Source organism: Hakea prostrata, chromosome 1, assembly GCF_041222555.1.
Source record: "Hakea prostrata isolate BN-2017 chromosome 1, UWA_Hpros_2, whole genome shotgun sequence".
Classification (NCBI taxonomy): domain Eukaryota; kingdom Viridiplantae; phylum Streptophyta; class Magnoliopsida; order Proteales; family Proteaceae; genus Hakea; species Hakea prostrata.
This window is the reverse complement of record NC_142600.1, coordinates 65,240,982-65,313,070: the sequence shown is the minus strand read 5'-3', so window position 1 is coordinate 65,313,070 and position 72,089 is coordinate 65,240,982. Positions and strand designations below refer to the sequence as shown.

General features: G+C 35.4%; 3 protein-coding genes and 1 pseudogene across 5 annotated transcripts; 1 reads left to right on the top strand and 3 right to left on the bottom strand.

Moving 5' to 3' along the window:
• Window positions 1-29,201: 29,201 nt before the first annotated feature.
• On the top strand, window positions 29,202-31,778 carry LOC149029436 (VAN3-binding protein-like). Of its 2 annotated transcripts, XM_089141866.1 has the most exons (6): window positions 29,202-29,529; window positions 29,766-30,138; window positions 30,268-30,444; window positions 30,664-30,713; window positions 30,808-30,865; window positions 31,431-31,778. In XM_089141866.1, the coding sequence occupies exons 1-6, from the start codon at window positions 29,212-29,214 to the stop codon at window positions 31,658-31,660; spliced, it is 1,206 nt and encodes a 401-aa protein (XP_088997992.1). In that variant the 5' UTR covers window positions 29,202-29,211; the 3' UTR covers window positions 31,661-31,778. The 2 variants fall into 2 exon arrangements, with proteins under 2 accessions (XP_088997992.1, XP_088997993.1); XM_089141867.1 differs by lacking the exons at window positions 30,664-30,713; window positions 30,808-30,865.
• Window positions 31,779-31,824: 46 nt separating this feature from the next.
• LOC149029435 (formyltetrahydrofolate deformylase 1, mitochondrial-like) lies at window positions 31,825-39,394 on the bottom strand (annotated as a pseudogene). Its single transcript, XR_016171164.1, has 8 exons — window positions 37,801-39,394; window positions 37,503-37,615; window positions 36,769-36,919; window positions 36,572-36,645; window positions 36,329-36,488; window positions 34,594-34,692; window positions 34,396-34,483; window positions 31,825-32,593 (listed from the first exon to the last, which is right to left on the bottom strand). The product of XR_016171164.1 is annotated as a formyltetrahydrofolate deformylase 1, mitochondrial-like (transcript).
• Window positions 39,395-39,433: 39 nt separating this feature from the next.
• On the bottom strand, window positions 39,434-54,464 carry LOC149029433 (uncharacterized). The gene is made up of 7 exons (XM_089141865.1): window positions 50,436-54,464; window positions 47,452-47,876; window positions 47,083-47,161; window positions 46,751-46,868; window positions 46,138-46,248; window positions 45,885-46,031; window positions 39,434-45,439 (listed from the first exon to the last, which is right to left on the bottom strand). The coding sequence occupies exons 1-2, from the start codon at window positions 52,852-52,854 to the stop codon at window positions 47,509-47,511; spliced, it is 2,787 nt and encodes a 928-aa protein (XP_088997991.1). The 5' UTR covers window positions 52,855-54,464; the 3' UTR covers window positions 39,434-45,439; window positions 45,885-46,031; window positions 46,138-46,248; window positions 46,751-46,868; window positions 47,083-47,161; window positions 47,452-47,508.
• LOC149029434 (uncharacterized) lies at window positions 39,791-40,534 on the bottom strand. The gene has a single exon (XM_089143381.1). The coding sequence runs from the start codon at window positions 40,532-40,534 to the stop codon at window positions 39,791-39,793; it is 744 nt and encodes a 247-aa protein (XP_088999507.1).
• Window positions 54,465-72,089: the final 17,625 nt, after the last annotated feature.

Sequence of the window (72,089 nt, the reverse complement as noted above, 5' to 3'; positions counted from 1 at the left end):
ATAGCAAAAATTGCTGGTGTCAGGCTGCCTCAGGAAACTTCATCACTGGTGTCTGCTAGTGTAGAAGCCTTTGGGAACAAGTTTGCCTTTTAATTTGAAATTAGAAATATATTTCTTGTATGTGCAATAAAATCTATGGTGAAACACTGACTCTCTAATCAAGCAATCAAACTGCAAAAACTAGATCAGACCATCTTGTCTAAATATTATTTTCTAGATGAAACTTAATTCCATAATCTTGAGGAAGAAACAGAACTAACAATTCAAACTGGATAGAACTAGAACCAGATCTGAATCAGGCAATTCTTCTGACCTGCTGCTTCCTTGAAATGATGATCTTTTGCCCTTTAAATACAATCAATGGGGTAGTTGATACCTGGAAGTGTATGTGAAGGGGAACATATGGATCGAACTCTTGACATAACTACCCTTTCTCAGTCCGATTAAAGAATTAGATTCCGTGAATTAACACAATGAAGGAAAACTCAGACCAACTTTAAATGCATTGAACAAAATATTGTGGCTTTTTATAAGCTTTGAGTTTAGCTGATAAATAGAACCCATTATTAAATTACAATTGCATATTTGAGTTACATGCAAGAATTTGGGTCACACTTAACACTACTATGACATCGGGCCAGCTTCTCTCTCTCCTAGGAGGCTTTGGATTTTTTTTCTCCATGTCACAATAGTGTGTGACCCAAATTCTTGTATCTATCTCTCTTTGGAGGATATTTTTTAATGAGTGTCCAATAAGTGATGAGAGCTTGCTACGTGTAAATATTATTGTCTAAGGACACTCATTGAATGTACTAGAGCCTTTGGATTAAAATATTTCATATAATTAAATCCTATAATTCATTGAAACTCATTGAGAGAGCCACTCCAAAAAGAGGAGCCAAACCCTTCCCAAGATAGCAAATGTAGATTCGCTAAACTCTCCATAGAAGCTTTCCACGTGCCCCCACTTGAACATGTTTTCCATCAACAATTAAGCTTCATGAGCTGGACCCATAAAGAGAGTGAGCAACAAAAAAAAAAAAAAAACCCAAAACCCCCAAACCACCAAAAACAAAAAAAAAAAAAAAAAAAAAAAAAAAAAAAAAAAAAGAAAAAACAAAAAAAAAAAAAAAAAAAAAAAAAAAAAAAAAAAAAACCGCATTGGGGGCTCCAACAAACAACAAAAAAAAAAAAAAAACTTCCCCCCCCCCCCACCCCACCCTTTGTTAACAAAGGGGGGGGGAAAAAAAAAAAAAAAAAAAAAATATATATAAGCCCCCCGCGTAGGGGGGGGGGGGGGAAAAAAAAAAAAGAAAGAAATTTTTTAAAAAAAAAAAAAATTTGTTAAAAAAAAAAAAGAAAATATATTAGATACAAAGAAGAAAGACAAGATGAGTTCAATCAGAACTCATTCATTCAATTGAGTGCATTACATATTTATAGTAGAATGAACATCTACTCTGATATAAAAATACAATATATGATTCTTGCACACAATAAGATATTCTTGATATGGAAGGATAGATTGCCACCCAAGATAGAAGGTGCATAGGATTGAAATATTGACTGCCAACATTGTGTAATGAGATGGTTGTGATCTTCGCCAATATTGCATCCTGAGGTAGTTGAGATCTTCAATTGGAAGTACAATCTCTTTGGGGTAATGGACATCCATAATAAATATTATTTATAACACTCCCCCTTGGATGTCCATCAATAGATAATGTACCTCGTTAAAACCTTACTAAGAAAAACCCTGTGGGAAAAAATCTTAGTGAAGGAAAAAGAGTATACATATCTAAATAATACGTATTGATAGCTGCCTCATTAAAAATCTTACCAGGAAAACCCAGTGGGACAAAACTTTGGTTAAGGGAAAAAGAGTGCAGCACGTATTTTACTCCCCCTGATGATAACATCATTGAGTATCTTTAAGTACGTACATTCCAATATCATATACCAGCTTCTCAAGATTTGAAGTATGCAACTTCTCAGTAGATAAATATGTCAAATTATCACTTGAACGAGTTTGTTGAACATCGATTTCACCATTTCATTGAAGATCATGAATGAAGAAGAATTTCAGTGAAATATCTATCGTTCCATCTCCTTTGATGTATCATCGCTTCAATTAAGCTATGCATGCAGTATAATCTTCATATAATATTGTTCAAACCCCTTTTTTCTAGTAGAAGACTCATGCTTCCAGAATGTGTTGTATCATTGGTCTAACCCAAATATAAAATAGCTAACATTCACTTGTGAATAAATAGCCTGTTTGAGATCTAGTTGTACATAGATCAGATAAAAATCTTGCATCTGCATAAAAAGTAAGTTGATGTCCACATTCATAATATCATGTCAATAATTTCTCGAATATACTGAAATATATGATTTATAACATTTCAGTGTCTTCGTATTGGAGAAGAGATAAATCTTGCTAATACACTTACAGAAAATGCTATATCTGGTCTTATACTATTAGTAAAATACATTAATGCCCCAATTGCACTAAGTATGGTACTTTATGACCAAGAAATTTTCCACTATTTTCTTGGGGTCGAAATGAATCTTTCTTTATATTGAGCGATCTCACAACCATTGGGGTACTCAATGGATGCATTTTATCTAGATAAAATCTCTTCAAAATATTCTCTATATAAGTTGATTGATGAACGAATATTTCATTCGTCAAATGCTCAATTTACAAATCAAGACAAAACATTGTATTTTCAAGATTTTCATTTCAACTTTCTTAAAATAATCTACTGCTTTTGGAAAATCTTCAAGAGTTTCGATGATATTTAAATCATCATCATATATACTTACTAAAATTAGATCCATATCCTTTAATAAAGGCACGATAATAAATTGGATCATTTTTATGCTTTTCATTTAGTAAATATCCACTAAGGAGATTACCATATATGCCTTGATAATCTTTGTAGCCTTATTAAACAAACTTCCTAGGAATTTTTATATGCTTCAGTCATTTTGAATCCTTCAGGGATTTTCATATATATTTCACACTCGAGTGAGCCATAGGCTGTAATAATATCCATTAGACGCATGTCAAAATTTTCATATACTGCCAGATTAATAAGATATCTGAAGGTGATTGCATCCACCACAAGAGAACATGTTTCCATGTAATCAATGCCAGGCATCTGCAAAAATTCTTGTCCATAATTCATGCTTTATATATCACGATTTCATTCATTTTCTCATTTCATTTTTCGCAGAAAACTCAATTGTACCCCACTGGCTTTATACCTTCAGATATTGGACTACAGGTCCAAAAACTTTATTTTTCAAGCGAATTCAATTCTACTTGAATTGCGTCTCTACATTTTGGCCAATTATTTCTTGATTTATATTCATCAAGAAATTTATATTCAAGATCCTCGTCTTGTTGCATTATTTCAACAAAAACATTATATGCAAAAATTGTTGTCGACAACTTTATATTTTCGGTTCCATCTTTTTCCTGCAATGACATAACTAATCGAGATCTCTTCATTATTTTTCAGGTACCTGAACCTCTTCTGGGGTTTTATAGAAAGTTATGTCTTCAGGATAATCAATTGTCTCCATATTATGACCATCTTGATCATTTGCTCCTTTCCTTTTATAGGATTTTATCCTTGGAACTGATTGATCTTCCACGTTTTAAACGTGGTTTAATTTCATTTGCACTGATAGATTGTCCTGCTGGGACATCAATTGTAATTGGAGCATTTACAACTTGGAATATGAGATTTAGTAACTCTTAGCAGTCAACAAATCGGCGATTGATTTATAATATTTATTGCATTATCCTTTGAATTTCAAGTTCACGATGCTCGGTCACGAGGATCTAATGAGATAATGATAATGCATACAATCAATCTCTTTTTCCAACTGTTTATTCTCTCCCCCTCATGTTGGAAAAACTAATTTATCAAAATAATACTCAGCAAGTATTGTATTAAATAAATCTCCTATCCTTAGCAATATATTGAATTATATAAGGAGATTTATATCCAACATATATTCCCAACTTTATTTTGGGACTCATCTTTGTGCTTATTTGTGGTGGAGCAATTGGAACGTAAGCCGCACATCCAAAAATTTTAAGATGATAAATATTTGGCTTCTGACCATAAGCCAATTGTAATAGGGAGAATTTATGACAACCTTTTGGCCTGATGCGTACAAATGATGCTTTGTTCTCATAACCAATGGTTTAGCTATTAATTGGAGACATTTAATAAATTATTTTGCTAAACCATTTTGGATATAAATATAAACAACAGGCTATTCAACTGTGATCTCAGTTGTTATACAATAATCATAAAGCCTGAGATGTAAATTCACCAACATTATCAAGACAAACGGTCTTTATCTTATAATTCATAAATTATGCTCTTAATCTCATTATTTGAGCAAACAATCTCGCAAACACCAAATTGCGAGTTCATAATGAACATACATGTGACCACTTTATAGATGCATCTATTAAAATCATATATTATTTGAATGGTCCACATGATGGGTGAATGGGCCCATACATTTCACCCTCTATACGTTTCAAAAACGTAGAATGTTCAATCTCAACTTTAGCTGGTGAATATTTAATAATAAATATTTCTTGAGAACAAACAATACAAGAAAATTCACTTAATTGAAGAATCTTCTAGTTCTTCAATGGATGACAATTGAATTTTCAATAATTTTTCGCATCATACTTGATCCGGTATGGTCCAACCGGTCATGCCAAATAATAAAATTATTGGAATCAATGTTCATTTGATTTACCCAAGCATGTGTTTCAACCATGCGATATTCGTGTAGTATAAATTGGGAGAAATATCTAATAACTTTGTATAGATATTTACTTATACCATTATTTGTAGTCTCAATCTGATAATAATTTTGGCAAATAGCTTTGAAACTTAATAAGTTTCTTTGGGACTTACTACAAAATAATGAATTATTTATAACCAAATTTATCTCCCAGATAATAATAGATTAGCTCTTCCAGAGCTTCCAATCAATGTTGTACTACCGATTTTATATGAACATTGGCTTCCACATCATCAAATAAGAGAAATATATATATTTTTCTCTCAGTATAATATGCGTCACAGCGTCACAGCATATAAGAGAATATTCACATTCTTCATCAAAATGAAACAAAATATATTAAAAGATATATAGAAAATCAATAAAAAAAAATTATAGAAGAAAAAGATTAAATTTAAGATAAACTAACATATGAGATGAGATTTGAAGAGAAAAGAATTATATAATCAAATCTTCAACTATTAACTTCAAAGAAGTTTGCAGCATCTAGATATGTAGTATCTGTGAGGCCATCAAAATCATTCATTTTATAGGCAAAAATTGCTCAAGTATTATGATTTTGGAAAATCTAATTTATCTCCACATTATTTTTATTTATTTAATTAAGGCTTGACAAAGCTTAATTAAATATTGTGTAGTATGACAGATACATGTCTAATGGCTTTCATACCACATTGGTAACAAATATTATCTTCACTCCTTGAATTGTTATATTGAGAATCCTTATTATTCTCTTATTTATTTCCATAATAATGACGGTAATTATTCCGTCTTTTGTCTCATCCTCTTCCACAGTCATGACCATAATTTTAATTTTTGCCTTCTTTCAGGCATATCATGAATTGTTGCATTCACTTCAGGGAATGGAACAGAACCAATAAGACGAGCTTCATGACTTTTCATTAATAGTCCATTATTTTACTCAGCCACAAATAGGCATGATATCATTCAGAGTATTTCTTAAAACTCCTTTTACAATATTACTATTGTAACAACAAATCCGAAACTTGAAAATTTGTTTGGGATATTTTCATGAATAATATTTTCTCCTTATAATTTCAAAAGAGAATTAATTTCAAAAACTACAGAACTGTATTTATTTACAGTTTCAAATCTTGCAACTTCATGTGCATCTATAGAATTGTATTTATTTACAGTTTCAAATCTTGCAACTTCATGTGCATCTGCAGAACTGTATTCATTTACAGTTTCAAATCTTGCAACTTCAAGTGCATCTGCAGAACTGTACTTATTTACAGTTTCAAATCTTGTAACTTCAAGTGCATTTAACAATATTTGTGGTGCAAAGCTAGCAACCACTATATACAATAAATAAAACCACAATCGTTAAAGCAACATAATATCTTATTATTTGATTGATTCTTAGATTCAATAAAACACATACCTTTTTATCATGATGCACTTACATTTCAAGATGGACAAGGTAAACTCCATTGTTTACAAAAACGTGCGAGGAGGTCGATCATTCTTTTCACTTTAGAATAGAAAACATAATGATACATAGTCTGCTGTCTTTCTTCTCAAAACGCAATACTTCTAGCGGATTCGTTCTTCGAGCGGAATCGTGCTGATAACGTGTTATAAAATAAAGAGAAAATATATTAGATACAAAGAAGAAATACAAGATGAGTTCAATCAGAACTCATTCATTCAATTGAGTGCATTACATATTTATAGTAGAATGAACATCTACTTTGATATAGAAATACAATATATGATTCTTGCACACAATAAGATATTCTTGATATGGAAGGATAGATTGCCACCCAAGATAGAAGGTGCATAGGATTGAAATATTGACTGCCAACATTGTGTAATGAGATAGTTGTGATCTTCGTCAATATTGCATCCTGAGGTAGTTGAGATCTTCAATTGGAAGTACAATCTCTTTGGGGTAATGGACATCCATAATAAATATTATTTATAACAGATCTCACTTTTTACTTTTTCATATTTTTCCACAAAGTCTAACATATTTTGAAGGGTTTTAAAAAGGTTTGGGGTGGGAAAGTTTGCTTGCCACTTTACCAAACATGTTTCCTTAAATTAAGGAAACATGTCTCTAACTTTCCCACCCCAAACAAACAAACAAACAAACTATAATTTTAGGATTTAAAGGAAAATTTTACTTTTTCAATAATTTTTCCACCCATTTTTTCCACCCTACCTTTATTCCAGAAAACAAATGCAGCCCTAAAGGGAAGTCTAAAAAGATTTCCACTTGTTGGAAATGATATGTTACGTTTTATTTATTTGTTATTATTATTTTTTAGCAATCACTTTTGAGAGGTTATACATAGATTATGGTAATTCGGTCTTTAAATTAAATTTTAACACTAAAATGACCAATTTGGCCAATTGCCAAAACTAACCATAGCGGTGTATTTGTCATATTTTTAAACTAAGAGGGTAGGTATTCATCATATATCCATTTTTCTTTTAAGGGTTGAATCACGTTGTTAGACTCTCAATCACACCTCTCATGAAAGTGATATGCATGAAGTCAATCAATTGTCATTTAATCTAGATGATTTAAATAGTCATTATTTCGAGAGCATTCAGATATCTTCTATAAAAGAAAAAGATTTCAAGATATCATTAAATTCTATCCATAATGAATACTAAATAATTCTGCGGGAGAGTCATGTGAAATATGGACAAAAATGTTATACCATTCTTAGGGATTGGAGGAAACCAACATGATATATGACCTCAATATAAGGTATGCTTCTAATTTGCAATTAAAGTAAAAGATATCTTCAAGATTAATATATTATATGGAGTCCACAAATAATCTCATTTTTAGTATATATATACAAAATGCTAATTCAATCATATGATTGAGGGCCAAGAGTAAAAATTCATTTGATTAAGTTAATGGAATGATATATAGACAATGAACATATAAAAGGTGACAAAGGTGTTGTAACATAAATTGCATACTCTTGTTTCATCATTTTGCTTTAGTTATAAGGTTATAAGTTACAATACAAACTTCCAATTTTGAAGTTTTAACATCTATTTACAAATTAAATAGCTGGATTAAATAACTATCTCGAAGACGTCTCGATTCAACATGTCAAACCTTGATTCTTTAATCTTTATTATGCACATTGCTCACTCTCCAGAATTATCTCCTTCCAAATTAGATAAGTGTTTTTTTCTCATTTATTCAACATTTTTTGTTAATTGAAGATGATTAAATATAAATGTTTTAGACTATTAAAATAGAATCCAATTTAATCTTATTTTGTTTGGTTGAATATGATGGCTTCTATTTCCCCACCATTTATGGGTTTCAAAGCACCTGGTGTATTTCTAAGGAAAGGGTTTAGGTGATTTCAAATTCTTTTCAATACAATGTAATACACAAAGGAATTTAAAAAAGAAGGTTGTGGTGCAGATCCTAATGTCATTGTTTGGTGGTAACATAACTTGTTTCTATACCAAAAAAAAATAAAAATGATAAGAATAACTGAAGCTTGCACTTCATTGAATGAATAGACCATGTAGGACTCATTTGGTTTCATTTAAAGTAGTCCTTGAATTTCAGAAGAACTGCACTTGCAATATTGCATTTCTTCTCATGGTTTTCAGTTTCTCATGATTTCTTCATTGTTGACAGATAGGTGTAAAAAGTAATTGATTGCATACTTAGATTTTTATTCAAACAAACTCTATCGTTTAATATATTCTTAGTTTGGAACGGATATTTTGGTTGTAACTTGATTCCTACACAAATGGTGAATTTATGTTCATTTATTATTTTATAATTTTTTTCAAGTGTTAAGTAAAAATGTTAAGTACCTAAATCTTCCATTTTTGAAATGTTTGACTACCCTTTAGTCTCTCCAGTTCAAATTTTGAGTAGAAGTAGCAGCAAAGGATTTTAATCCTCCACAAATTTTGACACCTTCAACTCACGCTTTCAAAAAGGATTTTGGCAAGATTACAACTGACAATACACTTGAAGGAGCAATTGTGGGACTGCAAAAAGGAATGAAAGCTGTGCAGGATTTTGGAATTCAAGTAAAACAAGTCTGGAGTAATCAAGGGATACTAGCACAACCTTTTGGCCTCTTTCTGTAATAGATAAATTATTACATCTAGCTAACATAACACTAGCGATCAAGTTTGATTTATTCCCATCCCCTAAGTTTCAACAATAGTTCACTAATCTAGCACTAATAGCTTCCTATGTAAGCTCTGCAGATATTGACCTACAATAATATTTATGTAACGGCTTTTAAGTAATATAACATTTTTCTTCGTATAAAGTAAAATTAAAAAAAAAAAAAAAAAAAACTAAAAACTAAAAACTCTTGCTTTCAGGCAAAGTTTTCAAACAACATCTTATCCTTGTTGAAGGCTGTTAGAAATCAAATTGCAAATTTGCATAATATTCTTTATCTTGGGCAGTCTTGAGAATTCGTATGCCTATTGTGCAGTCATGCCGAAACAGGAGAAGATTTGCTTGATCATTTCCACAAAACCCACAACAAAAAGGTTGGGATTTATGATGAAAAAATTAGCTGGAGAATTGAGGATGATGCACATAACATCAATACTAAATTTTCACTTTGAGAAAAGACTCCCAACAGTTTTAAGAATATTTCTTATGACTGTATCGAGTGTGCTTTTAGAACACCTGATGGAATAGTTTTATACTTCCTGTGTACCCATCATAGAAATGTTTCAAGATTTCTAGCAGGTATTTTAGTTTTGTTATTAAGTTTGAATCTTAATTATTTTTTTTCTTTTTTTAATTTAATTGTTCTTTCTAATTTTATTATTATTATTATTATTATTATTATTATTATTTATTATTATTATTTTTTTTGGCACCTACAGGTAATCAGGTGATACATTTTCTGCTGCTACAGGAATATCATTTCTGAAATATGATTGTAAGAATCAGAGGTGCAAGAAGGCTGGAGTAAGTTGTTTTATAATTTTTAGATGGAATGTAAGGTGATGACCAATGTAAAAATGAGAAATGAGAAATTGAATTTCACAGCTATTTAATAATTTTTTGGATTAAAGTTTTCCTTCAATTCATTCTCTCTTTTTTTTTTTTTAATGTCACACTTGTAGAGGCAAACCAAGACGAGTTTTTTGTTTTTTTCTCTTAGTCTGCCCGGGTGTATATGGTTCCCCGCAACCAATCTCTATATATTTGTATTTTTTTTGTTTTTTTAAGTAAAGAATACATATCTATATTTTGATATCCTTAATGTTTATCTAAAACCATAATATGTATTCTAATGGTTAATATATCTGTTTGGATGTCCAGTTGAGTATCACTGTGGCAGCATGGTCAATTGCTCAAAGGGGATCCACAAGTTTTGTCATTCCATTCTTGATAATTATGATTTCATTTTATGAATAAAAGGATGTTTCATCAAATTGAGGTGGATGGTGAAATTTTTGGTTTCCAAATAGAGCTCATTAATTCACACATTTTAAGAGACTTAGTGATTATATTCCAAGTAATTGAACTTTTTCAAGAAAGGGAGGCAAGAGTGGTGTACTTCAGCACTTAAAGAAACTAAAAGTGGCCTCACCTTGAGCTTGAAGGTCTCTTTTAAGATCTGGGAGTCCACTGCTACTTGTATCTTTTGACTTAATTCTACACAACTAGCATGTTTTTTTCTTTTTAAAATTCTCCAATGTTAGCGACTAATCTAACTCTCCTTGGAGGATATTTCTCGGTGAGTGCCCAATAATTGTAGATTGCAAATGTAGATTCACTAAACTCTCCATAAAAGCTTTCAACGTGCCCCCACTTTATCATGTTTTCCATCAACAATGAAACGTCATGAGCTGGACCCATAAAGAGAGTTAGCGTGCATTAAGGATAGATGGCCTATTAATCCTAATTTTGCTTCAGTCCCGCACCATAATGGCGTAGGACGGTCTTGCTGACTGTCATATTGGGATTTGGTCGAAATTTAGACCAAAATCTCGATTCGACGGCTAATTTGGTCAATAGGACTGTCCTGCGTCATTATGGCGCAGGTTTGAAGCAAAGTCCGATTAGTCCTACGGCATGCAGAAATATTAAAAAATGTGGACAAGACCAAGAAAAGAGTGTGTAGGATCCTTTGCAAAGAAAGAGTAATAGACAAGGTAAAATCTGTCGCTTAGGTGCTTGGTCAAGTCACCAAGAAGATAACAGGAATTTTCCTCCCTACTTCCGGGGAAGTCTAAAAAGATTCTCATTTGTTGGAAGTGATGGGTTATATATATAGATATTTTGAACTGGTGATTTTATGTATTGCAGATGAGGTAATACATAATATAAGACCGGACTTCGTCCCTAACCCCAAAGAGACATTCTGAATATTTCCTTGTACTTCTTGTATGTGCAATGCAATCTATGGTGAAACACTGACTCTCAGGCAATTAAAATGCAAAACTAGATCAGACCATCTAGTCTAAATATTATTTGCTAGATGAAACTCAATTCCATAATCTTGAGGAAAAGACAGGCTAATAATTGAAACTGGATAGAACTAGAACCAGATCTGAATCAGGCAATTCTTCTGACCTGCTGTCTTCCTGAAATGACGATCTTTTCGCCCTTTAAATGCCATCAATGGGGTAGTTAGTACCTGTAAATGTATGTGAAGGGGAACATATATACTTGTAGAGGATCAGAACTCTTGAGATAATTACCCTTTCTCTGTCCGATTAAAGAATCAGATTCCGTGGATTAACATACTGAAGGAAAACTCAGATCAACTTTAAATGCATTGAACAAAATGATTGTGGCTTTTTAAGCTTTGAGTTTAGCTGATAAAAGCTTGATGCTTAGACTTTGGCTTTTTTGGTAGAACCCATTATCATGCGGTAAAAGAAGTTGGAGATTTTCGTTTGGAATAGGGAAGAGACAGAAAGAGAAAGAGAAAGAAAAAGGGATGGCTGGGCGTGAGGAGAGCTTACTTATTGTTGACATCTACTAGAGAAGGGTATATGGGTTCCCTAGTAATGAAACATAAGAATGAATACTCGTGCTTTGAGTGGTGTCCCCCAATAAGGAATCCAACATGCATGAACGCTCTCTTTGATAATGGCTGTCCCACCCTTTAATGATGTGATGTTCAGTCTTTATCTTTAGCACTCGATTAATCACAGTCCTCTCTCATGCCATGTAACATTTCGATCACTGATGGATTCATTCTGAGTCTCTAGTGCGAAAATATCGTTTCATTCAAAGAAAGACATTTTACATTTGCATCTTTACTTATATACAGAAAAATCAAGCATATTGTTGTTTTTATGATAAAAAAATCTATATTAGTTTTTAATTTCATTGCTTCAATTCGTATATTTAGAACTTTACTCCAAGTGAAAACTTTGGTATTTGACAATATCCTCTCTTACGAATCGGATCCTGTACTTATTAGGTACGTAAATCACATAGAATCTAATGTTTTGGAAACGAAATCACTTTCTTGTGGATCTCATGACTAGCTTCTACGGTGTCAAGTTTGTAACATACTAGGAGAAGAAGCTTCAAGAGAGGGAAAGGTCGAGGGGGCCATCCACATATTGATGAATTAATATATCTGTGAACCAAAGGACGAACCCGATAAATCAACCCTAATTACCCTTGGATGGGCAACACATGGTGTGTGTTGACACTAAGTAGTCACACATTGCCAATTCAGGGGCCAGGTGGATGGGCAAAAGCTCTCCTTAGGCGAAGAGGATCTGGATTCAAATAAAACCATATGCGTGCATTTTTGGGTTCGGCAGAGCCCACCTAAAAGTGACGAGCCTCAACTTCACCTTTCCTAAGCACCCCCTTGACGATGGTTCTTGGAATGGCACGTTTCGCTTGTGCTTCAAAACCTAACACATTTGACGAGTACCTTTAATTAATGAACAGAATTTTTAAATATTAATCTATGATTAATATGTATTAATTTTGATTAATACCTCTAATTAGCATTCTAAGAGATAGGTGTAATTTGAGGAAAATTATCCTTCCAAACTCTACTTTGATACTAAATTAGCACATATGTTGATGTATGTGTTTTATGGTTTCTTTTTGACTTGGAAGGTATGAATATCTTGAAGGATGGAACAAAATTTGGTGAAAAACTCATTTCTCTATTCTTATGAAATTATTATATAGAAGATTATCATCTGCTAAACCCTCCTTCTTGGACTGATACGTACGTGGAAAAAAAATGAAAAAGAAAAAGAAAAAAAAAAAAAAAAAAGAGTTTTTAACGAATTTCTATGAAGAACATGTGAAAGAAAAGTCTGATGGATCGGATTCTTTTGAGGAGAACTACTAGAGATCGAGAACTTGAGAAGATGAAAAACCATAGGATTATAGGAAATATCGGATAAACAAAGCACCAGATGTTCACATGCATGGTTTGGGTATAATTCTGAACATTCTAGTCACACAAGACCTTTTTAACTTTGAGTTGTTTAAATCAGCAATGTACCTGACAGGAAAGTTGGGATAATTCTGCACCATATAGAGGATGGGGATCCTGACCTCTTGGGTCACAAATCTAAGAGGTAAGACACATCCTATTTGTAGGATGGGGCCATCGCTTTTCTCTCCTAGGATAGCAAATCATGATTCACTCAACTCTTTATAAAGGCCTTTCCATACGATTCACACATCAATTAATGCGGAGTTTTACATCCAATGACGTAGAATTTTCACTATACAGGAAGAAAATTACAATTGAGATCTCAAACCCAATTGTCAGAATGAAAACCTTAGGATAAAAATGTCAAATCTCTCATCACAGATCTCACGAATGGAATCATTTAGATTACTCACCAAAATATATTAATGCAGGTCCATCTTTGAGTCAGATACAAGATTTTGGGTCATTAGGTAATACTATTTGTGACATGGGGTCTTCTCCCCCTCTCCCCTAGGATAGCAAATCTAGAAACACTCAACTCTTCATAAAAGCTTTCCACCACATGCCTCCACTTTGAAAATGTCTTTCATCAACAATTAAACATCACAAGCTAGAGACCCAGAAAGAGTTAACAAACAGGCAAAAACAGGCAACAACGATAGATGGCTCATTGGTCCTAAGGTGAGCAAAAGTATTAAAGAATAAGGATAAGACCCAAAAAGTGTGTAGGTCCCTGAAAAATAGAGTAATAAACTGCTGCTTACTACTTGTTTGGTCATGTCACCAAGGAGATAATGGGAAACTTCCTCCCTTCTGCCAAGGGAATTTTAACAAGATTCTCACCCGTTTGAAGGAGAAAAAATAATACATACAAAGCAAGGGCATGGTGAAGCAGGAAGGGGAGGGACAGTAGGAAGTTTTGTTTTGGGAAAAAACTATAGGGTTAGGTGAAGGGGCATGTTTTCAATTTTTTTTTTTTTTTTGTCCAATCACTTCTATGAGGTTATATATAGATGGGGTAATTTGGTCTTTAAATTAAATTTTAACACTAAAATGATAATTTGATTGACCACCAAAACTAAAAATAGGGGTATATTTGTCATATTTTTAAAGCTGAGAGGGTAGAAATTCATCATATATCCATTTTTCTTTTGAAGGTTGAACCAGGTTGCTAGTCTCTCAATCCCACCTTTCATGGAAGTAACATGCATGAAATCAATTGTCATTTAATTCAGATGATTTAAATAGTCATTATTTTCATGACATCTAGATATGTTCTATTAAAAAGAAGGGTTCAAGATATCGTAAAATTTTAACCATACTAAATATTAAACAATTCTGCAAGAGAGTTCCAAGGAGTATGGACAAGATTGCCATACCATTATGAGGGATTAGAGGAAACCAACATGATATATTTATAAGGTATATTTACAGCAGCATTAGCATACAGGCTGGGTCATGTTAACAATTGAAAACATTGAACATCAGATATGGATGAAATTTTGGCACCTAGATCTAGCTTAAAAGATCAAAGCAGTTTTTATGGAAAATTCTTCACTAGATTGTCAACTCTAGTACTTTTGAAAAGGAAGGGATGCAAAGTACCTGGTACTTCAAATTGTTTTATTATTTATTATCATTTTGCATATAATAAATAAAACAACATATCGATCAAAGGCAAATTGGGTTCAATTTTAGTTGTTTGCTATACATAGGCACTGCTGGGAATTTAGTTTCCAGAAAGGTATTTTTCGATTTTGAGTTCTCGGCAAGTCACTTCTCGACTGAAGTATGCACTTCTCGGAATCAACCATTCCTTGGAAAAATGCACTTCTCGGAATTAGAACGTGATCAGATATAAACCGAATGTTTTCTTCAATAGTAGATCAGGGTAGATGGAGGTTGATCTATGTGAATCCAAGTTGATCCAACAGTTAGATTAGCATTAGTAATCTAGCTGTAATAAAGGAATATTGACAGTGATACATTTGACCAATCTGAACCATCGAGTCGTGCGGCCGAACGATTCGATGGCTCATATTTAATCTTATATAGATGTGTCTATATAAAGAAGTACATGTCTGTATAGAATCATGAACTTACATAATAGGTACCTCTTTGCTAATGGGTACCCCTTCATTCACGAAATGAGCTCTTCTTTGTCAAAAATAAATAAATAAATAAATAAAAAGAAAATTGTTGGGGCTTTTTTGTATCTTGGGAGACTATTTGCTGTAATCCTCTTGCACACAGTGGTGGGGGTGAATAAAGTCTTAAGGAAAGCAACGTAGTAAAGCGCCTGATAGCATCAACATCCCATCTCCGTTTTTCATTTATGCTATTTTGGACCCTTTTTTTTTTTTTTTAACAATCTTAAGACTTTATTCTAGTATACTCTAGTATGGTTCTTCATTTTCTTTTGAAAAGATCTCCATTGTAATCTTGTAATCTTCTCCCATTACATTGTGAAACATTCTTTAATCTTACTAGTTGCACATCACATTGGTGTGTGAACATTAAACCTATGTATCATTTTAATGTAGTTTCCTTGTGACAGTTGGTATTTTGAGTGTTCGTTATGATTATTGACTTGAGGCATGAAGGTTTGACAGAACAAAAGAACATCTACCTAGACTTTTGGCAGAGTAAGACAACACATTGAATAACAACCTACTTCAAAGATATGAAACAGAAACAAAACTAGACTAATGTCCCAAAATTTGAAGGGAGCTCCTCAACCAAAATTGGAGATTGATTCAATTTGTTATAAAATAAAGAAGATATTGAATACAAAGAAGAAAGACAAGATGAGTTCAATCAGAACTAATTCATTCAGTTGAGTGCATTACATATTTATAGTAGAAGGAGCATCTACTCTGATATGGAAACACAATATATGATTCTTGCACACAATAAGATATTCTTGATATGGAAAGATAGATTGCCGCCCAAGATAGAAGGTGCATAGAATGGAAATATTGACTGCCAATATTGTGTAATGAGATGGTTGTGATCTTCACCAATATTGCATCCTGAGGTAATTGAGATCTTCAATTGGAAGTACAATCTCTTTGGGGTAATGGACATCCATAATAAATATTATTTATAATACAATTGATATTTTGCGTTTGATTTTTTTTTACATTGATGACTTCGTAGGCATTGAATGGCGATTTTCCTTACTAATAATAGATTAAGTTTCTAATAAGCAACAAACATCTCATGCTCATAATTTCTCTTAAAAACATAATACATTGCCTATAGTAGGGATTGGGCTCTGTGACTTCCTAATTCCATACACCCTATGACTTTGTGTGTTCCAAATCAATAAGTTTATCAATCTAGCTATTAGCTGGTGACCTCTGATTCAAAATTCATAATTTGACACTCAAAAGGTTAGTGTTCTTAAAGTTTCTCAATTATGCTCTACCAAGCCAAATTATCATAGAAAATAGACTACCCAAAATATAACTTCCTAAAACAAATGAACCCAAGCTTGTTTGTCTCTACTTTTCACTACAAAAACAAGTTATCGAATGGTTTTGAACTTCTGATTCAAAGCATATTGAACAGCAACCTGGGTTTTGCTCTTTTCATTCAAGTTCTTTATATAGGATGAATCATCAAGTAGGGTTAGACATTGCATAGATTTTGTAACATTGACACCAGTACATGGTGATCTCACAATCGATTTAAAAATTATGATCTGAGTTACGAGAAACTCTGGAATTGCTATATATGAGATCTCAAATTTTAGCTAATAAATTAATTGTAGTTACTGTGTGAATTGTGATTTCCAAATCAGTTTTAGATTACACTTCCACTCTAGAGGTTTTCTAATATATCAGGAACACCATCACCTCCAATGACAAGATGTTATGGTCAAATATAATGGTTCGAACTAAGGAACCAGACCAGATTATTGGGCTAGGTCCAGGGGCTGAAATCTGGGCCAAAGAGAATCATCTGACACTTCTCGGATTTGGCACTTCTCGAACTTGCCTTCCTGCCAGCTTCTTAGGACTTCTCAGCAGAAAATAGGACAAAGTGATGCACAGTGTATCTCTATCCTCAGCTATCCTCTCAGCATTAAATGGCCTTGACAAGGCTCTCAGCTAAAGCAGTAAAGGTCCTCAAAAGGCATTAAATGCCCTTGTTGACAAAAGAGTCCATCACGTGGCCCAAGCTTGTCTTGGAGATTGCATCCACCTTCTTGTCCCCTCAACCATGGGCATGTGTCACATCAAGGTTAAAGGTGATGTTGGCTCATCAATCCACCAACAAATATCTAGCTGATATAAAGATCACTCAAGCAAGTTGGCTTGTCAAGCAAGCCACTCTAGAAGCCATCTCCACCCTCCATCTCATAAATCAACATCTAAGGGCCATGAAACATGCTATCCTTTTAGGTATGATTCACTTATATAATCCCTCACCAAGTATGAACGTGGGTAAGCTCTACACACTCCAGCCACCATTTCTTTTTGCTTTCAAGCCCTCAGGAGGATGATCTTCATCGTCTCTTGGGGTCTTCACTCCTCTATGGAGTCTCTTATTTACTAGCTTGAGCTAACTAGATCGTCGGAGGTGGCTTCCCGTCCTCAGATGCGGCCCACTTTCACATTGCTTTGGTCTCAGGAACAAGGGCTGGATCCAGAACGAACCAAGGAGCCAAGATAATATTTCTTGTACCAACACAAGAAACGAGTTTGCTATTTTCTGGTTCTTCCATTTTTTTTCATTTTTCATAGCGGTCATGTGTTTTCCATGATTTTTGACGATCAGTAATTTCTGGCAATTCCATCTCCAGCAAATCCATTATGACTTTGCGATCTGTTATCCTATCATTCATTTTCAGTTTAGTGGCCCATTCGAATAGATTTAATGAAAAAGTCTCAAACCCTAATTCATAAGCTCTGATAAACCTAAATATCACATTGTGTAACAATTTTCTAAATATCAGAGTTTTCCCTCTGTTCATTCTGGGCTTGCTTTTTTTCCTTTTTAGATTGCATATCATAACTTGTAGAGGCAAACTAAGAGGAGCTTTTTCTTTTTTTCCATTTTTTGGGGACTTTGTTTCCTCTGTAACCGATCTCTCCATATTTGTACTCTTTGTTTTTATGAAGTAAAAAAGACATTCATATCCCAATATTCTTAATGTTTATCTGAAACCATATGTATTATGATGGTTGATCTATCTATTTGTGTAGGTAAATTCTATATCTCTATACTTGAAATAGATGGGAGAAAGATCCTTACCTGGATTCACTTTTCTCAATATAGAAATATCTGCAGTAGAAGTAATTTAGATCCATGTCTTCGTTTCTCCACGAAATTATCACAGTTAAATTCCACAATCACGAGGAAATGGAATGGATTTTACAACCCAAATGTAGTGGATGGAAGAAAGCAGAGACCAAGACTAAGGAGAAGAAGATCCACGAAAGTCTTCTCCTTGCTGCGTTTCTTGGAGAGAGGGAGAGGAGAGCCGCTTTTTTGGAAAATCTCAAGTAATGCAATTACACTCACTTAGTTATGCGATGATTACCAAAATATATAACCCTATATTTTGTAACCGTCCAAAAGTGAATTTCTAATTTTGCCCTTGGGCATATTATAATTAATAAAACCCAACATCTCCCACTTGCATAAGGGCTAGTATTAATCTCTCTGCACAAGTGTGTCCCAAACACACATGTATACCCAAATATACACATTCAATCTCTTTATCACAATGTGTCTTAGACACACATGTATATCCCAGATATATATACTTTGATCTCCCTACTAGGTATCCCAGATACATAGACTACTTGTGCCTTAAACACCAACATCCACAAGTCATACTGGCAAATGGGTTGTGCAACCGGTGATATACCTATACTCGTGAGCCCCAAACTAGAAACCTTCCCAGAAGGTCAGAATGGCACATCACTCAGAAACACATCAAATAAGCATTAGTATACCACAATGTCCTAGGTTTATTCAAACTCACCAAGTTAAAGGTGTCTCGATCCCTTACTGAGAGATCACCTTCTTGTCCTTAAAATGTTCACTACTGTAGCACATATAGTTGGTGTTAGCAAACACTTTTAGGGTGTAGTTTCATCAAACCTTTCATTTTGTCCCAGACCATCACTACACTTGGGATTGACTCCTTTCCCGGTAATGCCTCTTTAGGTCGAATCAATCATGTCACACCCCACCCAGCCGGATCCGGTAATACCTGAATACCCGTGGGGGTGATACACTGCAAGATCTAGGTTTAGTGACAAATCCATACAAAACATGAAATAGCATAATTAAATGGACAAGAATAATCAAGTTCAAGAAATAAATTATCAAATCTTAAATAATGATTACAATCATCCATTATTTCAAATCAAAACTAAACATCAGAGTCTTAGAAGAGAAAGAATATTTAAAGTTGCAGCGGAAAATCATTTAAGGAAGCTCTAAGGAAAAGAAACTCCATAAGAGCAGTCTTGGCATGAACATGAAGCGTCATGAGTTTCCACTTCTTCTCCGACAACACCCTCCTGGTAGCCATTTATCAAAGGATCCTCAGCGTAGGAGGGGTCCTCATAACCTGTAGAGCAGTCTAAAGAAACAAACAAAATAAAGGAATGAGTTCATAGAACTCAGTGAGGTAACTAACATTCATGTCAATACATTCATCCATACTCCATATCATAATTCATAAAACAATCATGTATTTAATAGTATAAACAATAAATGCATGGGGATGATATGAGGCTCCTAACTCTATAATGTAGTCTCTAAAGTAGACACGCATTAAGTCACACACCAGTCTTCTTTGGGCGGTCTCATCACTCTTCCCTCACGGCACTCAAGCACGTCTGTTGGGTTCTCCGCAGCAATTGGGTCAAGTCACATCAATCCGTGGCTGAGGTATAAGTCACCACTCTCTCACATCACCATTGGTATAAGATCTGGCGCGTGTCAAGGATTACTCTAAGCCCAATGCAAAGTCATACGGTCTCGTACTACATATGGTCCGGATACTTCCCCTATGGCACCAACCAACTCGGACTACGTTGACCCCTAACCCTATGGTCATCCACATATAATGGACAGGATGCTCTCCATGTCCTCTCACGGGTCATTTCACCGGTCTTGAGCGCCCATGAGCCCTTGTCTATTATATGCAACCCTACCATCTCATGATGATAGTGGGCCTGCTTGATGCTCACAGGACCCAGCCACTGACATCACGGGTTAACCGGTTTCAATACCCCTACTGGAAGGGTAGTAGTACTCATGAGGTCACCTAGCCAAACACTTCTAGACATGCCCTACATATGTCAATCAGTAATTAGGGAAAGCGCCAAGGGCACCATCGGAATGCGGCCCACACCGCCTCCTTTGGTATCCTATGGCAGAAATGCTAAAAGGGCATTCCCCATTCCCCAATGTTACCTAGACAATCACATAAGATCACTAAGGCAATGGGCGAACCCATGACCCTAGTAGAAAATACAAGGTAGAGGAAATAATAATATTCATCCTCTTTCATCTCATACAATATCATACCATATTCATATCAATAACATAGGATTCAATAGCAAAGAGAAATACTTAAGCAATAAATCTTACATTCCATTCGTGCAAAGTCATACACATGCATATCATGGTAAATATAAATTTACAACAATTTATATCAATAAAGAAATTAAAATAACAACAATTAATTATGTATAACAAGGTTAGTTATTCCTCACCTTTATACTTTGCTCCTTTCTCCAAAGTCCAAGAATTCACTCCCACAAATTTGGTGACTAAAGATAATAATGCCTATTCATGCAAGAAATTAATAATCACAAATTAGAGTCCATTTGGGTTTCAAAGGATATCCCAAAATCTTCCCACAAAAATCCAAATCCTTACCCCTACTTTACAAAAGGGTAGTTCCCAACCTTACTAGTGAATGATCTCTTATTAACCACCGAATCGAAGTCTAAATGAAATGAAACTTTGGGGAAAACTAATTGGCAGCAAAAGGATCATACGGGTACCTTCAATTTGATTAAATTTGACCCATATCAAAAAGCCCCAAATTTGGCTCTCATAAATCACTCGTGGGTGACCCAGAGAGTCAAAATACGTAAACCTTAGCATGGGATATTACCATTACTCCCATACTCAAGGGAAACATTAATATAAGAAAAGATAAGCTTGTATGATACCTATTGTTGGAAAATGCCAAGTCAGCATTTGTCACATCAGTCTCCAATCAGTTTTGATGATGACAAACACTCTACTAATGTTTCCATGTAGATATGTTTTTGTCCAACTCATCACTAAAGAGAATCTCGATGTAAATATCCGGTTCAAAGAAATTTCCGGAGAGTAAAGCTCAAGATCAAACCATCTTAAACAAAGAACCAAAATTAAGAGGAGAGCATCAAGATCACTGATCAAGATCAAGTCAAAGACCAAGTCAAAGATCAAGACTTAGGCTAAATCAAGGCATAGGACACCTTTACATATACACACATGTAAATGCATCCATGATATGTAATCCATATTACTAGAGTGACCTAGGACATGTTAGTAAGGTGTACAACGCTTAGGATTGTCAAAAAGATCCGAAAATCCAAGCCATATCCCAGCCCAAAGTTGTTTAGAAAAACAGAGCCTAGACGGATGTCTGTCTGAGCAGACGGACGTCCGTCCTGCTTTCATAACTCGTTTCTCGAAACAACGAAGGCCGAGACGGAATTTCCGTCCTGGCGGACGGATGCCCGTCCGCGAGCCGATCCAGGCGGACGGATGACCGTCTGGGCGGACGGACATCCGTCTGGCCCAGATTTGACTATAACGGCTAGTTTAAAAAGAATATCTTCAACAACTGTTTTGTAACGGATACTTTTGAGATGGATGACCGTCTGGGCAGACGGACGTCCGTCTGGAACAAAATCTCGCAAAGATTTTATATCCGTTGGAGAAATGGGGAAAGTAGTAACTTGGGGTCTATAAAAGCCCAACCATCCCCATTTGAGAATCATCCTTCTCCCCCATCAAGCACATATTCACTCACAAGTGAAAAAGCAAAGTTTTGGTGTTTTCTTTATCATTATTGCTGTCCTCCTAACTCCGGTTAACTTTGAGGAATATTCCAAAGTTGAAGCTTTCACTGAAGCAAAGCCTGGAGTTATTGAAAGCCGTTGAAGTATATTGATGAGGGTTACTCTCCTTTGATAGGTAATATCTAATACTTTTCGTATTGTGAATTGGTTATTTTAATTCTAGTCTAGTTTGATTAGAATTCATTGTATTGGATACTCTTGTCCGTGAACGAAGATTGTATTGGATACTCTTGTCCGTGAACGAAGATTGTAAAGGGTACTCTTGCCCCGAAACGAAGATTGTAAGGGTTTGATTCTCTACCCATTGTATTGAAAGAGATTCGTTAGTGGAAACACTCTCTTGAGGCTAAGAGAGGAGTGGACGTAGACTCGTAGAGTCGAACCACTATAAATTCTGTGTTTTTGATTGCTGTTTTTCATTAGATTTTATCTTGAACTGTCAATCCATTTTGAAATTGCAACTAAACCGGAAAATTGTTATAAACCACTAGGTACAACCTAATCACCCCCCTCTAGATTGCACCAACACCTATCATTATTCCCTTTCATAGATCCCCATGAAAGAAGAGAAGAGAAACTCTCACCAACTATGATTAAAGAGAATGGTTAAAGAAAACTAACCTTTCCTAATAATTTTGCGAAGATTCGGATCACAGACACCTTCGGAAGAATGGAAATTGCTCCTCTCTTTTGTTTCTCCTTTTCTCCAAAGCCTCCGCCTCTTTCTAGCCTCCAAAAATGCGTTTACGGATGAGATAAAACATAAATAGGGTTTAAAAATCCGAATTTCCATTTTTGCCCCTAAACAGAAAATTGGGTGGGGGTTGGTTCACCCAAACGGCCCAATCTTCCATCCCATGGTTGGACTCCCAAACGGACTCTGATTTTTAGTGATTTTTGGCTCATTGGAAAGGTCTTTCGATGACCTTTGATTTGATATCTTATTCGCATCAATCAGATTCTCCGACATCAATCTATGGTCATTCAAATATCACACTATTTACATCATTGTGATTAATCTTCTCTCTTCATTTAAACTCTAGGAGAGTTGTTGAGTCATTACGAGGGTCATCCACCAACACTAGGTCCATTTTCAAACCTTAGGGCTCGACTTAAATGGTCCACGATTTTTGCATAATCAAGGCCCAGGTTCTTGGTCTTAATACCATGGGTTAAAGGGATAGAAATCCGGGGGATTTCACAAATCATGACCATAGATAACACTCCAAAGTAGCCATATCAACCCTTCGTTTTATGATGTCATCGAAAGTCACTAAGAACACTAACGGACCATAAGGTCCAAAACCCACAATAAAAGGAGCAAGGATCCATCCTCTCATTTTCAATGATCGCTAAGCACATATAGTATGATAACGTGCTATGGTGGAGCATTTTATACACAATAGAATGTATGTCTCTCTTAACACCATACATGTCTTAATCTAGTCACAACCTCTTGCACCTAACTCGACTTTCTTTATTGTCTCCACTCTAGCGCCATATAAAGTACTCGCACATGGCTTATATAGGCAACATGAATAGTGGGAACATTCATGTCGATTCACTTTACAATAGAGAAACTCATATTGATTCAAAATCAAGGCGACATCATGATTATGAATTGACCTACACAAATTCATTCACAACTCGTCTCATCTTTGCTAGCCTCCAAAGCATCATAGGTGAATGCTCGTGATCTTGAAAACTCACTTGTTCCCAATTGCCTTTTGACCCGACGGTAAGTCAACCAAGTCCCAGACATGATTAACTTTCATCGACTCCAACTCTTCCTCTATCGCTTTCAACCATTCCTTTGAGTTTGTCCCCCCAAGAGCTTCCTGCACGCTCTTCGGTTCATGCTCATCGATGGGGTCATCTCACAATTTGTCTCTTCAGGAGCTATCATGTAGGCTTCATCCTATGTAACGTCAACGAGGAACTAGCCCACACTCATTATGACGCAAGTGCATGTTAGATTGCTCACCTTGGAAGGTAGTTATCACATCTGCACTCCCACTTCCACTAGAATCTTTTGGATGAACCCCATGTTCATTATCCAGAGTCTGAATCCCTGGAGCGACAAGATAACTAACTTGTATCTTAAAGAATTCCGATGATTCTTTGCTAACTCTTGCAAGAGATGAAATATCATTTTCCAAGAATGTTGCATCCCTAGACTCAAGTTTCATTCACCTCTCACTCTAATCTAGCCCAACAAAAACATGTTTTTTTGAGAGTTCAAAATATCTTACAAAGATACACTTTCTTCCTCTGGGTCCTAGTTTCCTATACTGGTGAGAGGTAGAGTGAACATATGCTGTGCATCCCCATGCGCGCAAGTAACTCAAATCTGACTTCCTCCCAGTCCACAATTCATATGGTATGGAAGGAACCGATTTGGTTGGAACCCTGTTGAGGATATAGGTCACAGTCAGCAAAGCATCTCCCCAATAAGAGATGCGTGGATTTGCCTGTGCCATCATGGATCTCACCATGTCTAGCAAGGTTCTATTTCTCCTCTCATCAACCCCATTTTGCTATGGAGTCCCTATAATAGTAAGTTGCCTAGATATCCCATTTTCATCGCACAACCCTTTGAACATATCGGAGAGATACTCTATACCTCTATCCGTTCTAAGAGTTTTAATCATTTTATCTAACTAATTCTCAACTAAACTCATAAAGTTCTTTAAACATTCTGGAACTTCTGACTTGTGAGAAATTAGATAAATGTGACCATATCATGTATATTCTAGTATGCACAATAATGGGTCCACACACATTTGAATGAATAAGTTCTAGAGGAAGAGAGGCTCTCAAAGCCTTTTTAAATGGCTTTCTAGTTGCTTTCCCTACAAGACATGATTCACTGGTTGGCAAATCAGATAGTGAACCTTGGCCTAAGAGACCTTTTCTTGCCAACCTATTCATCCTATCTAAGCCAATATGTCCTAATCTAGCATGCCACATATTGCCAACTTGTTCAGTCTTTTATCTTCAGCACTTGATTAATCACAATCCCCTCTCATGCCACTGATTGATGCTCATATTCTGAGTCTCTAGTGCGAAATTGCATTTCATTCAAAGAAAGACATTTTACATTTGCCTCTTTAGTGATATACAGAAAAAATCAATTAAGGCATATTGTTGTTTTTATTATCAAAGTATTTATATTACTTTTCAATTTCTTTTCTTCAATTGGTAGTATATTTAGTTAGAACCTTATACCTAACTATTGGTATCTCATACCTCTATTTACAATTCCGGTAAGTTAAAGAAAAGAAATTTAAAGGAAGGAAGAACATTTTGGCATAAAATAATTGTATTCTTAATTTTATTCTTTTGGATACTACAATAGAGGCATAAGCAAAATGTCATTTTATTTTGACTGAAAATAATTTTGATCAAACTTTGGAGATCCAAATAAAAATTACTCTTTTTTATTTTTTCTGAGAGGGTTCTTTAGACAGTCTAAGAACATGTTCAAGCAAGCAAAAGCTTTGGATCATGTACTTATGTAATGAGGTATTTCATACTTTAAGAGCTAATCACATAGAATCTAATGTTTTGGGAACAAAATCACTTTCTTGTGGATCTCATGATTAGCTTATATGGTGTCTAAGTGTACAGTGATTTGTTGGAGACATGAGGTTTTGACTTTTGGGTTGGTTGTGTGCAAAACTCTTACCTTTTTTTTTTTTTAACTAGAAAATGACTTATTTAAAAGTCCACCGATAAGCAATGATCTTTAGCTCAAAAGTAGACTCCATCATCTAATGGGTCTGGCCAACATATATCATACAAGGAGAAGAAGCTTCGAGATAGTGAAAGGACAAGGGGGCCATCAACATATTGATGAATTAATATGTCTATGAATCAAAGGAGGAGCCCGATAAATCAACTCAGACCCTTGGATGGGCAACACATGGCGTGAGTTGGTACTAAGCATAGTCAATGGCTCAAAGGGGGGATCCACAAGTTTTGCCATTCCATTTTTAGTAATTCTGAATTCATTCTATGAATAAAAGGGCTGAGTTAAATTGTAGGGGGCAGAAAGAAAATTTTGATTTCCAAATAGAACTCAAGCTTGAAGGTCTCTTTAAGATTTGTGAATCCCCTGTTACTTGTGTGGTTTTATTTTTCATAACTAACATTTTTCTTTTTGTTAACAAGCTCCAATGTAGGCTGACTTATTTAGATACTAGAAGGTATATTCCAGACTCATGATCAATGCCTGATATGTAAGTATTGAATGTCTCTTCGAGGGATTTTAGGAGAGCTCTCCAATAATTTATGTGAGGTATCAGATATCATGTACTTGCTGATCATTCCACCAAAACAGTTGTGTTCTATGAATATTATGTATCTTACTTTATGTTGTTATTTGTTAGCGTTGGGAATGATTTAGTGGTTAAAGGGCAATTCACAAAAAGTATTTGCGATACATTTTTCATGTAACCTGAGGTCAAGGTATCAAAAGGGCTCGCAACAAAAATTGTAGGGTTAGACTTTGTAGGAAAACTACAACCTTGGATCTGCCTGTGTGAAAATTTTCGGCACCAGGTTCACCCTTTTATTGATAGGCTGTCACGGATATAGGTAAGTGTAGTTGAAGAGGGTGGGACTCTAGAGTTTGTAAGCGACTATATCACGTGATGAAGAGTATCCAGAAGGGACTCTAGAGTTTGTAATCCAGGAGGACTCTAACTTTGTAATACGATCTCTGAAGACCATAATATAATGGGACCCAAGCAATGGGAAAAGGGAGAACAAGTTTAATATCTTCCCTAAATCTTCTCTCTCTCTCTCTCGGTCTCTCTCCCTCTCACTCTCTCTCTCTCTCTCAGTCTCTCTCTCGATTTCTCTAAGCATACGTCCTCACCAGATCCGAGTTCCCTCAATTCAACATTGGATCTGACATAGGCACTAACTGTTAATTTACAATCCCATGTTTTTCTATTTTGGAGAAACATTTACCATTTGTTTTTTTATTTATATTCTAAACATTTCCCAGTAGTTCTTGTATGTGCAACGGAATCTTTGGTGAAACATTCACTCTCTAGACGGACCTAAATGCGCAGGACTGTCATGCAATACATTTTGGTCCGTTGGATTCAACGGTCAAGATTAAATTCTTGACCGAAATTTTGGATCCAACGGTTTGAAATTTTGTTTGAACGTCATGCGCATGACTGAAGTAATTTCGCTCTATAGATAGGCAAATAGATTGCAAAACCAGATCGGACCACCTGGTCTAAATATTACTTGCTGGATCACTGGAGTAGGGAAGAGACAAAGAGAGAAAGGAAGAGTGGGCGTGGGGATAGCTTACTTATTGTTGATTTCTGCTAGAAGGGTATATATGTGGGTTCCATAATGGGAATACTGTAAAGAAGTAAGAAAAACATGCTTTGAGTGGTGTTCCCAAGTAAGCAATCCAACATTCATGAAACCCTCTTGAGTCTTGATTATGGCTGTCCTACTCTTCAGACTGACTGAACATAATTTCAAGCGAACTTAAGAAAGCTTCAATATTTGATAATATCCATCTCTTACGTATCAGAGATCTTGTATATACAATGAGGTACGGAACACTTTAGAAGCCAATTCACCACAGAGAATCCAATGCTTTCAGAATAAAATCGCTCGTGGATCGATTTCATGATTGATTTCATACACTCACGTGAACGTTGATTTGTGAGAGACATGCGGTTTTCACTTTTGAGTGGGTTGTGTTCACAACTTCTACTCATTTTCATCTTACCCTGAAAATGACTTACAGAAAGGCCTCCGACAAGCAATTATCATTAGCACTAAAGTAAATCTGGCCAACATATATCATAGAACAGGCAATTATATCTTCCATAGAGTGCTTATCTGAAGCATGAGTTGGTACCCAACTGGCCCCAACATCTGTTTACTATGACTGTTCAAAGCTTAGGCAACATTGATTGGTTTACACTGGCATCAAACCTTGATTATCTTTTACAACTCCCAACATAAAAAACAGAGCAGGGCCGGACGATTTTAAGAGACGTATCGTTTTTGTATTGAATTTATTTTAGTGCAATTCTATGGAGAGACATATCGATATCCATCGTATCTGTTGTATCCAATATAGATATGTATTGACTAGTATCTTGTCCTATCATGTGATACTTTAAACTTGCAGAAGAGTAACACGGTTGCAATTTCATCGGATCATGCCGGTTTTTGGGTTCACCAGAATTTTGGAATCTACTGACTGACCTCACCTAGTTTGAAACCTAGTCTTTATAGGGATTTTAATAAACCATTAATTATTAGTATTTTGTAAGGTATAGAGCTAAAAAGGGGAGAGAACCACCCTTTTTTTGTGCTTTCCGTAGGTTCCTCAAAGCCCAAGAGAGAGTCATGAGTGTAGACAATGGAGTAATTCATTCATTCATTCATTCCATTTCTATCGTCAGTCTCACGCATTCAACTACAGAAAGTTATTTATACACTAAAGCCCAAGAAAGACTGACGCAGAACCCACCAGCATAACATATATACTCATTTATTATTAAACATGTTAATATAATATCAATGAAAACAGGGAGAGGTGATGTGTTGCAGAAGTAGATGCCGTTTAACAAGGAGAATGTTTTCTGGAGATTTTAGATTTGAACCAATCAGTGAAGCATTGGGTCTGAGACATTTCCAGAACTGTAGCTTTTAAGGTTGGAATTCATCACAGTAAGAGTATAAACTCCACCTAGTTTCAAAGGTTGAACACCAAGCACAAAGCTTCATCCTCTGCCACACAATCTAAGCTGTCTCTCTTAAACTTGCAGATATGCGGCCAGAAGCTGATGAAACACAGTAGAGAAGTGTCAAAAATAAGGAGTGAACACATGGATAGTGGTAGATATATGAGCTGGAAGAACAATTCAATGGGACTTTATGGGTTAGAGAATGTACACGAAGATGAAGAGCTGGACATAAATCTATCTTTGTCATCAATCCCTCCACCCCAAACACCCAAAGAGCCAATGGAGTTCTTGTCAAGATCATGGAATCTCTCTGCTGCAGAAATCTCCAAAGCTCTGGCTCACAAGCAGGAAGCTTTTCGTCCAGACAATAATCCATATGCATTCTCAATCCCAGAGACCATTATGGAGTCGCATTATGTAAGATCCCTTGACTGTCTATTTCTTCTTGACCAACACCAAGCCACTTGAAAATGGCATTGGTTTGGTTTTCATTTTCAAGCAGCTTAGTTACATAAATCTCGCCATCAAAAACATCAATAGCAACTTGAGATATCATCTTTCAATGTCCCAGAGCAGGGCTTAGTTTATCTGTTGTAACCCTGCATGATGGATCAATGCTGAAATGCATCATCAGTAACCATTACTTTCTGCAGGTGTGGGGAATAGTTAACTCAGTTAATGCTTGGAGAATACCACTGGTTGGGAAATGGTTCCATAGCATGGAGTCCAACAATAACAAGAAGAAAGAGAAGGCGCGAATAGAAAATGCTCGTGTCCATGCTGCTCTTTCTGTGGCAGGAGTTGCTGCAGCCTTAGCTGCTGTGGCTGCAGCAGAAAACTCCAATGGCAAAAGCTCAAAGGTGACTGCAGCTTTGGCATCAGCTACGGAGCTTTTGGCATCGCACTGCATTGAGATTGCTGAATTGACAGGAGCTGATCATGATAGGGTGGCATCTGTTATCAAATCAGCAGTTAATGTTAGATCTCCGGGTGATCTGATGACCCTCACAGCTGCTGCTGCCACTGGTATCTTCTATGTCATTTGGATTTTTAAATTGATTTCCCAGAATACTGATAAAATTGGTCACCAAAATATGCTGGTGATAGTCCATCAGACAATCTTCATTCATTAAAATACTTTGGTTTCTTTCTAAGCATTGCGCGGAGCTACTGCCTTGAAAGCAAGGATTTCCAAGGAAGTGAAGAACCATGCAGCAATAAGTCCGCATGACAGAGGTGCTACTCCAATCTTCTCTTCCACTGCTTGTGAGAATGACATGGAGATTCAGAATACTCCCTGCAAAGGTGAACTCCTTCACCGAACAAGAAAAGGTAATCTAATGTATCTCAAATTTGCATAATGGAAAAGCTTTTCATGCTTACTCAACAACTACTTGAGAGAACCACAATAAGAATTCACGGAAAATTTGTCTACTTTTCTCTCCTGTATCTGAATGCAAAGATACAAGTGCTTTGCCTAATAATGTTTTACTCCCTGAGAATTATCCAAGAAGAACTAAATATTAAGAACCTTCTGAGTGGATTTTGCAGGTGTGATACGCTGGATGCAAGTCACCATCTACCTCAACAAGAAATCGCAAGTAAGAAGTATCTTATTTTAGGGGGGGAGGGGGAAGTATGATAACAGTTTCCATCTAAGAACATCCCTAATTCATTTTGTAATCAAATTCACAGGTCATGGTTAAACTCAAAAGCAAACATGTTGGTGGAGCCTTCTGTAAGAGGGATAAATGTAAGATTTCAGTTTCAACCGTGAACAGTCCAAACTATATTGCATTAGACTTTGGTTAGATGCTTAATTTTGATTAAATGTTTGTGAGCTTTCTGGCTTTCAATCTTTTAGTGATGGAACTCATCTAATGAGCCACTCAGACTGGAGAAAATTTGCATCGTGTTATATGAAAATTGATGATTTGTGCCAAATATACTTTTATTTTAGATAAGGCCACAATGTAGATTTATAGACAATTAACCTTATCTATAAAGCAGGCCAAAGTTGAGGCCTGTAACCAATTCAGCATTACCCGGATGAACAGATTATTGATAAAAAGAAGAGTTTGATGCCATTTTCAGGCTGTGGCAACTTAAGGATTCATTAGAACTTACAGGGTCCAACCCAAAGGTTGTGATGTATATTTCTGGCATCAGAGTACTGATACACATCCAGGAACAGGGTAGTCTCCTTCTTGGAAAACTTGCTAGTTTTCTCTTGTGCTAATATCTGGGGTGCTGTAAAGTTGGTGATTAAAGGGGAATGTCACATGTTCCTAACATTCTTCTGCAAAAATCTTGGCCAGGTGCTGTATACAGTGTATGTGATGAGAATTCAGAATGGTCTACAATGAAAGAAAAGGATGGTGTGGAAGAAGACTGCTTTGGATTGAGAACTTCTCAGGGTCTTCTGGAGTTCAGGTGCAAAAGCAAGGTCCACAAGCAGAAATGGGTCGATGGTGTTAGAAGTCTGCTACACCAAGCTGGCTGTATCAAAGAAACAGAAAACTCCATGGAGTTTTTAAATATTAACTGACAATCTCCTTTGCAAGTAACTTTGTAAGTTCCATAAAAGAAGAGAATATATATGAGAAGCTGTAGGCTATACATACTACTACTAAATAATAAAGAGATCTTACAGACATTTCTGCTTTCCCAAACCATAGATCCCAGTAAGACTTGCACTGACATTCCAATCCCCAGGGCAACCTGGATTGTACTGTTTTCAAATTTTACAGGTTGCCCTGGATAAATTCTACCCAAAAAAGCACAAATCATGAGTGCAACTTCATTTGAAAAATTGACCTGAGAAAAATCATAATAATTTCTAAGTCGCTCCTTTCTTTCTTCCCTTTTTTTCCTATTGAATCTATGGTGAAAATCAAGCAACAATCCCAAACTAAGAGCTGATCCATTACCTGAGCAAATTGACTTGGCTGAATCAAATGAACCAGACTATGTTTAAGCTACGATAATAATATTCTCAACAGGTAAGTCAATTTCAAAGTATGCTGAGTCAAAGCTGATTTTTCCAAGAATTTGATAACAATGAAGACAAACTGTTTACCAACATTAAATGTTATCATAGAAATTTAGTCATATTTTTATGTTCTCAATCCCTTCTTTGAGATTCTTAATGATGACTGTGCAAAAAACTCAGCTGAATTTTAAAACCAAGGAAAGACCAAAAAAGTAGTAAATGGAAACTGAATATAACTGCTGATACTGGTGAGACAACAGAAATACGATTTTATATATAATTGGCAGCAGTTACATTGTACAATTCTTGCAATACTATATTTTGTCCATTCCAATTTCCATTTCAGAATACAACAGTCTTGTTTTCATCATAGGGTAACACTCAGAGCTCACAATATGATTTTGTTGCCTTCTCCAGGCATTGTTTCTCCAAGTTCTCTGATTTCTGAACAAAACTCCGAAGGTTATCTCAGTGAGAGACTCTCTCTACCTATAAACACAAAATTTATCATGATGTTTTATTCAGGTTGGATCTGCCTTGTTGCATTCATTATAAGCATACCATCAGCATTATTTAAAAACCAAGAACATGTAAAGCTGTACTGCTTCATGTGTAAGAAACTAGTAAAACATATAATAATCACAGAGGATCAAAGACAAAGAATAACAAGAATACAATATCTAATGTGCTTTCATTTAGTAAAGTGGGGGAAGGGGGTGGAGGACTCATTGAACTTCAGAGATGCACTGCATGCATGTTTTAAAATAGCCCAGCGCTTCAAAAGCAGGGTTGGGAGGAGGAAGACAAAAAATCATATCACAAAAATTTCAAGTACAAATATAGAAAATACCTTACTGTATTTTGCATTATAAAATAAATAAAAAGATAATACATCTGTTCAAACCACTATTAACCAGGTTGCAGGATGATGTGGCGACTGGGAGATGGAAAGATAGGTCTAGGTTCAGAATAGCTACTTTTCAGATTTCAGAACCCAATTCATTATAATAATTTTCCCCTGTGTTGGCATGCATTTAAGTATTTTTTTTTACAAACCCAACCCGCCCCCGCCCCCGCATAGTAATATATATAGTTGGCCAATTAATGAAGGTTGAAAGTTGAGAAGGAAGCAGTGGACCTTCAAATTCTACGGGTAAGATCTGAGCTCCATCCAATCTGCCAGATGGAAGATATTTGGGCTGTTCTTTTCAGATAATTGTTTCCCTTACAAATAGAAAAAAAGTTGCACAAATTTCCAAGGGTTTTAGTTTAGAAGAGTTCCTTCAATGTTAACAATTTTCTTTTGTTTTGAGTAGTTCCTCAACCAAAGAAAAAAGAGGAAGTACGTGAGGAAACCAAAAACTTGAATAAACTAACATCTGGGAAATAATCTGGACACTTCTTTCTTCTAAGCTAGGATGGAAAAAAATAAAAACATCAACAGAAGTGGATGAAGGCACTGCTCTAATCTCAAATAGTATTCCAGGAATTTTCTAGATTTCAAAACAAATCAAATACCAAGTTAACAAAGCAGTACTGTCCCCCTGCTTCAACAAAAGGGTATAGGTGACGTACCAAGCAATAGACCTCAATGGTATTCTCCCCATACTTTGATGTCTAGTAGTGACCAAAGTTCACAGGCCACCCTTCATGGCATTGATCTACAGTTCCAATGATGAACGGAAATCACGTGAACTGAAGTTTTTGAATTTTGAAAAGGCTATCAGGCATTCTATCGGTTTCCCTTTGTAGACCCAACATTCAAACTTATGCAATCTGAAAATCTCTGATTCTAGCAGAGCTAGTAATTAAATCAGTGATTAGATGAGAGGCAAAGGAAGCACTCATTAAGGAAAGATATCAGATCACCGGAAGTGGAGGGAAAAGAGATGTGGCAGGCTTGGGAGAAGGATGAGAGACAACATGTGGAAGATGAGAGAAGGGAATAAAAGAAGAAAAATCAGTAAAAGACAGCGTATCATTTTACTGATACTGACTGACACATTTAACAGGGTTGCAGAAGACTTGGCCCAGATTAAATTTCAGAAGTCTTGCCCCTTTTATCTAATTGTATACTGTTCATATATCTGTAAGAAGAATTTGAAGCATCCAAAAACTATTGGCTTTGTGAATTTCCTGGTAAAAACTAATCCTCCCAGCAAGAAATGGCCAATCCCGAGAAAATTTCAAATATCATAAATTTTTCAAGTTTTTGTAAAAGTAATTTTAATAGTTTTTCTGAAAGTAATGTTTATGTAATTCAAAGAGAAAGTAAGTAGGGGGAAAAATACCATCTGCTCAATGATTGGTCCCTGCATCCAGTTCTTCAGTTACAAAGTGACTGGTCGCACCAATCAGCTTTACACCAGCATCAAAAGCCTGTCAAAACTGTGTTGCAAATCAAACAGCTAGAATGACAAGAAGATACAAATACTGAACAGTATGATAATTTACACAAAGAAGAGAAAGAAAGGAAAAAGAATTTGAACCTGTTTAGCAGGATTTCCACACTTGAATGAAGGCAAAAGTCCATGGTGAATGTTAATTACATTCTTCCCATAAGTCTCCAGAAAGTTTCTAGATAAAATCTGCAGTCAGATACTGATATCATGTGCCCAAACATAACAGAAGAAATTAGATCAAATCAACATCTGCACAAAAGTAGCGGCAAGAAAAGGAAAACAAGATGAAGACACCAAGTTAGATGATTTAACAATTGTCATCAGAACTGAAGGAAGACTACCCTCCCAGCCAAGATTATATAAAAACTGCAGAGAGGGGGCTTGGATGACCAGTCAGAAGGTCTTTTACATGGGTTTAAATCCTCTGCGGCCCTCATTCTGCGGCCATCCAGCGGCCCGTTGAGGAATGAGCGCCATGTGTCACATGCAAAATCTGATGCGTTGATTGTTTACATACTTTGTTTCTCTTTTGAACCATTCTGACTGCCCGGTCATCTCAACCGGTTGACACCTCTTTGTTGCCCTCCGCCATCCCCGGGTGCGCTGGCCGGGTGGCGCGGGTCGTTCTTTCTGTCGTTCTCCTTTGCTGTGTCCTTGCTCCGGTTCTCCTGTCGTTTATCATCTGTTCTTTTCGTCTCTTTTTCTCCTGGTTTCTCTTTCTCTCGCTTACTCTGTGTAATTCTGGTTTCGTTTTCGTCCCCCGGTTCGTTTTTCTTTTTGGGGTACTTGTTCGTCTTGATCTGTGCTCTTCTGTTTTCTTTTCGGTCAACCGCTCTTCTTTCTTCCTTCTTTGATCTCACTTTCTGATATTACTGGAGTTTGGTTCTTACTGTCGCAGCTCGTCTGCGCGGGTCTTTGCTCCAGTGTTGTGGCATTCCTCTTTTGTCCAGGGGTGCTTTATCGCACGCCCACTCAGCCATTCTCTTTTCTTGAAAAATGGATTTCAGAAACAACCAGCTCAATTAATCAGCAACAAACTCTTCAGAAACAAAAAGTTGATGATTTGGGCAAAGAAAGAATTATGCAGATTCTAAATGGTCGGTTTCTCCATTGCCGTCATCGTAATCAATCACCGTCGCGTCGCGGCTGTCGCGTTCTTCCGGTGTCTTCATCCCCGGCTGGTGTTGCGTGTTGTGTATTTGGTTTTTCCTTTTATTTTAAGCGAATCGAGGTTCGGGGTGAGTGAGGATTGGAGTATTGTTGGATAACCGGTTGGTAGATGCCGGGCTTGTCAATGGTTCACAGGAGAACGGTCGTACAATCACGCTCTGATTTTGCGTGACCTGGCGCTCATTCCTCACGGGCCGCTGGTGGCCGCGTGGGGCCGCGGTTTCCCTTTTCCTTTACATGAAGATGTTGTTCTGTTATGGTGTAAAATCTAATCCTCCAAATCATGGATGTCTCCGAAGAGACCCAACTGTGATTTGAACTCATATGCCCTTATAATTTAACATGGGAAGAATTATAATAGAAACACTAATTAGTTCAAATTAAACTACAGGCTGGACCAAGCCTGACCCAAGACTAAAGAACATAAAAATAAAGATAATAAGAACTATGTCAGAAAATATTTCCCTGCTGTATTACTGCTGGGCAGCAGCTCCAAAGCACAATTTGGACATTTTCTTCAAGATGCAGGTCTTTGGATTTGCACCAAGCACCATTGTCATAAGTGATATATAACAGTAACCTACTTGGTTTACTGAAGGAGCAGCAACTCTAACAAATCTGAATGATGCAAAGACTTGAGGATTAAAGTTACCTGCATGTATCTAGCTAGCACTAGAGAATCAGTGTCATGAACCAAATCTAAGACTTCACTTTCTCTTTTATCCATTGGAGTAGCAGACAAAGAATGGTATGGAATTCCATGCCTTTCAAGAAAGCACATAACATGGGTGTTTGGACCTCTGTAATGATAACTGTAGGAAGATATTGAGAACTGTAAGTGGATAGTTTAGAGGCCAAAATCTCATCTAGGAAAGTGTCTTTTCTGATATGTCACCTTATAACACGAGTTATATCAAGAGGAAGTCTCCCATCCTGCCATGCATGTAACAAATCAACCAGACAGTGGTCCTGCATAGGAATAAGAACATTTTCAATAATGATGTTGCAAACACCCAATAAAAAAAGACAGATAAGCATTCATCTTCCAACTCTTCTTCTGGGGGTGGGGGAGGATGGAGAAGAAAATTTCACCTGTTTTGAAGCAAGAACTGCTATTTTATATTCAGGGTCAAACTCAGGAACTCAAACAACAGATTTAACTGCATCAAACATATCCGAGAGCCTGAGGAAATCGTCATTCATTTCATCCTGCCGCCATCTGAGGGGGTCAAAGATAAACTAGCTGCCAGTTGTATTGGAATTCAGTATCTTTTTACACTGCTTGATTCATGCATCAAATTTACTATAATTTCAATCAAACTTGCACTGATAACTCAAAACAGAGCAAGAATGGAACCCACAATCTGCATCATGAATAGCGTCATTACTTGTGTGAGAATGTAATATGAAGAGGGGATACCCCTTTCCTGGAGTACATGATACTGTAACTACTTTCTCAAACGATCCAAACGCATGAATCCAGTCCTTGAACACATTCACACAAACACACTACATGCAATAAGTAGAAAAATAAATATTTTACTCATCCCACACATACGATTGACACAATTTTACACATATTGGAAATCCCATGTATTTTTGCTCCCACCTAGAATGTTGTGATTTGTTTTCCAAAGAATGGTCTTCTGGTTTGTCCAAGTTTAATAAGATAGTTTCCTTTTGAAGAACTGCCACAGCCGATGGGCCTCACAGGGCACAACTTAAGAACAAATTGGAAATGAATTCAAAGGAGATAAATATACGGATGGGGTGCCATCACAAACATATAAAACACCGAAATAGTCACCAATGGGGGGAAAGTAAACCTTCTAGAATAGAAGACCTGTTTGTTTTCAGGAACAAAGACGTCGACATTGAAAATGCTTCCCCCTCTCACGGCAATGCATTCCGATAGGTTGGCGACAATCCCAATTTCATCCTGTAATAGAGTATTACACAAACAAATTAAAACCCATTACAGAAAGCCAAAATTAGATTCCCACCAATCAATACATTCTTAGTTAAGGGAGTTAGTGATTGGGAAAAGGGAATTACAGGAAATTTGCTTTCTTCTTTCTTCTGAAAACAAGGCAAATTCTGGAGAGTAAGAGAGAGGGAAATTACGGGGCAGTGAAAGACGTGGATTCCAAGACTGGGACTGGAAGTGTCTCCGGGTAATCGCCATGAACTGAAAGCTCTCCTCGTGAATCCGACAAGTTGTGGAAAGCTGGAAGAAACCCTTCGAAGAATTTGTTGGGTCATGGCTTCGAACACGCAGACAGATGAAGACAGAGAGTATCTCTGCGACTGCTCTTCCCCCGCGGCCACTCGAAAAGCCAACCAATAATCTTCGTCTCTACCAGTAGCAGATAACTTCCACAATACCGGCCCATAACGTGCCTTACGGATTTTTCCGCAGAAATTTTTTTGAAACTCGCACGAGCTACGCGCCACACACCAGCATCCCATCTCCTCCGTCTGTTCCGTGAATTCAATAAGACCAATCGATTTTGAGGCCCCACCATCATTCTGGGTCCCACCTCAGCACAACCCATTCCAGTGCCGACCAGTCGGTGATACGAATGGATACATCTCTTAAAATCACCTGATCCATATATATTCAATGTCGATACTTTAAGCCTTGACCACAAGTCCGAATCACCTTCCCCTTAGGAAAGAGTTGTGTGTTCTCTTACGTTTCTCCACTGTACAATAAGGATGTGATCCATGTGAAATCTACTGGCAATCTTACCTCTAATTTATTTTATCAATATTTCAAAGTGGACTCTAACCTTTATTATGTGGTGGATAGGCAAACCACATACCTCTCTTTTGACGGCAAAGTGATCAAGACTCTTCAACCATAGCATTTGACCACCAAAATGCCATTCTAGAAAGAGTTAAAGAAACCCCATTCTTCCTCTTGAAAGTCCTTCCCCGGCGTTAATGAATAATGATGCATCTAGTCTGTCTCTGTTTCACCCTTTGAGATTTGTTTCTATTGTAGCTCTTCTTGAATGAGATTTTTACGTTAAAGAAGAAATGGAGAGATTCTCAAGTGGTTTTTGTTGTGTTTAATCAGTCCATTTCTGCTAAAACTAGAAATGGGTTTCTTTTGATTTCTTTTGCAGCTCAGCAGGTTTCGGAGATAGAACCATCAAGCCCATTTAGGAACTTAAAGAGAGTGTTGGCGATGATGATAGGAGCCATTCTATCTATCCACTACGAATCCAGATCCTCTCCACCCTGTTGGGGATGGATGCACAACCATGAAGAAGAACACAAGTAAAACATGCCCACAATAGCACAGAATTTAACGAGGTTCGGCAAAACTACCTAGCCCAGAGAGAAAAAAAAGATCTTCCACTATTTTAAAAAACCTCACCACTTTCACACCTCACTAAAAGCTAACATTTGCTTGCTCCCCCGTCCCCTTCAGAGAGGGGATCCCCAAGATGGATTCCCCAATTTCCTTGTATAGATTGATTGATTTAGGTTATCCCACAAAGATTATTTATAAAAACCATAATCCCTATATGATTACAATTTTATACATGTAAAAGTAATTAACTTAAAATCTTAATCCAATTGCAAATACAAACAAATAATTATATGGACCCATAGATACAAGACATCCAAACCCAACAATCTCCATAGTGGCTTGAATTTTGCAAACCATCTTGAAGAATACCGTTGTTGATGTGTCTCTGCAAACACCTGTCTCGTGTATCTTGCCACATTTTATCACATGGCCCATATCCCCTCCAGGGATGCTCTTCCTAACTACCAAAACCAAAAAGATGCACATCCCCCCCGACCTGAGGTGTCTTGTACAGTTCATCACCGCCATATGACGTGACATGGCTCTACCTCTCCTACTACTGCAGCCTACTCCAAGAGATCACCACCACTTAACAAATCCAAAGCGTAAGTCACCCGCTTCCTTCTAGATTTGCTCCTGTTTTATATCTGAACAATCTACAAATTATGTCTGCCTGTACTCCTTACCTAATTGCCAACTAGAACTCTATTTGTTTCAACACTCCTTGCAAGCCTGTATAACTTACCTGATATGTGACCACTATACCTGTCATCAACCTAAATAATCTAACTGTTAATTTCCATACAAACCTACAAAACCAATACCAACAAAGAGAAATCTCTTCAATCCGTCACCTCCACTAAGTCTGGAACATCTAGAAAACCTTGAAACACATAATCCCATGTAGAATACTTGCTTGGGAAATGTACCAACTATAAGATCAAGTTGAATGGTACCTTCAACGGTGGTGGAGCTCCCAACAAATCCATAAATGAGGGTTCCATTGGGTGTCAAGGCCTCTGAATCAATTTTGAGGTGACAGAATGCATCCCATGAAAGGACATTAGCTGAAGAGCCTGTGTCCATTAGCACCTGGAAGACCATATGATTCGCCAGCTTGACCTTGATGGCTACAACATCATCATAAGGAGTGTGTACGTCCACACGCTTATGCTTTGAAAAAGTTATGGGCTCACAAGAAGTGAACTTGGAACTCTTCGAGGGCTTGATAGCGCCAACGAATCTAGTGTTCCTTTTGGCCTTCCGGAGTGACTGAGGAGTGAACCTCCCAAAGATAGTACTAACTTTGGGGAGGTCCTCATCCTTGGGAGTTGCTAGAGCCTTTCCTCGAGCATCGTCTCTGTCCCTAGATGGATTCCTACTGTGTCTCCGGGGGGAACTACCTTCGACTTGCCTTGACATGACAAATTGGTCTAAGCAACCTCCGGCAATCAACTTCTCAATCTCGAATTCCAACATGCGGCAGTCATTGGTATGATGCCCCTTGTCTTTGTGATAAAGACAATACTTTGACATGTTAGCCCAATTCTCTAGCCAATCATGAATTTTTCCAAGGTTCTTAAGTAAACCAGTGTTTCGGATTTGCATAAAAATGGCAAATCATGATTTGTTCAAGGGAGTGAAGGCTTCCTCGTCCTCATCGACAACTTTGTGGTTCCTCCACCCTTGATTATTCCTCTGTTCTTTTTTAATTGGCTTTGTGCCAGAACTCTCCTCTTGGCCACTCTGCCTATAAGACTTGGCTTCATTTCTATAGCCGCTCCTGTTGGCTTCCAGGACTCCCTCCATGGTGACCATCTTATAGCTCAGATCCAATATTTCTACCTAAGGTTTTGGGCATCTTCTGCATAATGGATTGAACTAGGCCTTCATTGGTTATTGCTCTTTTGAAGGCAGTGAAGCTTGTCATTAAGATCTTTTATTAGAATAGATATATCGTTAAAATGCTATGAAGTCTCAAATGGAATCAGAGCGGCCTTGTCTCAACGCTAGGAGATTGTCTTCGGTCTTTTCTTTCTTGATTCTACTCTTGAATCGAGCAGCAAAGGCATACCCTAGTTCGTTGAAATTGTGGATGGAATGTTTAGGCAGACAAGAGAACCAAGTGGTAGGTGGGCAAGTTAAGGAGGCTAAAAAAAATCTACACTTGATGGCATCACCCCACCACACATTGTCATAATAGAGATAAAATGACTGATATGCACCATGGGGTCTATCATTCTATTATATAGAGTAAAAGAAGGGGTTTGAAAACCTACAGGCAAAGAAGTTGCCATAATTTCTAGGACGAAAGGGTCTTGTGAGAGTACATGTTGCATCTCGTCAGGGATTCTTTGGTCTAGTCGGCTCAAACATTCATTCATGGTTTGGATTTGCTGGCAGAGATTCCCATCCCTCACAAGATGCAGATGACTCCACACTATGCTCTTTTTGAGTCTTTTTGCCTTTTGGAAGTTGTAGTCTTCCAGCTAAGGCACTAGAAGAAGAATGGGGAAGTAGATTTACTCCAACTCCCTAGGTCTTGTCTTGTTGACCGACAAGGGAGGGGATTGTCTTCGGAATAGTTGCAGGAAGGCCTCTGGGAGGCATGAGTTGAGTCCACTAGGTCACCATCGTCTGAAAGGTGAACATCATCTCCATCATCTTGTTTTCCAGAGCTTGAGCCTAAACAAAGTCATATGTGGGGGGTCAAGGTTATTCTTTGCAAGGGAAGTCCTCCATTGAAAACAATTGCTTGTTCCTTGGACTTCGTAGGGTGGTGATGAGGGAACAACTTCCTTAGAAGTACCCCCTTTCGAGTATTTTGTTTCTTTTTTCCACCATCTTGTCCACATCCTTAAGACTTTGAATTGTTATTATCTCAATTTCCCCCTGCCATCATCACTGTAGGGTAAAAGCACAGGAAAGAAGTAAAAGACGTTTCTTTCCAACAAACAGCGCCAAATGTTGCTCCAAAATCTATTAGCTCTAGTTCAGCCAAGTAGTGTGTCAAACTTGGGATTTGTGTACCAAAGAAAACTCATGAGAGCGAGCTGCCTCTATGGATAGGAAACCGTCTCCGATGGTTTAATTAGATCTTGGATAACACAATTCCTCACAGGGAGGAGTAAATGCCTAAAGAGATCAAGACTCTTGGTTAAGTACAAGAGATAATGCAAAATTAATTGGGCTTGTATTTTTCTCATCTCTGTGTAGCGGATTTTGACTTAACTTGCATTTTTTTTCCTATGGTGTTCACTTACTTGAAGGAGGTATAAGTGACCGTTCTTATACCAGAAAGAAGGTTCCATGGAGAAGATTGATGACAATCGTTGGATGGCTTGATCCGATTCCAAGGGAGACCCACGGCAAAGGTTTGGCTTGCTTTTTCATGAAGTTATTGGATTCAGGCACCACATAAGAATGCTTAAAATATCTCTGACTCCAAATGTGACACATTTAGCTTTTAATCCCCAACAAAGTGGCTAGAATCAATTCCCAAAGGAATTTTCCCTGTTGGCTTATCCCTTGATAAGTGCAAAGCATTAAATGCATAATTATAGCGCATTGAATGCTTAATTTAATGCCTTAATGTGCGTACAACTGTATAAAGATGAGCAGGATCTCGCCGACATGTTGTGGTCGGGAGATGTGCCAAACAGCGTGTCCGGAAAATAACTGCCGCCATGTGGTTGGGCCAATAACCCTTTTCCTAGAAGTGTCGAGAGCTTAGTCCTGTCAAGAGGCTAGTCCGAAATCTGAATTCTAAGGAGAGCTAAGGAGCCAATTCGAAGACTGAATTGTGAAGAGAGCCAAGTGGCGGGTTAAAGGACTAAGCCGAACTTGGTTGATCCTAGTTTATGCAGTCTATACCAATTCGAAAGTCTCAAAAATAGTTTGACATAACAATATACGAGTGATGGTTGTAATTTTATCATTTTTTTTGTGTTAGTACAAATAATCTAGGTTCTAATGAATCTTGTTGTAATAAGGTTGATTTATCGATCGTAGGTCCACAAATAAATGTACAAACTTTATGGAAAGGCAGGAGTGCAATTAGAGTAATTCACTTTAAAAACCTTGACTAAGCAATTAAACTTCAGAAGCCTACATTTATTTTCTTCATGCATAAATCATTCAATAAGTTTACAACATCGATGACACCACACACTTAAGAGTAATGCATACCATCTCTCAAGTAACACATCAGCTAAAAAACAAGTGCAATAACCATCTCGCACAAACAAACATTTGCCCCAAGTATAGAGCTCAAAACCCAAACTAGGAAGGGGGAACTAGCATGGCACCCTTGTGATTCAATCAACATGAGTTGCCTCATTAACAAGCAACAACAACAAGCAAGAATAGGCGGGATAAATGTGGGCTAGAAATTGTTGGGAAATGCCACGACAGCATTGTCACATCAGCCTCCATTAGTTTTGATGATAACAAACACAAATTACTAATGTCTACATTAAGTTGTGATTGTCCAATTCATTACCAAAAACAAGTGGACCAAATCTAACTCATTGAACCAAACTCACCAGATGCTCAAGCCCAAGTCAAGCTCAAGTAATCTTGGACAATGAATCAAGATCAAGATGAACATCAAGATCCAAGTACAAGAAGATGCGAAAATCAAGTCAAGTTCAAGACTTAGATGAATTAGGGACTTAGGAAACATTCACATACACTCATATGTAATAACATTTAATTATATCCATATCATGTCACTAGACTGACCTAGGACATTTTAGAAAAGTATATGAGGCTTAGAGTTGGCTAGAAATACCAAAAACCCAATCAAGTCCCTGTCCCAACTTGTTTGTGCACTCTGTGCTGCAGACGAACGTCCGTTTGAGCTAGACAGATGTTCGTCTAGTCACAGAGAGCCAGATGGAATTTTCATCTAGCCAGACAAACGTCCGTCTGGTCCTGACTTAGCCCAACAACTATATTTTTAATGGCTAAATTTGAGACGGATTTTCGTCTAGCCAAACATACTTCCGTCTAGACTACAATTTCACAGAAATTTTCTATCCGTTGGGAGGTTGGGCCAAGCAATTGAATGCCATCTTTATAAGCCCAACACCCCCATTTGAGAGTCTCTACCTTGCCTATTGAGCATTTACTATCTCACAACTCTCAAAGCTCTCAAATTGGTGAACAAGCATTGATCACTTGCTTTCCAACCTCACTCAACTTTGAAGGACATTCCAAAGTTGTCAAGCAAGCTCATTAGAGTAATGCTTGGAGTGATTGAAGGCTATTGGGACTTCATTAGTGGTGCATCTCTTCCATTGAACAATTTTTTTTTTTTGGTACATTCCATTGAACATTTATATCATTGCATCACACTCACACAAGGGGTAAAGTGTCACACCCCTTGTTAGGTAATATCTTCCAATTCTTCAAACAATATTGGTTGTTCAATTCTAGTCTAGGTTGATTAGAATTGGTAGAGGGTGTTCTTGCCCTACTTAGAACAAATATTGTAAAGGGTGTTCTTGTCCTATTGAACTTAAATTGTAAAGGTTTTGATCTCTACCCATTATATTGAAAGAGAATCACTAGTGGAATACTCTCTTAAGGTCAAGAGAGGAGTGGACATAGACTTGCAAAGTTGAACCACTATAAAATACTTGTCTTGTGGATTGATTGCATTACCTAATTATCATTGAAATCTACAATTTACTTCGTATTTGCAATTAAACCGAAAAATTAGGTAAGTCCACTAGTTGCAATCTATTCACCCCCTCTAGGTTGCCTTAACAGAATTATATTTCAAAACACTATACAACAGTAGTCTAATTGAAGATAGGGTTCTAAAACATGGAATTGCAATGTCTCCAAGAACATCTAAATCGGTCTTTAGATCCAAAAACAGAAAAGTTTAGGGGGTTTGAGGGTAAATCAGCCATTTTGGTCTCCAAGTATGGTGTTGATATGGAAGGCACCAATGTTTACCAAGGCAATCAGGTTTCCAATGCATTTAAAATTTGATCCCACCATTGGTTCGGTTGTTCAATAGTGAAATTCATGGAGGCATTGTATACTCTCTTCCGTTGAGAGACATATAAGGTAAAACATATAGGTTCATATGGATGACATGCAACATTGTGTGTACGGCCAATCTAGGATTCATTGTCTTCTAATGAGTCACACCCATTAGAGATAGTGTGTTTGGGATAATTGAAGACTACCAGGTATTTGATTTCATGATTATCAAAGTCATTAACCAATTTTATGGCCAGAAAGGATTATCATGAAGAGAGCACCAAAGTCTTGGAAGGAACATAGATGAAATACATACCTTGGATTTATGATTTGGCACTTGATAGAGTAGTTATATATTAATAAAATGTCTTCAATTTGAGGGTCAATTGGCTCTTCAGTATGTTGCTTCATCAATCTCACAGTCTTCCCATTGTGATGCCCTCACTAGATAAAGAGGGGGACAAATGGAAGGAAAGAAAAATCAAGGGTGTTAGCATTCTCTTTTGATATATCCATTTAAGAAAGAAAATAAATTGAAGACTGGGAGTAGGTGATGGGGGAAGTGATAGCATCTTTGAGGGGCCAACACTAGAAATATTTTGCGAGTGTTTTGAGTACTGCAAGAATGGCATCAAAAAATACTTTCAACTTCATATCCTTAAATTTAAGAGATGTCAACAATATTCAAATGAACCATTATTAACCATTTATCCCCAAAGGTTAGGGTAGGGTATGGCAAGTGAAAATCCTTGTATCCCCTACCATGATGTGGGTAAATTGGTAAGCCCTAATGCAAGTTTTGAATATGAGTCAGATAGGTTGAAAGGAGTGTAGACTAGGAGAGAAGAAAATTATTTTCATAGATGCACAAATGAGGAAGCAAATTTACCATTTAGACAAAAAAGCGGAGAAGTGGGATTCCCATCTTATGAGTCTTTCAATTTTTGAGAAATTTTGATCATGGTTGTCACTAGAATATCTTAGATTCTGAAGCTTTCTTTGCTACAATTACCCAATAATGATCCATGCACCAAGGCTGGCATAAGATAACAAACAAAGAAAAGAAATGTGAGAACTTATAATAAGGGGATAATGTAAACTCAAACGATAGATTAAAACAACTACAAAACATAGACACTTACCAAAATGTAGAATTAAAAACCTAAAATTGGGAGGGAGTGGCTAGGCTTCCACATGTTTTGACCAGCATGGATTACCTCTTCAACGAGTAACAATTGGGAAGCGATAACATGCTTGAAAAACAAAAATGTTAGTTAGGAATACATTGTCAAAGGCACTCAACAGCAACACTTTAGGATCTATCTATACAAACTAAAAACAAACCACTAGCCACACACCACCCTATTAGACCCATTGTTTCCATTCCTAGACCTTTGAAAACACTCAAGATAGGCTTTTATCGTTAGTACCAATGGAATCAGTCTCCAAGACCCATGAAGACAATTTTAAAACATGAAATTTAGGATGAAAGTGGTCAATGTGGACATAATTGGTCTTCATGCACCGTATCTTCAAGTGAGTCATGCCAATGGAGGTACAATGCATGGTTGGGCATCGATTATGACAGTGTGTGTGAAAAGTCCAAGGCTGCCATGACAACCCAACTAATTGACCAATACATACATTCCCAAAAGAGTTCCATGAAAGAGCACCAAACCCTGCAAGGAAAACTTCTAGAGTACGTAATAACAAGGAATAGAGTTTTTGAGTTTCAAGTAGAGAGTATCAACATACCCTAAGCTTATGATCTAGCCCTTGGAAGAGTGCTTATAAAAAATGCTCTACTTTGCGGGTCATTTAATGCTACAGCTTCTTGCTTCAATTCCACAATGTTCCTCTTGCCATGCTCTCCCTAAATAAATAGGTGGGGGAAGGGGGGGGGGATAATGGTGGTTTTTTAGCATTCTTCTGATAAATACAATATATTCGTATTCCCAATTGCAAAGCCAAAGAATAATAATAATAATAATAATAATAATAATAAAAAGAAATAGAATAAAGAGAAGAAGAAGAAGATTGGTACAGAGGAAAGGAACTATAATGCAAGATTCTAAAAAGCAATTTACCATGAGTTTGAGTATTACATCTTCAAGTGCCAAGCTTAGAATTTCTAGTTGAAGCATTGGAGCCACCAGGTTGTGCTCTCTATTTACATTAGAATAGATGTCAACAGTTCATCCAAAGAAAAAACACTACCATTTATCTAAGCCATAATGGAGCAATGTCTCTATTATGTCATTGTCTTCCTTCAATATCATCCTCATAAACAAAATATATATCATGATTTCTACTACATCCTCTATTCACCTCTAATGGAAAAATAAAATTCACTTTGTTGTTTAAAGTGGAAACTTCAATTATTCAATACCTATAAAATGCTGGAAAAAAAATGAACTAGATTGAAATTAAATAGTGTAAATTGATAGAAAGTTGACCTTTGGTGCTTTTAGCTAATTTTGAGAGTAGTCTCAAATGAATTCCTTTAATTCTCATTAGTTGAATGACTCTTCAACGTTATTCAGGTCACCTATAGTAATAGACTGAAAATGCTCCACAAATGTTGGTCTGCAAAATAGTAACTCTTTTGATACTTGATGCATAGTTGGACGAGATCGTGGGTTGCTGCATAGGCATGCAATCGCTATTCTCGCAATAGAAATAAGATGCTTTGCAATAGTCTGACTTGGTGGAAAAATGAGGCGTGGGTCTAATATGTCTCGTAATAATATCTTTTGACCAACCGGTGATGTTAAAGAAGATATGAGTTCCATTGGATGACTTCCCATAATTATTTCCAAGGCCACTACTCCAAAACTATAGACATCACACTTATCAGTTAAGATCATGGTGTAGGCAAGCTCTGCAAGAGTAAAAAGAAAATGCCTTAATGAAAATGTATAAACAAGACAAAAATAATTTTATAATAAAAACATAAATTACTATATATTTTAAATTTTATATATAAAAGAGAATGGTCTAGGCATCGAGATAGCCTCATAAAAAATTGCTGAGGTAAGATTGCTTAGGAAAACTAACCCCTCCGACGGAATTCTGCTTGCGTGGAAGCCTTTGGCACCGGTTTGCCCTTTTTTAAAAAGAATGGTCTAGACGTGCAAGTTGACAATTAAGACAACTTTTTAGTGATTTACTCTTTGTTAATCCATATTTAAGTAGTCCAACACAGCTATATATTTTTCATGTTTTATATTTTTCTTTCGGCTTCTTTCATAAATATATTTTATTTCTTTTTAATTTTTTTTCTTCTTATAGAAACCCATTAAATATAATTAGATGTATTTATTCTTTATTTCTTCCTCCCAGTTTTGTCAAAATCAACTAAAAATGATAATATGATTTTTCTTTTTTTAATTTCCACTAAAGGAGAAATGAAATTGTGAATTAAAAAACATCAAAGTAAAAAATTCACAAAAAAGAGGGGGAAGTAAAAAAAAAAAATTGCTTCTAATTACATTCAATGCGTTCCTATAAACAAGGAGAACAAAAAGCAAAAACTAGAAAAGAAAATTGCTTTAATAGATTAAAACAGTAAAAAAAAAAGAGCAATTTGGCCATTTAAATTATTAGGAAAAAGAGAAGTAATAGTTTAATTTTTCTTTTCTTTTCTTTTGCTTAGGATCTGAGGTTTATCTTGGGCAGCTTGTGTACACACGACTACATCCTAGAGCAGTTTTTATATAAAATTTAAAAATATACTCTCAAGAATAATTGAACCCCAACCTCTGCACTAAGAGGGTTGATCGTTGTCATGCCCAATGGGCCAACTCTTTGGTGGTTAGTTAAAAAAATTTGCAAAGCTTTACTTCATATATTAATGTGTGACGTTGAGATCTATGTATACTTCAAATTAGAGTCAATCCAACAATGTATGAAAAAAAAAAACATGTGACTCATGGAAGTCTCTCTATGGCTTTGAAAGAATGTTGTTCCTAATATTCGATCATTTTAGTATATTATACATGATTTTCATAGGTAAAACATTGTTTTCCTACTGTTATAGTAACACATTTTTATTATGAGTCAAAACACAATTTCAAAAAACAATAAAGGAGTAGTCAACTAGTCCACAAAATTAATGGTTCCATTTAGCAAAAATTAGATCTTTCCTAAAACGACTCTTTTGTTAAGACCACCTATAAATTCTTGTCTTTTAAAAATGATAAAAATTGTGATTAAGTTATCTATATCAGTGCTTATTTCTGTGAAATTTTTTAGCATAAATGTCTTAATCTCTATCACCTATAAGATTTAGATTTAGATTTTTTTTTTTTTACTTCTTTTTTTATTTATTTATTTATTTATAAGCTTGGTTTTATGCATGGAAGAAATTACAATGACAATAATGCATTTTGGATCAACAAGGTAAAAGTCATACCTCATGGTATGAGTATTCTACTAACCATCCAAGACTTGGCTTTATTAGATTTCTAAAATATACTTTATGATATTAAGTGAATCATAAAATCCTAAACCTTTAGGCTTGGCATAAATATAACTGAACAGCTATGTAAATAAATCCTACCATTAAATGTATTGAATTATATCGGACCGTTTATGATGGACTATTTAGATTTAATTCCACCAAATTTAATGTAGGATTTCTTGAACTGTTCAACCAAGCAATTTACACGGCCATTCAACTACCACCTTCCCTATAATTATTTGTAACTTATTTAAAATTCAATAAATATAGTAGCTTTAGGGATGTTTATTTTCTATCCAAAAATTAAAGAGAAAAATAATTAGTTATAAAATATAATAGGGTAGATTATGAAATGTGGTAGGGTTTCTTTATATTCCAAATGAGTAACTGTAATCTGATAGGACTTCTTTTTACTTCCCATCCCTGTTCATATTTTATTATTATTATATTTTTTTTGGTTTGCCAACCCCGGTTTTATAAACCGGTGGTTCATATTTTATTTTTCTTTTAAAACTTCTAATAATTATTCTTTTTATAGTTCCACCAAGGAACATGAGATATCATTTAATTTTTTTTTCTATTGAATCACTTAATCAAACGTAACATTTGTACCCATCTTAATTTATATAATGCATTAATTCAATAAAAAAATTAACGGTTATTTATTCAAGAAACCTTAAGAATTTAACAAGTAGTATAAACTTCATAACATACAATACAAGATGACAATTCCAAAATAATTAGGATCAAAATAAACTAAAATATTCTTTTTACTTTATTGTCACTACATTAAAATTCTCAAAATTTAAATAGGATGTATGAGATTTTAAAATATATGCTTTCGATTTTATCCATATTAATATACATGTACTACAATAGCCCAATTCAAGATAAGCGCTATGTCTTAATAGTAAAAATGAAGAAAGCCTAAAAAATTACAATAAATGTATAATAAAAAACAAATGTAAAAGTAAATACCTGGAGCAATATATCCATGAGTTCCTTTAAGTGATGTCCAATTGGATGAGTTTGGATTTAAGAGTCTGGCAATACCAAAATCCGATACACGAGCCTCAAGTTCCAAGTCTAGCAATATATTTTTGCTTGAAATATCCCGATGAATTATTGGTGGAGTACAGTCATGATGCAAATAAGACAAAGCATTTGTGATATTTTCAATGATGTTTATTCTTTTAAGCCAATCCAACTCCACTGCCATTGCTTCATTGCTCAACATATGTGCCAAACTTCCTTTTTCCATGTACTCATAAATAAGAAACATGCATCGTGGATGTGAACAGAACCCGTAAAACTTGATAATGTTCCGGTGCTTAATGTTTGTTAACACACGCATCTCATTTTCAAAACTTTCATCAATTATCACATTGCCTTCCAATGAATGGAACTTCTTCAAGGCTACCACATGACCTGTAGGTAAGACTGCCCTATAAACACTCCCATAAGTTCCAGTTCCAATACAATATTTAATGTCAAAATCCTCTGTCGCTTGGATTATGTCATCATAAGCAATCTTGCCATCAAAATTCCATACTGACAATATATTGTTGTAATTTCTTCTTGTGGCTTCTACATTTTTTTTTTGGTTACTTCTTTTCAAGAAGAAAATGACAACAATAATTGCAAATGCAAGGATTGCAGTTCCTATCAAAGAACCAATAATGGATATGGGGACTTTATGTCTATTTTTACTATACCCCTCATTTATACTAGATCGATTGCAAGGAAAAAGACCTTGATATTCACCACATAACCCTTTGTTGTTACTAAATGTTTGTGGTGAAGCAGCATGTTGGAAAACTTTGTTATTAAGAACTTCACCATTCAATTGATTATAGGAGAAATCAAGAGATACCAAGCTAACCATGTCTTCAAGAGAAGGGGGAATAGATCCTGTGATAATATTGTGGGATAAATTCAAAACTTCCAACATTTTCAGCTTTGCAAGTTCTGTTGGTATCCTTCCCCCTAATAAGTTATGGCTAAGATCCAACTGAACTTGTAGGGATACTAGATCACCAATTTGAGATGGAATACTTCCACTCAGTGAGTTGCAACCTAAATTTAATGAGAATAGTTTGGAGCATTGACCAAGTTGTGCAGGGATTGATCCGATTAGCCGATTAGATGATATATCTAGAACCTCCAGATTGATTAGTTTGCCAATTTCAACTGGTATATGCCCTAAAATTTGATTCTCATTTAAATTCAAATTCACCAATTTGGATAAGTTACCAAGTTCCTTTGGTATTTCGCCAACAAGTCTATTGAAAGAAAGGTCAAGTTGTCCAAGTTGAGTTAATTGACCAATCTCAACTGGTATCTTCCCACTGATATTGTTTCTAGAGATCTTTAGCACTGACAAATTCTTGCATTCTCCCCAATTATCTGACAGCTCTCCATAGAGCTTGTTGTGACTCATATCAATGTAGTTAAGATGTGGGTGTACACCAAAACTATTACTTATATTTCCAAGAAATTGGTTGTCATCAAGTCTAACTCTCCTTATACTCGTACAATTTGTCAAGTCTGGAATAGGACCCAAGAGACTATTGTTTGAAACAACTAATTTTTGAAGTGATCCTCCTTGGCATACTTGTTGAGGTAAGCTTCCAGATAAGAAGTTATCAGACAATTCGATCACTACAAAGGAAGCTTGGCTACCTAAGTCTTTTGGTATAGAACCAGATAATTGGTTCTCAAACAAGCTGAGTGTCTCTAGTCTACTCAAATTAGCCAGAGAATGAGGAATTGGACCAATGAGCTTGTTTGTGGAGAGTCCCAAGTAAACCAGATTTTTCATATCTCCGATTTCTGGAGGAATTGGACCAGATAATTGATTCTCAAACAAGTAGAGAGTCTCTAGTCTACTCAAATTAGCCAGAGAATGAGGAATTGGACCAATGAGCTTGTTTGTGGAGAGTTCCAAGTCAATCAGATTTTTCATATTTCCGATTTTTGGAGGAATTGGACCAGATAATTGATTTGTATCCAAGTAGAGAGTCTTTAGGCTACTCAAATTAACTAGAGAATGAGGAATTGGACCAATGAGCTTGTTTGTGGAGAGTTCCAAGTCAATCAGATTTTTCATATCTCCGATTTCTGGAGGAATTGGACCAGATAATTGATTCTCAAACAAGTAGAGAGTCTCTAGTCTACTCAAATTAGCCAGAGAATGAGGAATTGGACCAATGAGCTTGTTTGTGGTGAGTTCCAAGTCAACCAGATTTTTCATATTTCCGATTTTTGGAGGAATTGGACCTGATAATTGATTTGTATCCAAGTAGAGAGTCTCTAGTCTACTCAAATTAGCCAGAGAATGAGGAATTGGACCAATGAGCTTGTTTGTGGAGAGTTCCAAGTCAATCGGATTTTTCATATTTCCGATTTTGGAGGAATTGGACCAGATAATTGATTTGTAACCAAGTAGAGAGTCTCTAGGCTACTCAAATTAGCTAGAGAATGAGGAATTGGACCAATGAGCTTGTTTGTGGAGAGTTCCAAGTCAATCAGATTTTTCATATCTCCGATTTCTGGAGGAATTGGACCAGATAATTGATTCTCAAACAAGTAGAGAGTCTCTAGTCTACTCAAATTAGCCAGAGAATGAGGAATTGGACCAATGAGCTTGTTTGTGGAGAGTTCCAAGTCAATCAGATTTTTCATATCTCCGATTTCTGGAGGAATTGGACCAGATAATTGATTCTCAAACAAGTAGAGAGTCTCTAGTCTACTCAAATTAGCCGAGAATGAGGAATTGGACCAATGAGCTTGTTTGTGGTGAGTTCCAAGTCAACCGGATTTTTCATGTTTCCGATTTCTGGAGGAATTGGACCTGATAATTGATTTGTATGCAAGTAGAGAGTCTCTAGTCTACTCAAATTAGCCAGAGAATGAGGAATTGGACCAATGAGCTTGTTTGTGGAGAGTTCCAAGTCAATCAGATTTTTCATATCTCCGATTTCTGGAGGAATTGGACCAGATAATTGATTCTCAAACAAGTAGAGAGTCTCTAGTCTACTCAAATTAGCCAGAGAATGAGGAATTGGACCAATGAGCTTGTTTGTGGAGAGTTCCAAGTCAATCAGATTTTTCATATCTCCGATTTCTGGAGGAATTGGACCAGATAATTGATTCTCAAACAAGTAGAGAGTCTCTAGTCTACTCAAATTAGCCAGAGAATGAGGAATTGGACCAATGAGCTTGTTTGTGGAGAGATCCAAGTCAATCAAAATTTTCATATCTCCGATTTCTGGAGGAATTGGACCATGGAGATCATTGGTATGTAGATATAGATATTGAAGGTTCCTCAAATTAGCCAAGATGGGGGGGACTATACCAGTCAATTTATTCCTTCCTATTGCCAATTCAACTAGATTTTTCTATACTTCCTATCTCAAGTGGTATTGTCCCACTAAATTCATTGGCATAAAGGTCTAAGAATTGTAGGCTGCTCAAATTACACAAGGTGGGAGGCAGAACGCTAAAAAGGTTATTGTTGGAGAGGTCGAGGTGGGTGAGTTTGGTGAGATTACCAATGCCCAAGGGTATGGATCCAGTGATTTGATTTCCACTGAGATTGAGACGGAGGAGATTTGGAAAGGAAGAGAAGGTGAAGTTGTGAAGCGTACCTTGCAGCTGTATTTGGAAAAGGTTAATCCCAACCACGCTTCCAACATTGTTGCATATTATGCCAAACCAGTTGCACGATGGCGATGAGGATGAGGAAGTGAGGTTCCAAGAACCGAGAGTAGCAAGAGAGTAGTTTTGAAGGGTGGCTTTCCATTTGAGGAGAGCCTCAGCTTCAGCCTTGGCCTTGACTTGGGTTGACGATTGAACAGAATAAGATGTGCTACTTCCCGCAGCAAATGCAGATGAAGAGAAGAGGAGGAGAAGGCAAATAAGAAATGCTATCATGAGAGTTGGGAAGAAGAATAACAAGGATGGAGTAGTACTAGTATTGGAGTAATGAGCCATTGGTAACTTCCACTGTGGTATGCAGTTTGGTGGTATTGAATTAGGCAGCTTCCAATGTGTAATTTATAGAGAAATTTGTGTAGGCATACGTATGATTCAAGTTGTTTGCCCAAGTGAACGCGAGAGAGAGAGAGAGAGAGAGAGAGAGAGAGAGAGAGAGAGAGAGAGAGAGAGAGAGAGAGAGAGAGAGAGAGAGAGAGAGAGAGAGAAATAGTCTATAGTGAGATGTGTGGGTATATAGACTAGATGTAGGTTATATTATCCTGGAGATATTTTGGAAATTGTGGTGGTGGATGATCAATGACCAAGTCACTCACTCTTGCTTGCTATAGAACAAAACAACAGAGATTTTTTAGCTGTTGAAGGAGATGGGGAATAAGACTTTTAAGCTTGAGTATGAGATAGGTGAGAAGATTACCACACGATTGCCAACCAAATGTCCCCAGTGGAGCCAATGAATAACACAAGCAAAACCCAAGAAAAAAGAACCAAGATCAGTAATATACCATTTAGTTGTGGTTTGGATCTAGCTCTCTAGGTACGCTTATAAAAGGATTTCAGATTAATGTCAGGAATCTCAATTTTCTGGTAATTCTTTTAAAAAAAATTAGTTTTGAAGTAATCTTATAAAATGTGGTCAAATTAAAAGAAATTAGACAGAAGGAAAATGTGATTGGCTTAGAAGTAGTTTGAAACAAACTCATATGTATCTATCTGATATAATCAAACTAAAGGTGCTCTGCCTAGCCAAGAATCAACGATTTGTTTCCAATAAACCTGTATTTAATAGTACATAAAAGAAGCCTTTGAGATACTTCTAAATTAGTGATTAACATGTGATTACAGAGTAGCATGTACAACATGTTGTTAGGGCCGTGGTTACAGGTTTGGGTCAAATATCAATTTCAATCATGATTTCAAATCTATAATTATAACTTATAAAATTAGTGTTTGGTGTGGAAGAAATCGGTTCACCAAAATATTTGACGCTGATTTTGGAGTGCTGTAACTTTTTGAAATCTCGATTTCCCCCCCCATCCCTTTTGGCGTGATCTCGTTCGAATCTGGTTTTGTACCGTATTTCGTTCTGAATCCGTCATCCGTCTGTCACATGACAACTGTTTTAAAAACTTGAAAAAACTAACAAAAATAGAATACATGAATATAGTAAGGCTTTGTTAGATCTAGCTTCTAAAACAAACATTGAATACCAAAGGAAAAACTGGAAAAATAGTAATTAAGCACTACATTGTAAAGTACAATCCGAAAAAGATAGGATCTTCTAAAGACTTCAAAGCAGAGATTCAACAAAGTAGAGACTTCGGCTCTTTTTGGTATCAATTTTCATTATCTATTATGCTTATTTAAAATAAATAAGTACAAGAATCCATTATTGGTCAAGAATGAAAAATGGTTTGGTGAATTTTATCGAAAATAAATTATGAAATGGAAAATAAGTTTGGTGTCAAGTTAAAAAATTGTTAAAAATGATAGCAAACAAGTGAGAAAAGAAGGAAAAAGTATGGTTGATGTAAAATAATGTGTATTGACTATTTTACCCTCATCTTACTTATAGAACTTTAAGTAAACTTACAAAAATGAAGATAATGAAATTCTCATCACAATTCATAATTGACAAAAAGTTCATTATGGATTTTGGAGATTTTTCTATTATTTTAAATAAAAATAAAATTCAAAATAGATGCCAAACAATTTAAAATAATGAAAATTTCTCATAATTGACAATGATAATTGATACCAAAAAGAGCCTTCAACCAGAGACTTTTAACAGGTTGGGTTATTTTTTGTCAGATGGAAAATCAAATGGGTGGATGAGTAGGGTTTAATGTAAAGTAGAAATTATGGGCTCGGGTTGGGGTTTTGTTAGGAAAGAAATTCCAAAGAATGTAAATCTTCCTTATTGACTAATGTATGGTATACGATTGCTATTTATATAATACAAAAATGAGTTGTCTATAGTATTTGCATTCAATGCAATTTGTTATGCATGGCATGTACAATATATTTATCATCTATATTATGTACAATAAATATAAGATGTACGAATAAGTAAGACATGGTGGAGTGATGAAGTTAAGAGTTGGTGAAATTTGTTTAGAACGTGCTTTACAGAGTGGTGCTCGAAGAATTCAAATACGCTCTGATTCTCGCGAGGCCACTCTTATGACCTTGGGTTCCCATAGAGTTCCCTGTTATGTTGATTCTTTGGTTTATGACATTCGCACACTTCAACGGAGTTGTTGGGATTGCCTCATTTTACACCATGTTCATGAGTTGAACCAAGGAGCAGACTTATTGGCAGGGTTTCACCAAGCTCCTGGCGAGATACAATTTGACCTGGGAGGGTTACCTCCTGGTTTGGATATTATTGTCTGTAATGATATTGCTGGAAAACCATACTATAGATTGTAATCCTCTTATTTAATTACTCTCCTAATACAAGCTCCTTATTCCAAAAAAAAAAAAGGTTGGTGAAATTTGAATTTGAATTTGAATTTGAATTTGAATTTGAATTTTGAATTTTAAAATTCATCCAACTAAGTATGTGTAATAGGTTTAATAAGTAAAAATTAACTCAATGATTTAGAAGTATTATTTTCTAAATTCAGTAAGTTAATCATACTATCATATCATACTAAACTATTATAAAAGCATGAACTCAAAAGTCATGGCTACAATTTTACTTCCCAAACTAGCCTCCTTCCCTAACTACATTAATTGATATAATTAATTATTTCTCAAATTGTAAATTATTATTTTATACTCCTAATAAATTTTCCAACGCATAAAATTCTTCAGTTTGAAACTCAATTAGTTTTATTTATTTTTCAAGACATAAGATTTTTAATTTTTAGTCGTTTGAAAAAAAATCCATTACTCTCTTTCAACTATCTCATTAAATTTTGGATTTCCTCATTTATTTCCTAATTGACCACCTTCCAATTAAAATCCAACACATAAAACTCTCTCTCAACTATCTCATTAAATTTTCTATTTCCTCCTTTATTTCCTAATTGACCACCATCCAATTAAAATTCACGCATAAAACTCTCTCAACTATCTCATTAAATTTTCTATTTTCTCCTTTATTTCCTAATTGACCATCTTCCAATTAAAATCCAACACATAAAACTCTCTCAACTATCTCATTAAATTTTCTATTTCCTCCTTTATTTCCTAATTGACCACCTTCCAATTAAAATCCAACGCATAAAACTCTCTCTCAACTATCTAATTAAATTTTCTATTTCCATCTTTATTTCCTAATTGACCACCTTCCAATTAATATCCAATGCGCATAAATTCTCTCTCTCAACTATCTCATTTAATTTTCTACTTCCCCCTTTATTTTCTAATTGACCACCTTCCGGTGGTCAATTAATATCCAACGCATAAAATTCATCAGTTTGAAATTCAATCAATTTTATCCATTTTCCAAGACATAAGATTTTTTTATTTTTAATAGTTTAGAAAAATCCATTACTCTCTCTCAACTATCTCATTAAATTTTCTGTTTTCTCATTTATTTCCTAATTGACCACCTTCCAATTGATACAATTACAAATTTTACCATTTTTTAATGCATAAAAAAAATATTGATTTACTTGAGATTTTGGCTGCTGTAGACGATCCTTATCGAATCACGTAATAAAAAAGTGATCGAACGGTTGAGAGTGAAATGGGGGAGATTTACTTGTAGATATCAATTTTTATTTTTACATTTTAAGGATTTTAAATTTACAAAATTGGTACCCGACTCTCAAATCCCTTCTCTCATTTTGCCTTCTCAGATCGACGCAAATCAGAGCACTCCGGTGACAAATCTCGAATCGATTCGACTCTTCAGAATGTTCCTTAAAGAGGAAACCTCTCTTCAATTTCCCTTGTTTCACCATATAAAACCCCCCCAAAGCCCTCGCTCTTTCCTCATCTTAATTCTTTTCTTTGTTCCATGAAAATGTCACTTCATATATAAGTTAAATTATTTACCTATGCCACTATTTATGTTTTACATCAAAATAATATAGCAGACTAACCTCATATATAGGAAAGGGGATTTCTACCAAAAAAAATGTAGGAAAGGGGATTCTATTTTATATATTTAATTATTTATGTTTACATAAAGAAACAGAAAAATATGTGTTACAAAGAATTCAAGTTTTTCTGATGCCTATATTAGTCAGTATTATGAAATAGAATAAAATGTTATATCTTAAAGAACATAGAACCCCTGAATAGTCTTCAAAACTAGGCTAGGAGGGCTATGTTATCATACTATTATTATAAAAACATGAACTCAAAAGTCATGGTTACATTTTTACTTCCCAAAATAGCATCCTTCCCTAACTACATTGATATAATTAATTATTTCTCAAATTATCAAATTCTCATTTTATACTTCTAATAAATTTTTCAACTCATAAAATTCTTCAATTTGAAATTCAATTAGTTTTATCCATTTCTCAAGACATAAGATTTTTTATTTTTATTCGTTTGAAAAAATCCACTACTCTCTCTCAATTTATTTGTAATTGTTTGAAAAAATTCATTACTCTCTCTCAACTATCTCATTAAATTTTTTATTTCCTCATTCCAATTAAAATCCAACGTATAAAACTCTCTGTCTCTCAACTATCTCATTAAATTTTCGATTTCCTCATTTATTTTCTAATTGACCACCTTCCAATTAAAATCCAACGCATAAGACTTTCTCTCTCAATTGCATAAAATTCTCTCTCTCAACTATCTCATTAAATTTTCTATTTTTTCCTTTATTTCCTACTTGACCATCTTCCAATTAATTAATATCCAACGCATAAAATTCTCTCTCTGTTGGATAAAATTCTTTCTCTCAACTATCTCATTAAATTTTCTATTTCCTCATTTATTTCCTAATTGACCAGTGACCACCTTACAATTAATATCCAATGCATAAATTCATCAGTTTGAAATTCAATCAATTTTAGCCATTTTCAAAGACATAAGATTTTTTTTTTTTAATAGTTTGGAAAAATCCATTACTCTCTCTCAAGTATCTCATTAAATTTTCTATTTCCTCCTTTATTTCATAATTGACCACCTTCCAATTAATACGATTACAAATATTACCATTTTTTAATGCATAAAAAATACTTATGTACTTGAGATTTTGAAGAAGATCCTAGGATTTTTATTAGCAGTAGCCAGCGGTGGCTGTTGTGGACGATCCTGATCACGCCACGTAATAAAAAGGTGATCGAACGGTTGAGAGTGAAATGGGGGGAGATTTACTTGTAGATATCAATTTTTATTTTGACATTTTTAAGGATTTAAATTTTTAAATTTACAAAATTGGTACCTCATATACCCGACTCTCAAATCCCTTCTCTCATTTTTCCTTCTCAGGTTGGCACAAATCAGAGCACTCCGGTGACAAATCTCTAATTGATTCGATTCTTTAGAATGTTCCTTAAAGAGGAAAACTCTTTTCAATTTTCCTTGTTTCACCATATAAAACCCCCCAAAGCCCTCGCTCTTTCCTCATCTTAATCATTTCTTTGTTCCACGAAAATGTCACTTCATATATAAGTTTGTTATAAAATAAAGAAGATATATTCAATACAAAGAAGAAAGACAAAGATGAGTTCAACTCTTCTATTGAGTTAATCATTACATATTTATAATGGAACTAGCATCTTCTTTGATATGATAATATCATAATCTACCAAAAAATATAATATATGATTCTCACACACAATAAAATAATCTTAATATGGAAGGATAGAGTGCCACTCAAGATAGAAGGTGCATAGAATGGAAATATTGATTGCCAACATTGCGTAATGAGATAGATGGTTGTGGTCTTCACCAATATTGCATCCTGAAGTAGTTGAGATCTTCAATTGGAAGTACAATCTCTTTGGGGGTAATAGACACTCCCCCTTGGATGTCCATCAATAGATAATGTACCTCGTTAAAACCTTACTAAGAAAAAACCCTGTGGGAAAAAATCTTAGTGAAGGAAAAAGAGTATCAATATCTAAATAATACTTATTGGTAGCTGCCTTATTAAAAACCTTACTAGGAAAACCCAGTGGGACAAAACCTTGGTGAAGGAAAAAAGAGTGTAACACGTATTTTACTCCCCCTGATGATAACAGCATTAAGTATCTTTGAATATTTTATGTAGATCAGATAAATATCCTGCATCTGCATAACAAGTAAGTTAATGTCCACATTCATAAAATAACATAATGTCAATAATTCATTGAATGTACTGAAATATAGACATAATGTCAATAATTCCTCGATTGCATTGAGATATGATACTTCAGAACCAAGAAATTCTTCATTGTTTTCTTGGGGTCGAAATGAATATATCTTTATATTGAGCGATCTCACAACCATTGGGGTATTCAATGGATGTACTTTATCTATGTAAAATCGCTTCAAAATATTCTCTGTATAAATTGATTGATGAAAGAATATTTTATCCTTCAAATGCTCAATTTACAATTCAAGACAATACATTGTTTTTTCAAAAAATTTCATTTCGACTTTCTTCAAATAATCTACTGCTTTTGGAAACTTTTCAGGAGTTTCGATGATATCAACATATACACTTATTAAAATTGTATCCATATCCTTTAATAAAGGCACAATAATAAATTGGATCATTTTTATACATTTCATTTAGTAAATATCCACTAAAGAGATTATACCATATATGCCATGATCATCTCTAAAGCCTTATTGAACAAACTTCCTAGGAATTTTTATGTGCTTCGGGCATTTTGAATATTTCAGAAATTTTCATATATATTTCACACTCGAGTGAGCCATATAAATAGGCTGTAATAATATCAATTAGACACATGTCAAAATTTTCATATACTGTCAGACTAATAAGATATCTGAAGGTGATTGCATCCACCACAATAGAACATGTATTTATGTAATCAATGTCAGGCCTTTGAAAAAAAATTTGTGCCATAATTCATGCTTTATATATCACAATTTCATTCTTTTTCTCATTTCATTTTTCGCAAGAAAAACTCATTTGTACCCCACTGGCTTTATACCTTCAGATGTTGGACTACAGGTCCAAAAACTTTAATTTTTCAAGCGAATTCAATACTACTTGAATTATGTCTTTACGTTTTGGCAAATCATTTCTTCATTTACATTCATCAACAATTTTGTGTTCAAGATCCTCGTCTTATTGCATAATTTCAACAATAACATAATATGCAAAAATGTAGTCAACAACTTTATATTTGCGGTTCCACTTTTTTATTGCAATGACATAACTAATCGAGATCTCCATTATTTTTAGGTACCTGAACCTCTTATGAGATTTTATAGGAAGTTATGTCTTCAAGATTTTCATAATCAATTATCTCTATATTATGACCATCTTGATCATTTGCTCATTTCATTTTTCTAGGATTTTATCATTGGAACCGATTGATCTTCCACGTTTTTAAACGTGATTTAATTTCATTTGCACTGATAGATTGTCCTGTTGGGATATCAATTATAATTAGAGCATTTGCAGTTAAAATATGAAATTTAGTAAATCTTAGCAGGTCAACAAATTTGGCAGTTGATTCATAATATTTTGTGAATGTATTATCTTTTGAACTTCAAGTTCACATTGCTCAGTGCGACGATCTAATGAGATAATGATAATGCATTACAATCAATCTCTTTTTCCAACTGTTTATTCTCTACCCTTCATGTTGGAAAAATTAATTCATCAAAATAATACTCAGCAAGTATTGCTTTAAATAAATCTCCTATCTTTGGCAAGATATTGAATTATATAAAGAGATTTATATCCAACATATATTCTCAACTTTATTTGGGGACTCATCTTTGTGCGTTGTGGTGGAGCAATTGGAACATAAGCCACACATCTAAAAATTTTAAGATGAGAAATATTTTGTTTTTGACCATAAGCCAATTGTAATAGGGAGAATTTATGACAACTTTTTGGCCTAATGCGTACATATGATGCTTTGTTCTCATAAATAATGGTTTAGCTATTACTTGGAGACATTTAATAAATAATTTTACCAAACCATTTTGAATATAAACATAAGCAACAGGCTATTCAACCGTGATCTCGGTTGCTATACAATAATTATAAAGCCTAAGATGTAAATTCACCAAAGCATTTTCAAGACAACCTGTTTTTATCTTATAATCCATAAATTATGCTCTTAATCTCATTATTTGAGCAAACAATATCGCAAATACCAAATTGCAAGTTCATAATGAACATACATGTAACCACTTTATAGATGCATCTACTAAAATCATATATTATCTGAATGGTCCACATAATGGGTGAATGGATCCATATATTTCACCATATATACGTTTAAAAAATGCAGAATGTTCAATCTCAACTTTAGCTGATGAATATCTAATAATAGATTTCCCTTGAAAACAAGCAGCACAAGAAAATCCACTTAATTGAATAATCTTTTGGTTCTTCAATGGATGACGAATGAATTTTCAATAATTTTTCGCATTATATTTGATCCAGGATGGTCCAACCGGTCATGCCGAATAATAAAACTATTGGAATCAATGTTCATTTGATTTACTCAAGCATGTGTTTCAACCATGCGAATATTCGTGTAGTACAAACTAGGAGAAAATGTCTAAAACTTTTGTAATAATGCATAAATAATCACTTTTACGATCATTTATAATCTCAATCATTTTGGCATATATCTTCGAAACTTAATAAGTTTCTTTGAGACTTAATACAAAATAATGCATTATCAATAGCCAATTATCATACTCAAAGGAGTCTGCAGCATCTAGATGTGTTGTATCTTTAAGGCCATCAAAACCATCCGTATTATGGGCAAAATTTGCTTCAGTGTCATTAATTTGAAAAATCATATTCATCTTCACATTATCTTTATTTTCTTTAATTGAAGCTTGACAAAACTTAACAAAATATTGTGGAGTACGACAGATATGTGCCCAATAACATTTTATACCACATCGATGACATATATTATCTTTACCCCTTGAAGAATTGCATTGAGAATCCTTATTATTCTCTTATTTAGTTTCCATCATAATGACGGTAATTATCCGTCTTTTTTTTTTTTTGTTCATTTCCACAAGCATGATCATAATTATAATTTTGTCTTCTTTTCAAGCATATCATGAGTTGCTGCATTCACTTCAGGGAATGGAGTAGTACCAATAAGACGAGTTTCATGACTTTTCATTAATAGTCCATTATTTTACTTAGCCAAAAATAAGCATGATATCATTCAGAGTATTTCTTATAACTCCTTTTACAATATTGCTATTGTAACAATACATCTGAAACTTGAAAAATTTGTTGGCAAATCTTTATAAATAATATTTTCTCCACATAATTTTTATAGAGAACTAATTTTAAAAACTACTGACTCGTACTTATTTATAGTTTCGAATCTTGCAACTTCATGTGCATCTGTAGAACTGTATTTATTTACAGTTTCAAATCTTGCAACTTCATGTGCATTTGCATAACTATATTCATTTACAATTCAAATCTTGCAACTTCATGTGCATCTGCAGAACTGTACTCATTTACAGTTTCAAATCTTACAACTTCAAGTGCATCTGCAGAACTGTACTCATTTACAGTTTCCAATCTTGTAATTTCAAGTGCATTTAACAATATTTGTGGTGCAAAACTAACAACCACCATATACAATAAATAAAACCATTACGTTTAAATTGATTAATGACAAACCACAATAGTTAAGGCAATCTAATATCATATTATTTGTTTGATTCTTAGATTCAATAAAACACATACCTTTTTATCACGATGCACTTACATTACAAGATGAACAAGGTAGACTCCATTGATTACAAAAACAAACGAAGAAGTAATAGAAAACATAATGATACATAGTCATTCGTCTTTCTTCCCAAAACACAATCCTTTGAGCAAAGTCATGCTAATAATGTGTTATAAAATAAATAAGATATATTCAATACAAAGAAGAAAAACAAGATGAGTTCAACTCTTCTATTGAGTTAATCATTACATATTTATAATGGAACTAGAATCTTCTTTGATATTGTAATATCAAAGTTTACAAAGAAATACAATATATGATTCTCACACACAATAAGATATTCTTGATATGGAAGGATAGATTGCCACCCAAGCTAAAGGGTGTATAGAATGGAAATATTGACTGCCAACATTGTGTAATGAGATGGTTGTGATCTTCACCAATATTGCATCCTCACGTAGTTGAGATCTTCAATTGGAAGTACAATCTCTTTGGGGGTAATGGACATCTATAAATAAATATTATTTATAACAAAGTTAAATTATTTATCAATGCCACTATTTATGTTTTACATCAAAATAATATAGCAGAGTAACCTCATATGTAGGAAAGGAGATTTCTACAAAAAAAAAAAAATGTAGGAAAGGGGATTTTGTTTTATATTTTTTTCTTCAGACAAATAAACAGAAGAATATTTGCTACAAAGAATTCAAGTTTTTTCGATGCCTATATTAGTCAGTATTATAAAATAGAATAAGATGCTACATCTTAAAGAACATAGAACCCTCGAATAGTCCTCAAAACTAGGCTAGGAGGGCCATGTTAAGCTGCTATATACATTTAAAAAATGTACTATATTTCTAGATGTAACTCGAAGAAGTTTAAATTAGGACACATCCAAATATGCTTCCCGAGTTCGAATACTTTGCCTTCTATGTGGGCCCACTTTACGTATCTTCCCTTCACAAGTAATTAATCAACATATTAAAACTTACTTATTTCAATAGTTTATATTTCATCAGATATACACACGTGCATTTGCATGTGCGGTTTTACTAGTTACGCTAAAAATCAGAATTTAATATGGGATTGAACTGTTAAAAGTCTCATTGTAGGTTTAATTAATGGATTAAGGGTAGAATGGGAGTAATATATGGATATATTTTCAATCTGACAATAGGAGTAAGTCAAAATTCAATCAAGTTCATTTCCAGGGTTGACAAAGCATGGTAGAAATCTTAGGTTAATTGAATGGGTGGTTTACATAATCCAGAAAAAACACCTGCATGATCTTCCAAAAGGGATAGGTTCTATTTGCCAAAAAAACCTCCTACTTTTTAGTCCCCCCCCCCCCCGTATGCTTTATGTATAAAGAAGAAAGTAGTGTACATGTAAGGCAACCTCAGAGAACCTATCTAGCTATGTCTAAATATACAAAATCAATCAAGTTTAAAACATTGATAACCTCTTCCACAATTTAGCTGCCAAAATTGAAGTGCTAGAGCAAACCCAAAATCCTAATCAAGAGCTGATACAAGCCAAAAGAAAGAGCCTCCAATGGGTACTGATAGTAGAAGAACAATTCTAGTTCCATAAATCTAGAGAGAGATATATCACTGATGGTGATAGAAATACAAGGTATTACCTTCTTGCATAAAAAAATCCACCACCATCAAAGAAGAATTCAAAGTATTGAATATGATGGAAAGATTTGTCAAGGACCAATAGAAATAGAAAAAGTGTTTTCTATGCACATGCAGGATCTCTATGCCTGTTCCTATCCTCTTGATCCTGCTTTCCTAGAAGGCCTCTTCCTCCCTGTACATCAACATAGTATCCCATCTGGAATCTCAAGTCCTCCATCGATGGAGGAAATTAAAAATGTCATATTCTCAATGGGTTTAATGCTTTTTTCTTTCAAAAAAAGGGGAACCTACTTTGTGCATAACTTGTTCACTTTGTCAATAACTTCTTCCTTAACCTAAACATCCTTTTTGGAGTCAACCATACTCTACTCTACTTCATTCCCAAAAAAGATAATGCTAAGGCAGTTTTTAATTTCAAACCAATTAGCCTCTGCACATGTTAGCTATAAAATCTTGGCAAAAGTCTTGGCCTAAGATTACATCTCGCCATTCCAAGGTGCATTTGTTCCCAATAGACAAAAGTCTTGGCACATGAGATCTTTCATTTCATGGGCAAAACTAGGGGCAAACTAGGATTTGTAGCTTTAAAGCTTGATATGTCCAAGTCATATGATTGAGTGGAATGAAGTTATAACAAAGCTCTTTGGACTCCGGGGTTTGATAGGCAAGTGGACTAAGTTAATTGAGACCCTAATATCATTTGCCTCCTCTGTAAAGTTAAATGGAAGTCCCTACTTATGGTTTTCTGGAACTAGAGGACTTTGACAAGGATGCCGTCTAAGTTCATACCTCTTCCTTATCATCATGTAAAAAAAATAAACAAATAAGTATAAATCAACCCTCTTACTAAATTTACAGTCTTACCCTTACTTTGACTCATTTATTTTCATGCAACCTATAAATTGAGTAAGGGCCTGTTTGGTTACTTGAGTCTGGAGATTTCAAATCTTTGGATTCACAAATGAGAGATTTATACCTGTTTGGTTGTGTGAATCTCTAGATTCATGAAATCTAGAGATTTACCTTTTTACACTATAAACGTGAATCTGTAGATTTATGGGTATGAGGTGAAATCCAGAGATTTCACCACAACTCTAAAAGTGCCAAACATTTGAACCATAACTCCAAATAAATTTTTTCACGATGAAATCTCAAAAAATTTAGGCTAACCAAACAATTAATTTTATGAACCATAACTCCATAAATTTGAAATCTATAGATTTAAAATCTCTAGATTTTTGAAATCTCCAAACTCAAGTAACCAAACAGGCCCTAAAGTAACTTTATCATAACACTCTTTACCTAACCTCCTTTATTTCCCCAAAAATAAGAAAAATAAAACATATCTTTAAGCTCCATGTGGATGAAGGGGTAAAAAAGTCAAAGAGTTGGATGACTTTAAACTTTGGTATACTGGGGATAAAACAAATAAAAATGGAGTGGGTATAATAGTGGATAAAGATTTTAAAAATGATGTGGTGGATGTTAAAAGAGTGGGTGGTAGGATTATTGCTATCAAGCTTGTAATGGAGAAAGAGTTCATAAATATAATTTGTGCATATGCACCTCAAGTAGGATTAGATGAAAGTCTAAAGCTAGAAGTTTGGGAAAATATGGATGGATTAATGCAAGGAATTCGTCAAGGAGAAAAGATTATCATAGGATGTGATTTAAATGGACATATTGGAAAAGATTAAAGAGGATATGAGAGTGTTCATGGAGGATATGGTTTCGGAGAAAGGAATGAGGAGGGGATTTCAATTTTGGATTTTGCTATGGAGGATATGGTTTCGGAGAAAGGAATGAGGAGGGGATTTCAATTTTGGATTTTGCTATTGCTTTTGATCTATCTATTATAAATACTTTCTTCAAAAAGAGAGATGAACATTTAATTACTTTCAAAAGTGGACAGCATAGAAGCCAAATAGATTTCTTCCTAACTAGAAGGACTGATAGATTGTTGTGCAAGGATTGCAAGGTGATACCGGGGGAAAGCTTAACTACACAACATAGACTTGTGGTCTTGGATATGTGCATAGTCCCAAAAACACATAAAAGGTCCAAGGTAAACTATCCCAGAATAAGATGGTGGAATTTGAAAGGAGAGTACTATAAATCCTTCGTTAATGAAGTAGTCAAACAAGGAAAATGGGATTTTAAAGGGGATACCAATGCAATGTGGAATGAGATGGCTATGTGTATTAAGAAGGTGGCTAAAGATTTTCTAGTGAATCAAAAGGAAAGATCCATTCTTATAGAGAGACGTGGTGGTGGGATAGTGAAGTTCAAGCTGCCATTAGGAATAAAAAAAGCTAGTTTTAAGACATGGAAAAGAACTAAGGATGTTGAGGATCTTCAAAGGTATAGGTTGAATAAAAATGAAGCTAAGAAAATTATGGGAAAAAGCAAGGGAAAGGAAGTATGAAGAGTTATACAATAAGTTGGGTACAAAGGAAGGGGGAAAATCTATTTATAAGATAGCTAAGATGAGGGATAGGAAGAGTAGAGATCTTGACCATGTTAGATGTATTAAAAATGGAGATGGTAAAGTATTAGTTTGTGAGGAGGATATTAAGAAAAGATGAGAAACCTATTTCTCTAGTTTACTAAATGAGCATTCGTCAAGCACTTATGTTTCGGACGATTACACTTTTCATCAAAGCACCAATGTCCGAACTTATATACGTAGAATTTTGATGTCCGAAGTAAAAGAAGCTTTAAGGAGGATGAAACTCGGCAAGACACAAGGTCCTAATGAAATCCCAATTGAAGTATGGAAGAGCTTAGGAACCCATGGACTAGTTTGGTTGACAAAGTTGTTTAATAAGATTATGAGCACAGGGAAAATGCTAGATGATTGGAGGAGAAGTGTTGTGGTTCCAATTTACAAAAGTAAAGGAGATATTCAAAGTTGTAATAACTATAGGGGCATTAAATTGATGAGCCATATGATGAAATTATGGGAGAGAATAATTGAAACCCGTTTGAGACACTTAACTACAGTTACGGAGAACCAATTTGGGTTTATGCTGGGAAGATCTACAACGGAGGCTATTTACTTAATTAGGAGACTTATGGAAATGTATAGAGAATGTAGGAAAGATTTTCATATGGTATTTATTGACCTAGAAAAAGCTTATGATAGAGTCCCTAGAGCGTTAATTTGGCAAGTACTAGAGAAAAGAAGTGTTGCAAGTAAATATATAAATATAGTTAAGGATATGTATGATGGTTCGGTGACTAGTGTTAGAACAGTGGGGGTACAAAGTAATGAATTCCCGATAACAGTTGGGCTACATCAAGGGTCAACTTTAAGCTCATATTTATTTGCACTGGTAATGGATGAATTAACCAAAGACATTCAAGATGAGATCCTCCGTGTATGCTTTTGGTGGATGATATTGTGTTGATTGATGAGACCCAAGTGGGGATTAATACCAAATTAGAATCATGGAGATTAGCTTTGGAATCAAAAGGCTTTAAACTTAGTAGATCGAAGACAGAATATTTAGTTTGTAACTTTAGTCATGATCGGGCAGATGATGAGGTGGTGATACTTGACGATAAAGAGATTCCTCAGAGTGATTGTTTTAGGTACCTAGGTTCAATCATAAGTAAAAGAGGTGATTTAGAAGATGAGGTTTTCCAAAGAATTAAAATAGGGTGGATGAAGTGGAGAGGTGCGTCCGGGGTCTTATGTGATCGGCGTATTCCATTAAAGCTTAAAGAAAAATTTTATAGGACCGTTGTTCGACCAGCTATGATATACGATGCAGAGTGTTGGGCTGTTAAAAAGAATCATATAGATAAACTCAGTGTAGCAGAAATGAGGATGCTAAGATGGATGAGTGGCAAAACTAGGATGGATAACATAAAAAACGATCATATTAGAGTTGGTCTGGGAGTTGCTCCCATAAGTGATAAGCTTAGAGAAAGTCGTTTGAGGTGGCACGGCCACGTTCAACGGAGACCCATAAATGCTCCTGTACAGAGAAGTGATATAATCCATATTGAAGGAACTAGAAGACCTAGGGGTAGACCTAAGATAACCTTAGGAGAAGTGGTGAGAAAGGATATGTATAGCTTAGGCCTTGCATCTAGCATGGCCTCGAACAGAACTGATTGGAGGGCAAGAATCCATGTAGCCGACCCCATTTAGTTGGGACAAGGCTTATTGTTGTTGTTGTTTAAGCTCCATGTGGCATCCATAACATGGCACATAGGATGATACATTTCCCTATCATATTTCAAGCATTTTTTGTTTCTCAATCTTGCCGTCAACTCCCACAATGACGCATGGCATCCATAGATTCAGGTGGGATCCACTTATATATAGATGCAACCTATTCCAAACACATGCATATAATTTGATCCTTACGATTGGACCATAAAGCATGTTTGATTCAATTTGCAGATTTGGTGTGCAAAGAAGCCATGGGCTCTTGCTTGATTTGGGATAGAATGCCATTGGATATGGATCCATAGTTGCAGCCTAAGAAGAAGACAGTCTTGAACTGGTGGAGATCACCATTTAAGCATCATAAGACCTCACTTGATATGTTTAGTTTGAGTTCCATGCATATGTCCAATTTTTGTTTTAATTTTGTAATTTACTTAGGGCTCATGCTATTTTTCCTTTATCTGTTTCCATGTAAACCAACAATGGACATGAAATGATAAAATAAGTTGTTGAGTCCCTCGTCAAGAGTGTCTACATTAACCTTGTTTCCTCCCTCTCTCATTTGCCCCTTTGTTTGCAATTCTTGCCTTCTCTTGAGGCATTCCTTTAGTTACTACTTGAGCTAAAGTCCAAGTAATAGTTATGAACAAAAGGTTTGCCTACTAAGTATAAGTAGTGCATGCACAACAAAAGATTTGCATTGTTTGAAACATAAAACTTAAAGAGTGTGGAACTTGTTGCGCAATTCTACTATTATGCCATTGAATATTTTTTGATAAAACTAAATAAATACCTAAAGAAGAAATTACTTTAGCAGGGATGAAGAAATATTTGTGGGATGATCTTGCAATGGTTTGCACCCTTAGATCAATTTCACTCGCATCCAATGGACTGCTATATTCTATGTTGTTTGCTGATGATATCATTTTAGGGATGAGATAAGAAACTCCCCATTTCTAGGAAATACATAATTTAGAGGGGTATTCTTATTACGTCAAACAAATGGGAAGATCTGAGTGGTTATGATGGAAAATGCTAGTAGATGGAGCATTACACAAGTGGGGCCCAATTTATATTGTTCCTATAAATCATAAAATACTAAGTGGAGGATGATCATTGGATGACAAATATGGTCAATGATAAGTATGTATATGGTCAAATATCCCATGTAAGTTTTTGGCGCCGTTGCCGGGGACTATTAGATTAATATCAATATCAGTTACTGCTTTATAAAATAAAAAGAAAATATATTAGATACAAAGAAGAGAGACAAGATGAGTTCAATCAGAACTAATTCATTCAGTTGAGTGCATTACATATTTATAGTAGAAGGAGCATCTACTCTGATATGGAAATACAATATATGATTCTTGCACACAATAAGATATTCTTGATATGGAAAGATAGATTGCCGCCCAAGATAAAAGGTGCATAGAATGGAAATATTGACTGCCAACATTGTGTGTTGAGATCACTGTAATCTTCAATTAAGATGTGAATGTGAATCACCAAGATTGTAGGCTGAGGTGGTTGAGATCTTCAATAGGAAGTAGTGTCTATTGGAGGGTGATGGATATCCAAAATCAATATTATTTATAACACTCCCCCTTGAATGTCCATCAATAGACAATGTACCTCGTTAAAACCTTACAAAGAAAAACCCTGTGGGAAAAAATCTTAGTGAAGGAAAAAGAGTACATATCTGAATAATACGTATTGTTAGCTGCCTCATTAAAAACCTTACCAGGAAAACCCAGTGGGACAAAACCTTGGTTAAGGGAAAAAGAGTGCAGCACGTATTTTACTCCCCCTGATGATAACATCATTGAGTATCCTTGAATACGCACATTCCAATATCATATACCAGTTTCTCAAGATTTGAAGTACGCTTCGTTCTATCTCCTTTGATGTATCATCCCCTCAATTGAGCTATGCATGTAGCATAATCTTCATATAATATTGTTCAAACCCCTTCTTCTAGTAGAAG

Bases quoted from the DNA above. Each gene is read 5' to 3' on its own strand.
- LOC149029434 (XM_089143381.1), bottom strand. From the start codon at position 40,534: ATGTCAAAGTATTGTCTTTATCACAAAGACAAGGGGCATCATACCAAT.
- LOC149029436 (XM_089141866.1), top strand. From the start codon at position 29,212: ATGAAACACAGTAGAGAAGTGTCAAAAATAAGGAGTGAACACATGGAT. The intron at 29,530-29,765 runs GTAAGATCCCTT...TACTTTCTGCAG, and splicing joins CCATTATGGAGTCGCATTAT to GTGTGGGGAATAGTTAACTC. The intron at 30,445-30,663 runs GTAATCTAATGT...TGGATTTTGCAG, and splicing joins CCTTCACCGAACAAGAAAAG to GTGTGATACGCTGGATGCAA.
- LOC149029433 (XM_089141865.1), bottom strand. From the start codon at position 52,854: ATGAAAAATCCGATTGACTTGGAACTCTCCACAAACAAGCTCATTGGT. The intron at 47,877-50,435 runs GTATTTACTTTT...TTACTCTTGCAG, and splicing joins TCATGGATATATTGCTCCAG to AGCTTGCCTACACCATGATC.